The sequence below is a fragment of the Ipomoea nil genome, unplaced genomic scaffold, assembly GCF_001879475.1.
Source record: "Ipomoea nil cultivar Tokyo-kokei standard unplaced genomic scaffold, Asagao_1.1 scaffold0848, whole genome shotgun sequence".
Lineage (NCBI taxonomy): Eukaryota > Viridiplantae > Streptophyta > Magnoliopsida > Solanales > Convolvulaceae > Ipomoea > Ipomoea nil.
This window is the reverse complement of record NW_017617276.1, coordinates 376,279-437,148: the sequence shown is the minus strand read 5'-3', so window position 1 is coordinate 437,148 and position 60,870 is coordinate 376,279. Positions and strand designations below refer to the sequence as shown.

At 36.3% G+C, this 60,870-nt stretch overlaps 1 protein-coding gene across 3 annotated transcripts; it reads right to left on the bottom strand.

Annotated features, from left to right (window-relative positions):
• Positions 1-7,024: 7,024 nt before the first annotated feature.
• On the bottom strand, positions 7,025-40,968 carry LOC109178500 (serine/threonine-protein kinase TOR). Of its 3 annotated transcripts, XM_019328122.1 has the most exons (58): positions 40,739-40,968; positions 40,382-40,628; positions 39,498-39,836; positions 39,356-39,430; positions 38,821-38,993; positions 38,636-38,734; positions 38,368-38,527; positions 38,100-38,243; positions 37,782-37,951; positions 37,496-37,694; positions 37,221-37,415; positions 33,906-34,058; positions 33,060-33,181; positions 32,785-32,884; positions 32,592-32,687; positions 32,041-32,171; positions 26,668-26,770; positions 26,407-26,589; positions 26,246-26,338; positions 26,084-26,119; positions 25,611-25,709; positions 25,368-25,466; positions 25,098-25,260; positions 24,770-24,894; positions 24,609-24,661; positions 23,951-24,074; positions 22,061-22,246; positions 21,762-21,914; positions 21,451-21,603; positions 20,449-20,520; positions 20,224-20,358; positions 20,074-20,135; positions 19,824-19,921; positions 16,934-17,043; positions 16,684-16,857; positions 16,541-16,606; positions 16,338-16,406; positions 16,131-16,241; positions 15,614-15,754; positions 15,378-15,506; positions 15,058-15,211; positions 14,743-14,957; positions 12,220-12,426; positions 11,943-12,056; positions 11,241-11,444; positions 10,708-10,788; positions 10,451-10,525; positions 10,290-10,356; positions 10,031-10,191; positions 9,726-9,899; positions 9,235-9,363; positions 8,974-9,057; positions 8,804-8,865; positions 8,660-8,732; positions 8,440-8,574; positions 7,855-8,025; positions 7,504-7,766; positions 7,025-7,275 (listed from the first exon to the last, which is right to left on the bottom strand). In XM_019328122.1, the coding sequence occupies exons 2-58, from the start codon at positions 40,496-40,498 to the stop codon at positions 7,257-7,259; spliced, it is 7,398 nt and encodes a 2,465-aa protein (XP_019183667.1). In that variant the 5' UTR covers positions 40,499-40,628; positions 40,739-40,968; the 3' UTR covers positions 7,025-7,256. The 3 variants fall into 3 exon arrangements, with proteins under 3 accessions (XP_019183667.1, XP_019183668.1, XP_019183669.1); XM_019328123.1 differs by lacking the exons at positions 10,031-10,191; positions 10,290-10,356; positions 10,451-10,525; ... (2 more) ...; positions 11,943-12,056; positions 12,220-12,426 and adding an exon at positions 14,637-14,653 and having other exon boundaries at positions 9,726-9,894; XM_019328124.1 differs by lacking the exons at positions 7,025-7,275; positions 7,504-7,766; positions 7,855-8,025; ... (6 more) ...; positions 10,290-10,356; positions 10,451-10,525 and having other exon boundaries at positions 10,072-10,191.
• Positions 40,969-60,870: the final 19,902 nt, after the last annotated feature.

Here is a 60,870-nt window from a genome sequence, read left to right as displayed (position 1 = left end):
TCTTATTGTAAACTAAAAAGTTTACTGATTTGAATAATTTTTAAGATTTGGCACCACCGATTAAATCATCCTGGATATGTGATGATAAAGATGATGATGATTTCTCATAAATTGAGAAAATGGATTTTAGAAATCATGAAAGATCTCACAATTCACAATTTATTTGGCGTTTAATGTCCATATGATTATTTGAGTAGCATTATAATGCATATCAGAATGTATATGCATTACCAACTAAATTGTTTGGCCATGGTAATATGACCGGCAAATTATTAAATAATCTTTGATGACCATAGAGTCACCTTAATTGCTTTAGTTGTTAACTTGTTATTAAAGCTACTTTGGCAATTTAAGAGTCAATGTGGAATTGCATATGCCTGACTTTGATTCCACTTTGGTTTGCCAAATTTGTGCTCTTAAATTATGTATATGCTTTGTTAATTTGATCATATACATTATATGATTGCATATACATTTATATGTGACGATTGGTTCACTTTGGGCCAAATATTGATAAGTCAGATTTGAAATACTATTATTGAACATAGTATATATATGTCAAACAGTAGTCTCCTTTATGAAGCATGTGTAAATGAAAATCTCCAAATTACATATTGGGAGATCTAATTTGATATACTACTATTTTTATCAAAATCTGACATATTTGCATATCTTGAATATGACCCCCTTACATCTAGTACGTGGTAAAATTGAACATTTCACAAAATCTTTGTTTTATAAATATGCAGTCTATTTTTTATCACATCATTATTGTGTATCTATAGGCTATCAAATGAAAGTAGGTATACATGTTAATTATAAATACCTAGAGCCTATTAAATGAGGATCAATAGATACGCTGACTGCATAATTTATGAAGATCATTTCACGGCATTAGGGGGAGATATGAGCCCAAATTATTTTGAAAATTTGAATACCGTGAAATTTCATGATATGAAAAGATCTTCAAAAATCCACATACTATATTGACTAAACTGAAGGTTCAGTAGATTTTTAATATCAAGCAAAGGCAATGATTTTACTGTAATGTAAGCAAATATAATCTTACTATGCTCAAAATTAGCTCTCAGTTGTTGTTATTACTAATGAGGATATGCTTGAAAAATTTCATGCATCAAATATTGTGTTACAACAGCAACATAGAGAGAAAGGTTTTATCAAATACTCTCAATTGATTTCATGTCTTATGATGGCTGAAAAAAAAAATAATGATCTACTGTTGAAAAACCACGAGACACGTCCTACTCGTTCAATCCCATTCCCTAGAGTGAATGAGGTATCGTATTATAATAAAAATACAAAAGGTTGTAGCCGTGGTCACGGTCATGAAAGATATCGTGGTAAAAATCCTGGTCGTGGTCAAAATTGTTATGGTGGTTATAACTTCAAAAGTAAAAGTTACCATCGAAAATGCTAGTACACGACGAGGAAAAGCCTGAAAATTATCCCAAAATGAAAGTATATATGACAAAAATGGTCATTGGGAACACGCTATCTGCCAAATATATATCTATTGATATATTTATGTTGATTAATTATGTCTTGAAGAGACATTCGTCTAAAAAGACAAAATACCAAGTGGTGCACAAAATAATTATAATACTGGGATGCGGAACGACCAGATCTGAATATGGTAAAAATAACTATAATCTGGTTGATTTTAAAATTGCCATGAATTATTATGGATATGGCTATATGGGAGAAAATTGTGAAAATGTTGTCAACAACGCAATTGCCTCAATAATTGCTCAATCTGGATCCAGAGCTTGGCACAAAATGTGCCTTGAAATTTTGATATATAAAAGAGCAATTAAGGCATAGCTCAGCTCGCTATTCTCTAAATTATGTACACACCATTGAATAGGTGTTGGTACGAAAAAGAATAATGATAGGATAAAAGGCAAGGCTTGGAGCTTATGGTTTACAAAGGTGCCCATAATTGATATGATATACTCTCCCAAAATGGATGACAATAAGTTCCGCTGATTAATATCATTGGCAGTGCATAAATATGCAGTTGAGAAAAGGCATGACCACTTGGATCATTGGACAAAATATGATGAATGTCATGACCAAATGATAATGGGTCAGTGGACGATATATTTGAAAATCCGGGATGGATTTGAAAGTTCTCAAAATGAAAAAAAAATGCGAGAATCGCAACATGAAAAGTATTATGGTCTTTATATGACCTGAAATATTGATGATGTGAACATCAATGAAATACATAAAAAGCTTAATGATGTTAGCTCATGTCTAAAGATGGGGATATTGAAATGAAAAGCTTGAAAAAATAAGCATTATCTCGACTTGAAGATCGAGTATTTCCTTAAAATGGAATTTATACACCAGTTAGTCAAAATATGATTTTGGTTGGCTATTTAAATAAGCCAATTATAATGGGCTACTTGGGTACTGGCTAATATTATCCTCATGAATGCCAAGTACCAAAACTGATTGTATTATATCTTTCCCACATTGTTCTATAAGGGGACAATAAAGATTGTGTTGCACCAATGAGAAATGGGTATTTATGAATTTTTTTTGGTTAGACATAAAGATGTCAATATTATACCCATGTGAGCTCTAAAAGAGTCACGAGATCATTATAAAATATATTCACCCCATTGATAGTTGAACATGTTTGTTCACAAAATCCATCTCTACATTTTCGAAGTTTATAAGGGATTTGAAGAATGCTATCTTCAGGGGGGGTATAATGATCATGAATATTCTGCCCTGAAGTTTATGTTGGGGTTATAGTTGTACTCTTTTTCCTTTAGCTAAGTTTTTTTTCCACTGGGTTTTTTTAGCCTAAGGTTTTTAATGAGGCAACCAGTGTAACACATAATTGAACATATACCATGTACTCGATCTTTTTCCCTCGACTAGGTTTTTCCCACAGGATTTTTCTAGCAAGGTTTTTAACGAGGCATGAGTATGAAGACAATACAATATGTATTGTCTAATTGGAGAAATGATACCTTATGAGAGATGGAATAGAAGTGAGGAGATGGAATATAACACACTTCTTTAGTCTTATCGTTATCAGGAGGAGCATATTATTGTACTTTTTTCCCCTTAACCAAAAGTTTTTCTCATTGAATTTTTCTTTGGTAAGGGTTTTAATGAGGCAATGAAATATTCATCTTTTGGACATCCAAGGGGGAGTGTTATGAACTAAAAGGAAATGTGAATGTCCAAGTTAAAGATGATGCTGGAGAAAGAGCATGAATGCATGCTCTTTTTCCTCCTCAATCAGCTAGACTACAGATTCCAAAAAGTTCTACAAGTTTCAAGGATGAGCAAGTGACAAGCCATTCTGCCTAGCTTACATTGTTGTCCTTATCTTGTAAAAGATATATTTATTTAATCTCCCTTCAATCCTATAAATGTAATCCCCATTCTCCCTGTAAAATACACGAATGAATTTATACAAAGTCCATCTCTCTTCTCCTCTTCATTCTGTTGTTCTTACATATTATATACATTGTTATTATTATTAAATTCACAACAAAATTAATAAATTTGAAGGTAATGAATATTTGAATGGTAGAAAATAAAGATAATATAACTAAAGAAATTATATCTCTTTTTAAATCTTTTATAATGAATAATTTTTTTAAATAAAGGCATTATAGACATCTAGCTACTTCTAAATTAATTAAATGCATATGTATTTTTTTTTTGTAGCTACTAATTTATTTAATTTAATAAGAGTAATAAAGTGGCGTACATACTTTTCATCAACAATAGTCAAATCGTTGATTTTTTCAATTTACATTCGTTGTTGAGACTAGGGATGTAAATGAGCCGAGCCGCTCGCGAGTCGCTCATGAGCGGTTCGGTCAACGCTCGGCTCGAACTCAGTCAAAATCGAGTTCGGTTCGAGCTCGAGCAGCTCGTGAATTAAACGAGCACGAGCCAAGCTTAGGTATTATAGGCTCGCGGCTCGATGAGCCGCTCGCGAGCCTTATAATATATTATATATTATATAATATATAATATAATTATATTATATTTAGTATATAAAAATAATAATTAGGGGAGGGAAATTAAAATACTTTAATAATTATGTATGGATAAAAGTCATAAAACAAATTAGTTTAAATTTTAAATCAAACAAGTCAAATTCGAGATCAAAATTGAGCTCAAATTCAAACCTAAACTCGAGCTCGAGTTCAGGCTCGAATTCAAGTTCGAACTCGAGCTCGAGCAGCTCGACAATTGCCGAGCTCGAGCTCGAGCATCAGTTCACGAGCTCGAACGAGCTCGAGTTCGAGCTCGAGCAGTGCTATCATTAACAAGCACGAGCATGAGCCTACCCAGGTTCGGGCTCGGCTCGGCTCGTTTACACCCCTAGTTGAGACAAATTGTTTTGAGAGTTTGTCAAATGACAATTGTTACAATTTCTGTCAATAGATGATGATAATAAATAATTCAAAATAAATAGTTACAATAGATATTGTAATAATGATATAGTAAAAATTAACTTACAACTTTCTTTAGAAGTTTTCATGCATCGATAAAATTCTGATGATGTGTAAACTTGTTCAATTGGAGCCAGTGGGATGTCAACATTGTCAATTCTTTAGAGTCCAGGTGTAATTGTATTTATCATGATCAACAACTTTTTAGTTAGGTGGCGTAGGTCTGACAATGATGTAAGAACAATTTTGTCCGATAAAAAAAATAATATTGTAATATTTGTAAAGTAATGTACAATTGTACCATTTTAAAAATACATACAAAAATATTAATACCATAACGACCTAAATCATACCAATAATGCAAAACTATAATTGAAATATTAAATTTTGTTCTGATCTAAATATCAAAAGAAGATTAATTAAACGGAAAAAAAAAAATTAAACTTAATCTAAATTTTTTTTTTTAATGCATAAAAATCAAATGATTTTTTAAAGTTCTTGATTTATAATATTTGATGCTTAACTTTGAATGTTATGTATTTAGTTGGACTAATTATTTGACCAAAGTTTATGTTAAATTTTATATTATATATATATATATTTTTAATACATTTTAACATATCCGTAGTATATGTTTAACAATTATGTCAACTCTAATTGGGATGGAGTTCGAACCTAAGACCTTTGTTATAGAAATTAATAAGTAAATTAAAAATAATAAATAATTAACGAAATATTCTGTTACTAAAGTTTATACTAACGGAATTTAGGTTATTTAATAAAATAAAATAATATACTAGAGGGTAAATAAGAAAAATCATTAAAAAAATACTAAAATCAAAATAATATGAACCATTCATTTTAAAAACAATACTATCGACATTTTTTTATTCATGTTAAGGGCCTAACATTATTGGCTCTTATTAGAATTGTATATTGTATGTAGATGTAGATAGAGATAGATGGTTTATTTTTTATTGTTTTACTATTTTTGTTTTAAAGTTTTCACAAAATTCAAATATGCAATTTTTTTTAATTAAATTTTGAATGGTTTAATTAAAATTAAAATTTAAAACAATTATTAAAATAAATGAGCAACAACGAAAATTAATTTAAATGTTTATAATTATCATTTTAATTAAATGTAGGTATGTTTATTTTAATTAATTTTCATTACAATTATAAATTTATAATTTAAAGAGATAAGGGTCAAATAAACCCTCCAACTATATACCAAAGTGCAATTAGCCCCTTGAATTAAAAAAAAAAAAAAAAAAAAAAAAAAAAAAAAAAAAAAAACCTTCAATTAAATTCTTTAACTTGTTAAAATAGTACAATTAGCCTATTTGACTTATAATAACATGTTACCTTCAAGTCACCAGCCACATAAGATGGCACGTCAATTCATAATTTTAAAATTATTTTTTAAAAAGTAAATTAATTATATTTATTTAAAAAAAAAAAAAAAAAAAAAAAAAAAAAAAAAAACAAAAAACAAACAAACAATGCCATGGCAGGCTGGCAGCTTGCCCAGCCTGCCGCCATGGACTAGATCAGAAGCCTTGGCTTCTCCAGTTCTCCATGAACGAAAAGAAGCTCCGTTCATGGAGAAGCTAGCAACCTTCTCCGTCCAAATTTGGCCAGAGAAGCTCGATGGCTTCTCAAACGGAGGAGAAGCCATGGCTTCCCAAATGGAAAAGCCATGGCTTCTCTTCTCCGTACATGAAGAAACCAGTGAGCTTCTCCATCTAGATTTAGACGTAGAAGCCATGACTTTCCAAACAGAGAAGTCATGGCTTCTCTTCTACGTACATGGAGAAGCCAGTAAGCTTCTGAGTGAACGGAGAAGAGAAGTCAACGACCTTCTCTGCTCAAACGAACGAATCCAGCAACGTCAAACTGACGATTCTGATAGGGTCGAATGGACGATTCCGGCATGGTCAAAACGGACTATTCCGATAGCTCCGACAACTAATTCTTTTAAGTTTTTTTTTTAATATTTAAATAAAATGCCATGTAGATGCCAAACAAGCAAAATTAATTAGTTACTTTTTGATAACTTGTTAAAAATGATAATTGCACACTTTTAACAAGTTTAAGAGTTTAATTGAAGAATGATAATTGCACACTTTTAACAAGTTTAAGAGTTCAATTGAAGATTTTTTTAGTTTGAGGGGCTAATTGCACTTTAGTATATAATTGGAGGGTCTATTTGACCCTTATCCCTAATTTAAATACATAATAAATAAAGAAATAATTAAAATATAAAATAATAAAATGGTGAATCCACAAAAACTGAGAAAAAGAACATCAAACTAATGAGAAGAAGAATTTTTGTAATTGAGTGAGATAGTGGATGATGAATGAAATGATAGGACCCACAAAAAAACTAAGAATAAAAGCCCCAACTAAATTATAAAAACTAAGAAAAAAAGCCCCAATAAAAGCTCCAGGGTATTTCACCATTCCAGGATGCTGTAATATACTGTAGTCGACAAGTATACAAACCTCTACTTGCTATCAGTAAACTTGTTCGGCAGATCTGTCTAACAGACTTACACAGATCTGCAAACTTGAGAGAGAGAGAGAGGGCACTTAGGAGCAGTGATATTTTTCCATTATTCTTGAAAGTGCTAAGAGAGTTGACTATATACAACAAATTTCAACCTGCAAGTTACTATAACCAGCCATTTAGAACATAAAGATTAAATTTCTGTACAGGAAATAAGTTTTGAAAACTAGTGCAAAGGCTCCAGGGTATTTATTTACAAAAATACACACACAGGCAGAGGCAGTATCTCCGGCTCACCAAAATGGACACCACCTGCAGTAAAAGCACAAGGTAACCATGATTAGATGACTAGAGGCATTTCCAACATCTAACTTCATTGCAATCTACAGTACTTTACATCCATATTATACTTGTAATGACGACTATGGCTCAATTTATCAAGTTCTAAAAACTTTGAAAATAAATTTTTAGTAATCTTATATTTAAAGCATTGAAATTTCCAATTATATTTGTCAGAGTGCAGGGATCAAGGAATCATACCCAACATAATTCTGGCACAAGTTTTCATGTGAGGATGCTTGCAGAATGAGCTTCTGTACTTGTAATTTGACAGATAAACCATGATCAGGTTCACGAGTTTCCCCAGAAATCAAGGTACTATGGTCTAAAGCATGTTGTGCAGAGCTCATTGGTGCAGGAGATGTAGAGAAGTCACGCCCAGTGAGTTTATTACTCATTCGAGCCATTACAGCTACAGCACGTTCATTCAGAACTTCATTGGCATCGCCAAGCTGATTCACAGCCTGCAATTAATAAGAATCGGAACAATTAAACCAAACCATGAGCCGAGAACTAGTGTTACAAACAAAACTGTATGATTCAGAGTAACACCTGAAGCAATTCTTTCTCCCTAACACCTCTTTGAGGTTGAAGTAGTTCCTTTGAAGCAGATTCCTCACTATTCACAGCAGCAGGGGCATGTGCACTCATCAGTGTGGGCATTTGAGGAACTTCATTGAAGTTGAAAAGACGCCAATTTATTAATGGATCATGAACAAAGGCCTGAAACAGAGACGTAGAAAATCAAGTTCTTATTCAACAGACTAAATGTGCTCTCTTCACTCCTAAGAACAGAAACTACAGATATACACTACATTCCATTTTACCTGTCTTATTCTTTTTTAGTCTGATCCTAAATACCATCCACTTTCCTAAATTAAACCTTAAACACTACTAACCTTTTACTTTTCCCAATATACCAAGTATCAAGTAATTTCATACAAAGCTGCTTTTCACAGATCATCACATACCCATGTCAAAAAGAGCCATGTTGAATAATAGAAACCTCAGTCCTAATCCTAGTAGGAGTTGGCTTAGCCAATCTTCCCGGAAATATAGGATGATCTCTATACCGTTCAATACACAGAACCAAATCACAAATTAATTTAATTATGGAAGAAAGAACAAATACCCTACCTCCATCATAGCCATGACACTGTCTTTATTTGTCCGAAGAACTTGCATTACATTTTCACAAGTGGAACGGAAGTTTCCTTCAATACCACTGACTTCCATTGCCTTAACAAGCATTCTAGTGAGGCGAAAAGGTACCTGCAAAATATTTAGATTTAGATTTATAATTAAGAGATGCTTTTACTTCCATGTACAGTAAAAACATTCCTGGTGAAATACCTACCTTCTCAGGGAACTTCTCCCGATTCATTGAAGCTTCAAAGCAATCTCCAAAGTCAATATGCAGTATTTTTCCACTGCAAAACACATAACTGTGAATATGTTGAAACTTTTGCTATAACCACATCATTGAAGGCAATTGAAATACCTGTATCGATGCAACATGAGGTTACTAGGATGTCGATCACCTAAACCAAGTAAGTAACCAACCTGGATGAATTCAAATAAATAAGTCACGGTTAATCATTCAAATTGCAACTGCCAAAGATACCAAGTCAATGAACAAGTTTCAAAACAAAATAAGAAAATACCACCTACCATACTCATGACAGCCAAACTCCTAGTATAGTTTGTCCTCCTGTCCAACCAGACCTCAGAAGTGCGACTCTTTAACCAAAGTACCTGTTAAGATAAAAACAAAAAATCTTTACAAACCAAATCATAAATGTACATTCATATGGAAAAGCTGTACTTTAAATGTCAACAACAGTTACTTATCAAATTACAATAAATAAATAAATAAATACAAAAAAAAAAAAAAAAAAAAAAAAAAAAAACACAAATGTCAAGGATGCCTACTCTGGATAGGTCATTCCCTTCCGTATTTTGCAGAGCATACTCAAACACTTCCACCTTAGAAAGAAGTGGCAAATGATCATAATCTGGAGCAAACCCCAACATCAGCTTGTGCTCTTGATTTAGGGTGATCTACAAACCACAAAGAACAAAAATTAGATAGAAATTGTTGAATTTGGAAGATGGAATGGCCTGGCGGGTGGAGAATAACACCACCCGCCAGTTAGGCGGAAGCAATGTGAAGAATCAAGGACTAGGAAATGTGTATAAAACTGAAATTATATTGGTATTCTCTGTTTCTAATACAGAAACACAGTACATATATATACACAAAGACATAAGTACATAACTGTAAATAACTACCCATAACTTACACTTATTCATAAACAGACACAACCCTATAAATAAACCTATCTATTTAGTTTTCAACAGAAATATTCTTTCCTAAGAGACCAACGAAGTGGAGAAAGAATTTAAAGCAAATCTACACAAACCTTTCGCGCATCTCTATATTCTCGAATTAGATGGTGCAAAGTGTCACAATTAGGAACCCATCCAATCAATCCACTATTTGGGGATAATGGAATGACATCATATCGCTGAATAGAGAGATCTTTCTCTGAAGTTTTTCTAGAATTTTCCAGCAGTGTATTGACAAGACCAAAAAGCTGATGCAGATGGACATGATGTTAGAATATTTTTGCTACTTGAGGATGTAAAAAGAGCTAAGTCTTACTATGTTCAGAGAAAAACATAAGTCGCATCATTGTGCACATTTCAGAACAATTAGAGCAATGACCTGCATGACCCGTTCATCTTGGCGTAAATCTTCATGCCCCTTTAACAAAAAAGCATAATCCTCCCCATCACTCCCATGGATTGTTAATTTGCGAGGCCGTTGCTTGGATGTGATTACAACAAGTTGGGGTTCAAACTTGTTAATTGTTACCACAGGTGAATCTGAAGGGAAAAGAAAAGTAAATATGATGGTGAAGTGCTAAAACAGAATGCCCACTACTTCAGAACATTCTCCAAGGATACGAACAAGTTCTTCTTACCGGCTCGGTAAGTTCCAGGAACAGCCAGCTCCAAATTTCTGCACTCTAGCAGTTCTGGAGAGACAGACTGGTATAATAAACAAAAGAAAAACATCAAGTTTGGGCTAAGCACTAGGTGTAAGCAATAACAATTATAGACTTATAGTAAAAATGCTTCTTGCCTGCAAATCCAGGGTTGTCAGTGCCTGAAGCTGCTTATCTATCCGTCTAAAGACATGATAGTAGAGATCCCATGCCTGGTGAAAAACATGATTGAATTAATGCAATAATTTACACCTGGACTCCAAAGCACATAGAATGTTTCGCATTGAAGTGTACATACATTAAGAAATTTCTAGGCATTTACACTACTTACAGTTTAGAAAAGTATTGACTCTAGTTGAAAATAAAAAATAAAAACCAGGCAGCCAAATTTTACCTGAGTAAGTCCAGCATCATTTCCAGTTCTCCTATACTTCATGCAGCATTCATATGCCTCTAATAGTTCATGACGGTATGCCTGCAACTCAAATGAGATCAGTTAACTGCTAAATAATCAAACTGATTGTGCTGGTCACAAGTCACAACTACACTAGAATATAATACTCCATCCTAATTTAATTGCCTCATTTACTGCTTTCTTGGTTAATTTGACTAAATTTTGACTTGAGTTTTGATACTCTCAAGTTTAAATTTTAAAAACAAAAATTACATATTAAGAAACTACACATTAAGTACCACATGTCACGAGATCACAAGTCAAAGTTCTTAGAAAATATGATTAAAGCATTGGTCAAAATCAAGTGGTGCTTACCCTCGAGAAAGCAAAACTAGAAACAGAGGGACTACTAGTTATCTAACAAAGCTTAATTTAAATTCTTAATAGACTAGTGAAAACAAACAACTAACAAATATCATCAAAACCAATAGCAACATAATGAACACATGACATGTATTTAATTAAGGACTAACCTGAATGAATGCTTTTTCCTTTATGGTGGTATTGTTCCCCATTGCCCCTTCCTCAAGCAATTCATGCAATGGCTCTAAAACCTTCAGCATTCCTTCAATGTTGTGTTCACCAAAATACAAACGGCTTGCTTCTTCTAATGCCTCATGCCACATTTCATGCCATAATATGGCAACCCTAATGAGTTCCTTCGAGACAAGTTGTGCCTTTAAAATGCAAACAAAAATCCAAAATTAATGGGGAATAAATAATTATAGTAAATACTCCATCCATCCCAGTTATATTGGCCACTTCAACCAAGCACACAGATCAACCAAAGTCCAATCATACACCTACCACTTTAGCTAGATTACTAAAATAGATATCCTTATTTTCACTTTTAATGAGATGTTTACTATGGGAAGCTTAGACATTGTTGAAAGAAGAATTGCATTGATAAGTCGAGACATACACAAATGAAATCCCCCATACATATATAGCCATCTTGAGCAAACTTATTAAATCCTATGACTGCTCAAGGGAATATAATGACTGCTCCAAGGGAACTACACACGTTAAACATACTACACCATTAATAATAATTCAAAAGGCATTTAGCATTAAATCTTGTAGAGTTTATGGCCTATGGACATCCTGAAAAAGAACTATAGAAAATTAAAAGGGGAAGGAGTGAGCAATTAAGAATCACTTTCTCAAGGCTTCACCTGATCAACCAGTACACCACTGTGCTGCCTAACTTTATCAACAACTTCTTGCGCTGCAGCTCTACGCAAGTTACTAATTGATTTGCAAGCCACAAGAAGAGGATACATCAGAGCCTGCATAAAATTCAAATATATAAATATAAATATAAATATAAATATATATATATACATATATATATATATATATATATGGAAAGGTAAAATTTCTTGGGAGCTAAACACAAAGATCCAAAGAACTCATAGCGTAAGAAAATAATGATTAACAAAGAATGACAACCTGTGGGTGGCTCTGCCCAATTCGTACTAGTAATGATTGTATCAGCTCTCTGACAGCATGATTGTTTGAATGAATCCGTGCAATTATCTGAGGCAATACAACCAACCATGTGTTGATATTAACGTGTGTAAATCCCTTTTGTAATGCCATTTGAACCTCTGATGTAGCACCATGGTTAAACCACAAAGTGAGTAGACGAAGTATATCCTGAAATAAAGAATAAACATTTAGATGCCAAGAACTCATGAAATTACTAGGGGCCTGTTTACAATGTAAAAACGTCCCACTTTGTGTTTCCACTTCCCCTTAATTTTGATTCTCCAAATTTCAAAGTGAACACAAACTCTGATTTCCTTTTCTGTTTTCTACTTTTCCAGAAAAATGGAAAATTTTCCATTTGATGAACATGCAATGCTTCAAGTTCATAGTTAAGCTGTCCACGGGACTGATTCAATACGAGCTAAGTATGAAGGAGCATGTCAAAAACAAAAAAAAAAAAAAAAAAAAAAAAAAAAAAAAAAAACCACGGGGGCTTAATTATTTTTTGAGCTAACTTCAAGTCAAGCATAGCTAACTAAAACTTGAAAACCACATTCAAGATTGTGTTGATTAGTTTTTTGTTTCCATCTAAAGTATATAAGCAATCACTAGTGAGTAGCTCAGGGTACTACTTGTTGAATTTGAAAGATGGAATGGCTTGGCGGGTGGAGAATAATACCAACCGCCAGTTAGGTGGAAGCAATATGAAGAATCAAGGACTAGGAAATGTATATAAGACTGAAATTATATTAGTATTCTCTCTGTTTCTAATACAGAAACAGAATACATAAACATACACAAATACATAACTGTAAATAACTACTCATAACTTACACCTATTCATAAACAGACACAACCCTATAGATAAACCTATCTATTGAGTTTTCAACACTCTCCCTCAAGCTGGAACATCTAGAAGTTCCAAGCTTGGACACTCTACATTACAAATGAAGATCAAAGCAACTAGAGAATAACAGTGCTAGATGGCTTCGAAGGGACAATGCTATACACAATCCTTGGGAATGAAGGCACCAGGGGCGATTAACACGAACACCCTCACAGCAACACAAGCACTCCCTTGAGAAGCCGACGTGCGCGGCAGCTTACTCTAGATGGCTCACACTCCGGACTCTTCTCGGCACTAGGTAGCCCTTTTCCCCTTTGGATGGCTTCACTCCAGACCTTATCAAGTACCAAGGTAGCCCTTTTCTAGGTCGCTCCCCCCCCCCCCCCCCCGCTAGACCGGCACCGGATGAATGGACGGCTTCACTCTGGATAACTTTCACTCCGGACTCTTCTCGGTTTCCTTTGAACCTTATCAAGCAGCGGGTAGCCCTCTTCCAGGTTGCCCTTTCCCACCACACTCCAGCCTCTCAACAAGAGCACCAAAGTAATGACAAATACACCCAAAGAGTGAAGTATGAATACCGAGAGCACCACATATGATTGTTGTTTATAACCCCTTATAGGATAAGTGAATAACAAAAGAGACTTCCGGAAATAAACAAAATGTACCAAACTTGAAAACCCTAGGGAATAAATATGGTATACCAAATACAGTTATACCAAAAAACCCCGGAAAGAAGTTGGCAACAAACCCAAAAAGCCTTAAAACTTCACCAACATGTCCAAAGAAGGGCAAAACAACAATCTGTAAAATTTTCACCGGAAAAATACATCATATGCACAGAAGGAATGGAGGAGAGCCGACGAGCAGAACTGGAGAGTTTCATCGGAAAAAGCCGCCGGAGACAGCCTCACGCGCCGGCGCGTGCGATCGGAGTCCGACAATGGCGGTGGCGCGTGGCGGAGGAGATGGCGATGTCGCTTGCTGGGTCAGGCTCGCCGGAGACAGTAGAAGGGATGGGTGAGACCAATTTGACAAAAGAACTCACCAAAAGCAAGTAATTTGAAAAATTAGGGTTTGCGTGAACAGTAACTTTGATGAAAAACAATTTTGATGTTTGGAATGCCCTAGGAAAGTAGGCTCTGATACCATGTTGAATTTGGAAGATGGAATGGCCTAGCGTGTGGAGAATAATATCACCCGCCAGTTAGGCGGAAGCAATATGAAGAATCAAGGACTAGGAAATGTATATAAGACTGAAATTATATTAGTATTCTCTCTGTTTCTAATACAGAAACAGAATACATAAATATACACAAATACATAACTGTAAATAACTACTCGTAACTTACACCTATTCATAAACAGACACAACCCTACAAATAAACCTATCTATTGAGTTTTCAACACTACTCAATTATAGTAAACCAAGCTCTGGATACTACAGATAACCTTTAGGATAAAAGTATTCTGAAGCAAAAGAAGTTAGTTGGGAGTGGGGTGGACAAAAGTAGTGGCACCGCAAAGATCAGTTTCAAACACAGTATCCTTCAAATGGAGAAAAATTGGGTACAGTGACAACAGGATTAGGAACAGAATTTGAAGAAGAAAGATTTCAAGACTGAATTGATTATTACCTGTAGACTTTCATCCACTCCCTTGGCATGTGCGGCACAAGCTATGGAGTGAAAATAGCCAGTGACTGCAGCAACAACAAACTGAGCAGCAAGACTGGGAAAGCCTCTCAAAGTATAATGAGACATCACTGCTGTATTAAAGAGCGCCCATTTATGCCACGCTTTTCCCCACTTCGGCGCACAATGAGTAGCTTTTCGAAATGCACTAAGAATTTCTGGAGTAATCAAATGGTTACACACTCAAATACAGAGCAGAAGGTAATCAATTAAACAGCTAACCAGCAAGATAGAACTGAAAAGAAAGAAGAGGGTCACCTTGAATAGAATCCTCATCCAAACCAGGAGAAAGTGCCCACTTCCATATCCCAAGTATGAGATACACACGAGAAATGAGCGGTGCACTGGCATTAGTTACCAATCCAGGCTGCATGGCTGGTTGGAGAGTTCTTGACAGGTCACTGGCAAGCTCCTAAGAAAAAAATTCAGAGGATATGAATAAAGAAGTGTACATGTATAATAATTTATTGAAAAAAAAAAAAAAAAAAAGGGGGGGTAGGGGGTGGGGGGTGGGGGTGACGAGGGGGTGGGGCCTAACCCACTATATGAGTTACTACCCCAGAAAACTGGTAGACTACCTGTAGCCTATTAAAAGCTTCCTTACGCTTTTGATCCTCACCAAGTGAATATTGGTATTTAAGGTACGCTAGCATCACTTGAGGGGGGCCATGATACCGCATTGTTTCAGGAGATGTTTCAGGATCAAACTGGAAGATGAGAAGAACCACAAAATCATACATATTAGTCGAGGAAAACACATCATTTAAAAGGAAAGCCCAACATTTTCAAAATATTTAAGTGAGGCATCACTTACCTGCAAGAGTTTAACTAATGTAGATCTAGCCTGACTAATTCTGCCGCTCTTACGGCAAAGATTGGCAAACTTAATCCATGTTTCAGAATCTTCTGTTGGAGGTAAAACAAGTGCCCTGACAGCTAAAAGTCCTTGCCAAACCTGCAAATTGCACATTGTAGATTAAATTGGACACAAAATGAGATTAAAATAAAGCATTTCTATATTCTAAACATTTAAATCAGAAAGTAAAGAGAGAATGTGGATGGAAAAGCTAATCCAAAACACATACAAACACAAAAGTCCAAGGAAGCTGAACTTTTGTAGCGCAGAATAAAATAAAAAGCACTTTCCAGATCGTGGGGGATGGGCACAATAACAGCATGTGCTAAAAATGAATGGAATGCATACAACACTGGAGAATTTCCACCAACAATGGTAAAGCATGCCAAGGTTGACAAAGCCAACGATAATTACTTCAACAATCTACATCTAAAGGTACCTATATGCATAAAAAGGAAATGTTTAGAAATTTTACCTCAACATTTCTTTTTGTGCCTTTTATGCGCTCATTCCACATATTGCGAATAAGGGCCCTCTTTCCCTCGGAAACAGGATTTCCAACAGGAAGTGTACAATATTCTATAACCTTTATAAGAAGGGAACGAGTCGTTTTCATCATTTTTAAGATCACAAAAACCCAACAATTTTATCAAAAGTGCTTGAGCAAATTGACATAACATACCTCTTCTAATTCAGAGAGCTGCTGAACACGAACCATATTGCTATATGCACGTTCATAACTTTCAAGAACCTATACAAAAGGGAAATTGAGAATCGTAAAACTACTAGACATCAAAAAATTATGCATTTATGGCAAATATATTACTTATAGTTGGAAAAGAGAAGAGAGGAGGGGAGAGAGGAATAGGGAAAAAAGATGCAAACCAATGCAGCAAGTTCCGTAGCCAAACATTTTCTTGCTCTCTCAACATATTCACGAGCTTCATCATACTGGAGGAGCATGTGGAATAAATGATTGAATACCAATCTCACAATACAAACAAAAGTACATTATGTAACAGGAATACCTTCCCCCGGCGAACTAGTAGAACAGCCCTAAAAAATGTTCCACTACTACTTCCATCACCACTAGCAGTAGTATTTCCCAACACCCGAAGCTTTGTTTCATCGCCATCATCAAGCCGAGAAACATATTCCGCCATTTGATCCCATTCACCCATGTTCCAAGCAGCATTGGCAGCCTGGATAAATACAATAAAAATTTCTTAATTTCCTGATATATTATATACCAAACAGTTAATGAAGTGGAATGCAAACCATTGGCGCCATTTCTAGTCGAGCAGCTGGCTCAGCTGGTGTCCAGTATTCCTTGCAAAGATTGTTAAGCTCTTCCCAGCGAGCTAAAGCAGCAAGGCACCGCATTCTTCCTAACAAAAGGAACAAATAAACAATACAAATATTACTAACAAAATGCCACACCACTAGTCTCTCATCCAGTGTACAAAGCCAGTGTTAAGAAGCCCGAACTGTTATGTTTTCGGGCGAAAGCACGCGTCAAAGGGCGAGTAGGGTTATTGGGGTTGTCTATGTTGAGAGATAAATATAAGGAACAAAGATAATAGGAACGTTTTGAGAGTTTTCCCACCTCTTGATTTTAACTTAACTTCTTTCTTGCTTGTCCTTTTATTAGAATGAAAATCCCCTTTATATAAGAGGGTTACAAAGACTAGTAAAACATAAAAAGGAAAGGAAGACTAGCAAAAACATAAAAAGGAAAGGAGAATCACTAAAGATCCTTACCCTAATTATTTGCTATCTCTAAAGGAAATAAATCAATTCTAATAGTAAAGATAATAAATCAGTTATAATAATAAAGATATTCCCTTAATCATCATATCATTACTCCCCTCTTGGACATCAAGCTTGTCCTCAAGCTTGAAATCTAGAAAAGTGGGAATGGATTAGTCTGGGGTCGTTGCGTCAATTGGCTCATCGTCCCCTTCGCCATTAAAGCCAAGCATGTATAATAGTTGTTTGCAATGATGGCCCTTTACCCATGGTTCATCACAATTATAGCAGAGGCCACGCTTTTGGCGCTCTATCATTTCTGTCGGGGAGAGTTTATGGAACTGAGGGCGTGATTGTGGCTGTTGGTGCACTGTTATGGCGCAACTAGGGGGTGTTTGGGATGGGAAAGTTTGTCGGGGAGGTGCATTGTGAAGCAGGAGGCCTTTACGAGCATAATCTCGTGCTATGTTAATGGCCTCATCAAGAGAAACTGGCCGCATCCTTTCAACATCTATACGTAGAACCTCATCAAGGCCGGCTGTGAACAGATTGACTTGTTGAGAATAAAGGACGTTGTCAGCTCTAGCGAGGAGGGTCTGGAAATCATCTATGAATTCGTCTAAATCCCGACCATGTTGTTTGAGGTTTGCCAGTTCACCTAACGGGTTGATGCTCCGGGGTGGTCCAAAACGGAGGGTGCATGCACCTTTGAATTGATTCCAAGAAAATTGTTGACCATCCTGCATGCGACGTTTGTACCACAGTTGGGCGCTATCGAACAGATAATACGCTGCTGTGGTAACCTTCTCATGATCAGAATGCAGTGATTTATCAAAGAACAACTCACAGCGATGGAGCCAAACAAGAGGGTCCCCTTTGCCATCAAAAGTGGGGAACTCCAATCTGGTGAATCGTGTAGCCGGAACGGGAGCAGCTGGCTGCGGCAGTGCAGTCTCCGGAGTGGCTTGGTTGTCATGAGAGGCTGCCACAGTTGTGGAAGTGGTGGCCTGCGATGTGAAGAAAGAGTGCACCATCTGGGAGAGATTAGTTACTGTTTCGGTTAGAGAGTCCACAGCTGCAGGAAGGTGTTCCAGTTTTTCGATGGATGCCTGGATAGCTCGGACCTCGTCCTGGAGTTTCTTGATATCGCCCATATTGACGCCCGGCAACGGAACCAAAATGTTATGTTTTCGGGCGAAAGCACGCGTCAAAGGGCGAGTAGGGTTATTGGGGTTGTCTATGTTGAGAGATAAATATAAGGAACAAAGATAATAGGAACGTTTTGAGAGTTTTCCCACCTCTTGATTTTAACTTAACTTCTTTCTTGCTTGTCCTTTTATTAGAATGAAAATCCCCTTTATATAAGAGGGTTACAAAGACTAGTAAAACATAAAAAGGAAAGGAAGACTAGCAAAAACATAAAAAGGAAAGGAGAATCACTAAAGATCCTTACCCTAATTATTTGCTATCTCTAAAGGAAATAAATCAATTCTAATAGTAAAGATAATAAATCAGTTATAATAATAAAGATATTCCCTTAATCATCATATCACGAACCATTTCAGCCTAAATAATTAACATAGTTGAATAAGCAGAATCTTTTTTGTCCAGCAAAGAAAAACCACACAGCTCATACAAGAAAGAATGCATTTATAATGATTCCTTTTCTGTAATATCTGAACATACCACACACATAACCTTCAGGAAAACCTCATAAAGAAAAACTCAAAGCAATTTTTCAATCCTATAGAGTTTTAAGGACTCATTAGAGGCAAAGGAGATTAACAAAGTACTCTATTTGAAATTACTTTTTCACATAAGAAGCCTATCGTTTTGTAGTTCTTCAATGGTGAATGACTATAAAGACAGAAATAGTCTGCACTAATTATAATCCTTACAAAGAGGAGTAAACAAACATCTGAGTCAAATATTCAAGTTATCAGCTTATTCTATAAATATGAGACGAGGATACAACAAAAGTTGTAAATTAAAATATTAAAATATATAAATAAAAATAAAAAATGACGATGACAACAATAGCAAGTAGCAGCAACAACATAAAAACAATTGTCAACAACAAAACATAGACATTGGCATGTAGAGTTTCCAACTGCTCAAAATTCAAAAGTCAAAAGTTCATTTTTCAAAGTAAACTTAATTTCAAGTGTGTGGATCTACTGTCTAACTGAGACAAATTTGAAAGCAAACGGAAATAAAAGATGTCAATGTAATACTAATGAACAAGGTCAAACATAAAAAGCGTCAGACAGTAATGACCACATTCATGGTCAGACACTCAGACTAGCAATGTATTCCTTACAATTGTGCAAGGCTAAATCCAATGAAGTACCATAACACATCATAACCAAACAAGTGCTGAGCAGTTGAAGGATAGAGTTGCATGATATTACGGACAAACCTAATGTAGCATCCAAAGCAAGATGAGGACTTGAAGCTTGAGATGCCTTAGCAGTGTATGCTTTCAGAGCATCATCCCAGCGTTGCAATTTTTCATACCTTACATTTGCAGGTCCAAGCAACATTGCATAAGATAATGAACCAAAGAAAACTATGGAAAAGTTCAATAAACTATAGCATAAGGAGGTAAATAATAAAGGTGCAGCTGGTCACAACTGTAAAATATAATACTGGAAAAACATCAAGCATACCAGGACTCTTTAAGTTGAACCCCCAAGTTCTGTTGTGCATAAGTTAATATTCCAACTGCTGCCTGTATACACCAAAAGAACTTAGTTAAAGAATTGTGAAGTAAGTTTTGAGTTAACATCTAAGGACAATAGGAAACACCAAATTACAACCTCATGCTGATGTAATTGATTATTTATGTGAATAAGTGCTTCAACTACAGCAACTGGATTTGTATCCCGCCTATTGGACCGTGCACCTTCAAACTCCATTTCTTTATAGTGCAAGGCCTTTGCAAATGCACGGCACTGAAACAAAAAAGAATGTTAGGAAAATGACCATTAAAGCACATGAGATATAATAGATGCATCATCACAAGAATTTGAGAAAAATCATGCCTTCTCTGCAAGAGCACCAAGAAGGCGTATATCTATAGGAAGAGGTCTCTCATCATGTTCCATAAACTCTGCCTGCAATATCATTTAGTAAAGCATTTACCTTAAACGGCAGACAGACAAGTGAGGAAGAAATGCTAGTACAACGAGACACTATCTCTCAGTTAACACAAACCACATGATTTTCCAACTTTAATAAGTCACCAACAAACAAGAAACTAAAGGCAACTTTCGCATACCAATTCATACATGGCTGAATATAAGATTTCACTTTGCATTTTAGGATGCTTAAAGGGAACCTCTTATGGAAAAGCTAAAATTACCACTAAAATTCACAACACAGTCGGAAAACTAGAATCTAAATATCCAAAAGTGTTGTTATCTCTGCACAAGTAATAATCTTTTGCAAAAAACTGGCAAAAGCCATAATAACTAATCCGATTTGAACCTTTATTTTATATACACACACAAACATATATACATACATATATTGTATGCATGTATATAGTCAAAATGTCAAATCAAACTCGAATTGTTAGAAAATGAAGATCTGTAACAATTCCTTAGATACCACATACTATAAATTCAAGAGCCAGTGAGGTTACTTTAAGTCTGAAGATGAAGAGACAAGTCACATAAGTAACACATGTTGTAAAGTGAGAAGACTCAACCTAAATACATAGGCTCTTAGAATATGCTATTATGAAACCTCTCAAGTCTCTAGTTTAATATCTTATCTCTCTCCTATTATTCTAGGTATTGCTTAACACATAAAACCTCTGCCTTACTAACAGTTGGTAGCTCCTTGCCACCCGTCATACCTTTTAACTCATTACTTCTTAAATGAATGAAGTAATCATGTCACTGGAAGATATGAAGAATCCTCCAAATACATGTAAAAGAAAACACAAACTGTTTAATTCATTTATTCTGAACAGATGTCTCAGGAAAAACCTTTAACCAAGTTGAGGAAAGTCAGTACAAATTTAGCAGGCAGATACATACCAGGTTTAGAAGTGTTGCAAGAATCTCAGGGGGGATATTCGGCGATGAAAATGCCATTTCTAAACTCCGTACTAGCTGTCTTTGACTGGCTTCATTCAGTTGTGACCAGCAACTAACAAAACCAGCTGCAAATAACTCCCGCCCAACAAAAGGCTGGGAATACTCAACATTAGAGGGCATACATACTACTCAAATTCCTCCTAGGTGTTTTACTTTTCTGCCCAATATTTCAATCCTTTTTTTTTTTTTTTTTTTGGGGGGGGGGGGGGGGGGGGGGGGGTTGTTGGTGTACCAGTTAAACACAGTAATACCTGAAGCTGAGCAAGTCTTGCACACGTTCTTAAAGCTGGACTGGGTGATTCCTTCAGAAGTTCAATGCTAAAATGTCTCATCCATTCTGCCCAATCCTCTTTTGTACTACGTTGAGAAGCTTCTCCAGCAGTCCGTAACCGGCCATCATTGACCTGCATGAAATGTTGGTCTAATTTAAAGGGAGGCCAGTGGTAAAACTTGACTACTTTGGTTTCACACTTCCACGCGAAACTTAAAAGGATTTGTTTGCAGAAAATATTAAGTCATACAGATTATAGCAAATGGAAAATAAAAATACCTGGTGGCTTTTAAGCTGCCTATGCACATCCATCCCATCCTCATAATGATCTGATTCCCCATCACTCAAAGGATCACTGATGACCTCAACAGGTAGCCGCCGACTTAATTTTTGAGAAGCTGTGCTCCCTAGGATCAATGGCTCCCGTCTTTTCAAGCGTCCTTCTATTTCTTCGAACTCCTTATGCTGTACAAGAAAACATTGCAAACTTATCTCTTTCTCTCTAATCTTTCAACTTGAGATACACTTCAACAGATTCAAAATTATGTTACTTTAGGATATCCCAAATGCATATTAAGCTTAAGCATTCTCGCAACTGATAAGGGGCACCCTTAATTAACACATGCAATAGTTTTATACAGAAGGTATAATTTATATTAATTGGGCATTTGGGCTTGATTAGATATGACTTTACAACGTTCTTAATTTTTTCACAGGCTTAAAATTAAACTACGATATTCATAGGTGTTTTCACAAGATTCGGGCAAAATTAGAAATTGAAGCCAAAGGTTCAGCCATCTTTACAGCCCAAATCACATTGCCCATTTGATGGATAAGCTACACTACATCTTTATCTCATAAAGCAAATAGGTATTTGAAAGAGAAGAAAAGGGGGGCACAAGGGAGCTCTTAGATCTCTCTATGTAGATAAAGTTAGGATTTTTCTTTTAAAGGATAGAAATAACAAGTTGAAACACGGCCAAGGTGAACATGTTAAGACTTTGGCAGAGTGGAGGTGTGTCACTGTGCTTGTGAGAGCTGTACACAGCAGCATTGGGTACATGGTGGTCTACAGCAAGGTTTTGGCGGTGTCTTGACAGAATTTATTATTCTGGCTAGTCAATGAGGATGAAAAGCAAAAACTAAGTTTCTTTCCATTATTGAACTACTTTAAATTGACACTTGATGTTTGAACTTCGAAGTATGTTTAATGGATGTAGCTATTTGAATATTCTATGTTTCCATCTATTTGATCAGGTTTATCATATTGGCTTAGGCTTTAATTGAATGTAAATAACTGACCACTATTTGCATGATTGAAAAGGCTGTGTTGGAGGACAGAAAGGTGAAGCTCAGTGAGACTTTAGACCAAGGATGTGTTGGAAGAAAATACCAACACTCCTTTGTGACAATGAATCACTCATTCACTCACGCATGCACAAGCTGCAAAATGACTAAATGCATAGATTACCACTAACTTAAAAAGTTTATGGAAATTGCACATTATCACAAAAGTAAATATAGGGTTAATATAGGCATGTGCATTGTACCATGACAGATTGACAGTGGATACTATATACTCTAGGGGGTCTAGTCATTAGTCCATAGCAAGGTCGCTGTTCACTCGATTATAGAGTAAGCAATTATAGGATCTCAAATGGCTAAACATAACCCTAACGCCATTCCCCTTGTTGTTCCCTTGTCTTAGTTTAATTTATTTTCTTCAAAACTTCAACTTTGATTTTCTAAACAATACAGTGAACTGCTAGTTTTGGCATGACTTTTTTATCCTGGTAAGTTCACTCATATCTCATCACTGTATTACTAGTAAACTACTTACACAGAATTACGTCCCAATATAATCCACTCTACATTGCCTCAAAAGTAGAATAATCTCCCCTCGTCAGTCAGAGCTGTGACTAGTGCTCTTAACATTAAAGGTTGGCTTAATCTCACTAATATTGTTTTGAGATAAATAAACTATGATTTTTGTAGTGAGGGAATAGTTACGTAATTCATAGTAATATAGTATTATAATAAAATTTTGTTAATTATTATGTTATGTGGATGAGCATTAAGGTTGAAAAGTGAAAATTACAATTACAGTACGTATAATCTCATGTAATTTTAAGATGATGAGGATATAAGTAAATCAAGAAAACTGGATACCTGCAGACGATGTTTCACCAAAAGCTTGTGAATGGATGGAATGAAAATAGTAAAGTCCTCTCCAAGAGCATGGGCAAGACAACAAAGTGCATCAACCGCATCTCTTCTAAGTTCTTCTTTGTTGCTGAAAATAAGGTAGTTAGCATCAGAGTACTGACCATTAGTGGCTTGGAGAAAGATGGCCTGAAGAAAAAAGACAACTAAAAATCCCAGTCATTATGTCATTAAATATTTAAAAATCTCAGTCATTATGTCATTAAATATTTAAATGTTTCCTTTTCCTTGACTCTCATTTTACATGCAATGGAGGTAAAAACTAGTCCAAAACCTAGTAGTTGTATAAAAAGCATTCTATTTTTATTTATTTTTCAGGTCAGAGCCTTCTTAAGATTTCCTGGAAAACAGCTAGCAGGATAAAGGTTATACATTCATGCTCAATCAATAAAGGTTATAGACAACATTGATATTTATCTCAGATCCTAAAGAGTATAATACCAATGGCAACCAATAAATTGCCTATACTTCCAAACTAGCCTTTGCATGTACAATGGACAATTTTTCAGTTCTACTTCTTGATCTCAATTCTTTACATAAAGGAATAGAGAATTCACAAAGTACAAACAGAAAATGAAATCAAGAGAAAGGAATGGAATCAGACCCATCCAAGACAAGCTTCAAGTGATGCACAAGAGCAGATATGTGACCAATGACCTGGTGAATATACACATATATATATATAATTACATATATGAAGAAATGGGATCTGAGGTAAATAGAGTAAAACTAAAATAAATTCAACTCAGCTCAACTAAGATCCACCTGTACACGAGGTATCAATCTCATTAGAGTTTTGATAGCACCACGCCTTACTTCTACTGAAGCGTCCACTTTAAACAAACGAATGAGAGCAGGAAGAAGTAGATGCATATGCTCATCCAGTGTACCTGCAGTTAATATGATAATATCCATGACAGGATTTCATACAAAAAGCATATATGCAAACCATATACATGGGCATGCCCTCATTGTGATATTTATTGCACTACAGTCTATAACAGCACAAACATATATAAGCACATGCAGATTCACTATATTAATGAAATAGACCCTTTAATAGAGATACTAACAAAAAGCAAGGGACACTAACCACCAAAAACTTCAAGAGTGTGGAGAATATTGGGAATATATTCATACTTATTAAACCGCTCAGCATCACTAAGAAACTGAATACAAGAGGGAAGTATTTCTGGAAGAAACTTCCTGAATTCATCATTCAGTGCCAAACAAAGTTGCTCCACCAGATGCAGTATCTTAAAAAAATTAAAACAAGATTAGCAAAAATCCTTGAAAGAATACTCAACATTACCCCATACAAAATAATAACTAATTTCAGCATGTATAATGCAATCATATATACCGCAGAAATATGAACGGGTCGACTAGCTGTTGGTGAGCAAAAGGATGACCATAATTCCGAAATCAGAGACAGCATCTCTGGAAGATATTTACGGACATGCTACAAAGACAGAAATCATAAAAATAATCTTAATAAAAGCAAAAAAAAAATAAAAAAAAATAAAAAATAAAATAAAAAATAAAAATAAAATTAAAAATAAATAAAAACAAACAAATAAACATGAATTGTTGTGTGCAAAATCACCTGGCGTACAATTGATACCAGAGTTCCAAGCTTCCACGTTATAAACTCCTTTAGACCATCTTCACATCCACGAACAATATGAAAGAGATCAGGCAAAACCTACAGATGAAATGACAAGTGTAGGATTCGCAGAGAAGGAAAAGTTCAGCATCTCACAAACAGAAAATCCAGCAAGGCGTTATTAAGAATTTGTAAGATGATTTAACCATCTCCAGAAACAGCAATAAATATCGTGTTATTGAGAATTTTTAAGATGATTTACATCATTTTTCTTGTAGAATCCCTACTTTTTCCTTTTTTTATTGTCACATGGATAACAAGAAAGCTTAGCAAATTTAGATGATAATAATTGCATTCAAGTAGAGTGTAGAGAAGGATCAAGACAATCACGAATTCAATTAAAATAAATAATTAATTAATTTAAAAAAAAAAAACAAAAAAAAAAACCCACAACTAGAGTTGAAATCACTAACCTTTTGCAAATAAGGCACGCAGCCAAGGCCCATTGACTAACCATGCAGAAATTAGGGAAAAAAAAAAAGAGTTTCAGTGTAACAATGGCAATGGGAAAAACAGTATAGATAAATAAATATAAAAGGAAAGAAAGATTAGAGGAGTATTCCATATGAACAAACCTTGAAAATGAACATGAGAGATCCAACCACTTTTTGGTGGTAACTGGACAAAGAAGGATCCCTAAGAATCCGCATAAGAGAATTGATGGCAACCTGTAGCAGTAGATGCCTGTTAAAATATGTAAAGAACAAAACCTATGAGCTTTCAGTTAAAGCACTACCGTAGAGTAATAATCTTCTGATGTTGCAAAAGATGGCCAAAGATCCATAGGCAATTCATCCATTGAGCGAATATGTGGACCAGTATCATTAGCTGTGCGGGTAACTTCACCGTGTGACCCAGGCAAGCTTTGCTGATTGCGTTTGTGCACATGGGGATCTAAAGCACCCATTATACCAAGCACCTAACATGCACAACAAACACTTATAAACATAAAATCTCACCAAAACAATACACATATTCAAGGAAGTCCAGAGGCTACCTTTAAAACTTCACGTCTAGTAGACCATGCTAGCTCACCATTAAGCAGTTTTAAGAGTAAACCAAGCAATTGTGGATACTCATTGTATGGAGCTATAACATAACTGTAAATCATCCATGAAATTTCAATCAGATATTCCCATAAATTCTCTAAAGTTGAACAATTGCACATTTACAATAAACATTGAACAAATTACCATACACCATCTATCATTTTAATATCCATCCTATTAATACATTCCCTTTTGATCCCAACCAAATAAGAGAGAAAATCCTTTAACTGTGATAAAATTTCCTTCCAATCCTTGGGGGATGTACTAGTCGCATATAATTACAGACTCCAGAAGCACTCTTCCCTTTAACCCCAGCTGTTTCAATTCTATGAATGATCCTCAAATATCTGACCTTATATATATATAGGCTTCCATTCAAGTGAGAACCACTTCTTAGGTGAGAACTGCGAACTTGTACATGAATGCACAAAATCTTCTATGTGAATGCATACACTCCAATATACCAGATACACAATGCACACAATCTACCATGGAGTAGTTTGTGTGCATCCATATAGTAGATCGTGTGCATTCATGTGGTTCTCATGTTCTTACCTAAGGGTTAGTTCTCATTTATATATATATATATGGCATGCCATGTACTAAAATCATCACTGTTATGCAAGACATGTCAACATTAATTGCTTCCTTCTTCTTTTTTTACTGGTCAGACACAATCTACGTATTCAGTTCTATCCTAAACGATTTCTATCTTCAAGTGTTTCTCCTCTACCAACTTCACACAAAAAATCTCAAAATCCAATGTCCAACAACAAACCTAATCTGCAATGGTACAAGACACAAATTTTGATCATTTACAAAAACCCCTACTGGCCTAACCTAATCCATCCTCTAACATACAATGTCAACCTATCCAAAACTCCACCAGTTTCCCTGCTTCTCTACAGTTTGTCCCATTTTTTCTCATTTCATAATTGGCATCACTTTCAAGGCCTTCATTTCATGGAGTTTGTTATGGAATCTATATATATTAGACAGCCTGGAGATTTAGGGTTTGGAGTAAGTAGTCGTATGGAAACTTGTTTCCTTGTTTGGTGTCTTCTAGCATGTATATATAGGGATGTGTTGTGTATTCTCTTTGAGAATGTACAGAATATTCAGAATTCTTTCTTTCGTAACATGGTATCTGAGCCTTTACGATAAAGGATTTTTTTCGCTTCTGATGTCGTCACCGCCCACCTAGGGAGGAGCGCCGCCGTCAGTCGACCTCGCCGGCAGGTTTCGAGTCCCTTCTGCTCAAAGGGGGGGTCTCACGCGCCGCCGTCAACCTCTGTCACGCACCGGCGCGTGAGGTATCTCCGGCGGTCGGAAATTTTTTTTGTTTCTTGTTCCTGGGTCGCTTAAGTTCGTTTGTCTTGGTTCTGGACTTAGTTTGGACCATTGCCTTTTGCTTTCTAGTCAGGTTGTATCGTACACCTTCAGGTTCCTATTTTTGGTGCTTTGTGATCTGTTTTTTTTTTTTTTTGTATGGTTGAATATCAATCTGATATATCTGCTAAGTTGGTCCTAATCTCTGTTGATGAGTTTGCTAAGTTTTCTCGGTACCGAGCCTCTCTAAAGCATTCATCATCTTCGGCCACGGCTATTGCTAACTCAGGTAACACAACTTCTTGCCTTCTCTCGCCTCTTCCAAATAGATCATAGACTCAGGAACCACAAATCATATGACAGGTAACTCTAGTCTATTTTCCACATTTTCACCCTATACACATAGTCCTCATGTTACCTTAGCAGATGGATCCACCTCCCATGTACTTGGGTCTGGTACCATTTTTCCTGTCCCCTCGCTCCCCTTGTCATCTGTCTTGAGCCTGCCTGACTTCTCGTTCAATTTAATTTCAGTCAGACAACTTACTCGTGCTTTAAATTGTTGTGTTACACTCTTTCGTGACCATTGTCTGTTTCAGGATCTTACGACAAAGAGGGTTATTGATAAGGGCACGTGTCTGGGGTCTCTACATTCTTGACACCACGAGGCTGGAGTCTGCGGCTTGTTCCAGTGTTGTCACCCATTTTGATGCTCATTGTCGTCTGGGCCATCCTTCTCTTCCATTGTTAAAGACATTGTGTCCTCAACTTCGGAGTTTGTCCTCTTTACCTTGTGAGTCATGTGAGTTTTCTAAGCACCCTCGCGTGCATTTGAGTCCTAGAGTCCACAAACATGCAACTGCTCCTTTTGAGTTAGTACATTCCGAGGTATGGGGACTGTGTTCGGTGACCTCTAAAACCTGGGTTTAAGTAATTTGTTACATTCGTTGATGATTTTTCTCGTATGACGTGGTTATATCTGATGAAGAGTCGTTCTGAATTGCATGGTTTGTTTCGTGGGTTTTGTGCTGAAATTGAAACCCAAATTGGGGTGCTCGTTAAAATCTTACGCAGTGATAATGCTAAGGAATATTTTTCATTCCCCTTTGCCTCTTATATGCTTCAGAAGGGTATGCTACATAAGTCCTCTTGTGTCGACACACCTTCCCAAAATGGGGTGACTGAGCGCAAAAATAGGCATCTGCTCGAGATTGCAAGGGCCTTGCTATTCCAGAGGGGGGTTCCCAAGCAGTTTTGGGTTAATGTTGTTTCCACAGCCTGTTTCTTAATCAATCGCATTCTCTCCACGATTTTGAATGGAAAAACTCCATTCCATTGTCTCCATCCATCAAAGCCTTTGTTCCTTATTGACCCACGTGTATTTGGTTGTGTATGTTTTGTTCGGGATGTTCATCCCAATGTCACCAAGTTAGATCCAAAGTCTAGTGTGTCTTTCTTGATTATTCTCGTGTGCAAAAAGGGTACAGATGTTACTCTCCTGAGCTTAGTAGGTACCTTGTATCCATTGATGTGACTTTTCATGAGGACATTCCTTTCTTCCCTTCCTTTCCAGATTCTACCCATAAGGGGGAAGAGTATGACATTTTGATGTATACGGTCATATCCTATGTTCCTACCCCACCCGTCTTACAAGTATATTCTCGTCGGCCTCGTCATGATGCACCTATTCCGAATTCGCCTCCTGTTACTCCTCCTAACTCGGTGCCAACACAATGCCCTAAAGCCACCTCTTCGTCGTTAGATCCAGTCTTGGACGATCACCGTCCAATTGCTCTCCGAAAAGGTAAACGCAGTTGTACTTATCCCATGTCCTTCCTTTGTGTCATATGGTCATGTGTCACCAGCTTCTTGTTCTTTCATGGCTTCTGTTGATTCTATTTCTGTTCTAAAAACTGTTAAAGAAGCTTTGTCCCATCCTGGGTGGCGGGATGCCATGATTGAAGAGATGAATGCTCTGGATCGTAATGGTACATGGGAATTGGTTACACTGCCTGTTGATAAGAGGCCTATTGGTTGTAGATGGGTGTTTACTATCAAGTTTAATTATGATGGGTCTGTTGCTCGACGGAAAGGTCGTTTTGTGGCTAAGGGATATGCCCAAACTTATGGAGTTGATTATTCTGACACTTTTTCTCCTATGGCTAAGCTTACTTCTGTCAGATTACTCATTTCGATGGCTGCCATTCATGATTGGCCTCTACATTAGCTTGATATCAAGAATGCCTTTTTTGCATGGGAATCTTCACCAAGAAGTATAAATGGAGCAACCTCCTGGGTTTGTTGCTCAGGAGGAGTTCGGGGAAAGTATGCCGACTTCGTCGTTGAAACAAAGCCCTCGGGCCTAGTTTGAGAAATTTAGTCAAGCTGTTGAGAGCTTTGGGATGGTGAAAGGCAAATCAGATCACTCCATGTTTTACAAGTGGTCTAAAAAAGGCATTATTTGGTTAGTGGTCTACGTGGATGACATTGTCATTACAGGGAGTCACACCGAAGGGATCTCGTCTCTCAAGACATTTCTTCATAGTCAATTTCAAACAAAAGATTTGGGGCCACTAAAACTTCCTAGGTATTGAAGTTATAAGAAGTAAAACATGCATATTACTTTCTCAACGAAAAAATGTACTATCTGAAACAGGAAAACTGTGGACTAAACCATGCAATACTCCCATGATACCAAACATACAACTGCCAAAGGAGGGGGAATTGTTTAAAGATCCTGAGAGGTACAAGAGATTAGTTGGGAAGCTGAACTACTTGACAGTGACTCATCCAGATATTGCACACACTGTTAGTGGTGTGAGTCAGTACATGGCATCCCAACTGTTGATCATTGGGCATCTGTAGAGCACATCTTGAGTTACTTGAAGTGAGCCCCGGGACATGGAATTCTATATAAGAATCATGGTCACACTAAAATTGAGTGTTACACTGATGCTGATTGGGCAAGGCAGGATCTAAAGAGGATTGAAGATCAATAACTGGTTATTGTGTTTTCTTTGGAGGTAATCTAGTTTCATGGATGAGCAAAAAGCAGAATGTGGTTTCTCATTTGAGTGCAGAGTCTGAATATATAGCAATGGCACAATCAGCATGTGAAGTGATGTGGATAAACAACCTCCTGAATGAATCTGGTTTCAAAACTTCAACCCCTGCAAAACTATGATGTGATAATCAAGCTGCTCTCCATATTGCATCCAACCCGGTATTCTATGAACGAACCAAGCACATAGAGATCGATTGTCACTTCGCTCGTGCAAAGATACAGCAAGGTTTAATATCCACGGGATTTGTGAAGACTGGAGAACAATTAGGGGACCTATTCAAAAAGGCCCTTAATGGCACTCGAGTTAGTTATTTGTGTAACAAGTTGGGCATGATTAATATCTATGCTCCAACTTGAGGGGGAGTGTTATGGAATCTATATATATTAGGCAGCCTGGAGATTTAGGGTTTGGAGTAAGTAGTCGTATGGAAATTTGTTTCCTTGTTTGGTGTCTTCTAGCATGTATATATATAAGGCTGTGTTGTGTATTCTCTGAGAATGTACAGAATATTCAGAATTCTCTCTTTCGTAACAGAGCTGTTTCACAAATAGCACTCACTGTCCTCATTCCTGCATTTTTTTGATAGATTGTCATTCATCCTTTTACTATCTGGTTGCCACCTTTATTCTGCTTCCTCTCAATAAATCTACTATTAATAGTCACCTTAATTGGATGGTTACTGAACCAATGAAGTAAAGAAGCCTAGAAAAAAACAAATTAAGGTAATTGACAACCTTAAAATGTAAAATCTAGCTAGAAAACTGCAAATAAATTTGAGAAGTAAAGAATTCAAGCAAAATCAAATTAAAAAAATATTTACCAGCACCAACTCAAAGATGAGAAGTCAGAACAACAAGCTTGAAACAGCATAAAAAGAACAGTCTTGAAACAGCATAAAAAGAATAGTCATGTAAAGAAAGATCATACCCTGTGCTTTGTACAACTTGACCAAGTGTGGCAACAGCGACTTCACGTTTAGTAGCAGCAGCACCATCCAGTAAAGCATCAACGATTAATGGCATAAGCTCAGGAATATATTGTCTCATGGCAAAACCACCCTAAAGATAGATAGATAAGAGGGGGGAAGAGATGAGGAAGAAAAACAGAGAAAACAACAATAGCTAGATAACCTATGTGAAAAATAGTTTATCACAAGCAAACTGCAAACAGCTCCCATTTATCACGAAAAAAATATGATACTTTGAGAATACCAAATATATGGCATAACTAATAATAAATTACAATACTAAATTTAATCATAAAACCAAAGAAGCTTTAAATTGCAAAAGCAATGTAGGCATACCTACCAAAACTTCAAAATTAAACTTATTTCAGATCCAAAGTATATAGCTTTATAGTATAAATGATAGAAAGAATAGCATGTTCACCACTAGAAAAAAAAAATTCAGCCCAGGTAACCAAGCAGAGATATCTGATGTCAAAGGTAGTTTACTACTATGTATTAAAGATCTACCTACCACTCTTGAAAGATCCCCAACAGTTACCAGAACACCACTAATAATACCATTATTTGCATTGACACCAGTTCCTTCACTGAGTTTTGCGACAAGTGCCTGGAAAACAGGGAAACATACAAGTCAAATATAAAATAGCAGTAAAATAATTAATATATAACTTTGACACAGTTACTTATTAATATGAATATTCAACCTTGTGTATAGGAGCAATATATGGAAGGACAAGTCGCTCACAACTGCGGATTAAGCAACCCAATAACTTTGCGCTCTCTTCTTTACATTTGTTATCAGCACTGTTAATAGTGTAAGACAGACCATTATAAGAAGCTTCAAATGGATCAAAACAACTAAGCCATATTCTTACCAGACTACCAGATGTCATATTAATATAATAAATATTATTTAATTTAATTTTAAGATTGTCCTAGACTACCGAATGTCCTATTATCTAAGATAGTATAGCAATACCTTTGTTCTAGGTATGTTAACAATTGAATAAGATGGCGACGAAGTGCGGGGAGAACATAAGCTGGATTCTTTTCAGATAACCTCCCAACAAGAAAAATTGCATACTCCCTTACTTCAAAATCCTGGCCAAAGTAAAGGCAAAGAAAGGTAAAGACTACCTGGGAGCAAAAATTCACTCCAACACAACCTCTAAACCTCTTACGGATCACTTATCATAACAACCATATTTATGAACCTTCATTGGGAAGAATATTTATGAACCTTCATATTTAACATGTTTGTGCAGGTTCAATCAGTTCAGTTTTCAAACATGTCTAGCAATTAAATCCTAAACCACTCAAATAAAATAAAGAAAAGTCAGACCAACTCTTAAGCTCAAATTCAAAACATACTCTTGGCAAGCATATATATGTCCATTATAACAACAATAGCTTCATATAAACCTACACACAATTCCTAGACCACTTTGTTGTGTCAAAGAGAAGAGAACAGCATTACACTCATCAGAGAAACATACCACACCAAACAATCCAGCATAGGATGACTAAGAGGTGTTTAAAATGAAGTTTTCGATCAGTGGGAAGGCAAAAGTAAAATCCAAAAACAATTAAAGTAAACAAAATGTATAATTTTTCATAAATAATTCACTTAAAGAACCTAAAAGACTAAACAAGTTCAGAAAATGTTTTCCATTTGGGGCAGGAGGAGCAATTGGTATTTGTCATGGGCTTGAAAAGTCAGAGATACCAGTAACTGAAGAGGTGCTGCCGTGCTGGTGAAAGTTTGCACGCATGAAATTCAAGACTACATGAACAATATCTCATTTTAAATGAAAATGGATAGTACCTCATCATTCAGAGCAGCAAATATAGCAGTCAAACTATCAGCCTGAGCCAGATAATCATCAAATCCTCCATTTCCATAAAGAGAAGAAAAAATAGAATGACGAACAGTGACATCTGCATCAGCCACAGCTGCAATAAGCAGTTTTTCCACAATCTGCACCCACAGCAGCCTTATGACATGACAAAAAGACTCAACTGTACAAAAAATATATATAAATAAATAGAAATAAAACATCATGTCAGGGAAAATATGTCACAATTGGACTCCGAAATGCAGAGATAAAGAAAAACTTAGTATCAATACTTTTTTTACAAGTATCAATATTGTTTTATTAAAAGGTTTCTTAGATTTATCCCATTATAAATGTGCTCTTGTGAAGTGAGTCAAATAGCACCAATAATAATCCCAAGAAGATGCTAGAAGCCCAAGAATTAACACCATGCAAGGAACCAAGAGGGATGTAAATATGTAATGTGGCCCTTGGAACAATCTGACTTTGGACCAAGCATATTCTGATTTGGGAAGATGACCCAATTCACATGGGGAGCTCATTACAGCCAATTAGATATAAATCAGCATTGTGGCATGTGAAATCATATTATTCAAGCCCAATTGTATGGTCAGATAAATCAAAGCCCAATTTGGTGATGGAAATTGCACTCTTTGTGGCATGAAGAGTGTTGGATGTTACTCCTAGATTGTAGTAGCAGGCTTAGCCCAACTTGTGTGTGCCTCGTGTGTAAAAATTGGACCTCTTGTAGCATTTTTGACACATAGGAAAGACAATAAACTTTCTTTTCTACTTTCACAAAGAGTATTCTAATTTGGTGGGAATTACCAAATGGCATTAATAACCAGTACATGGGTGATGGGCCAAATTAAAGCAATTGATGTGGGATATTTAATCTATGGCATGGAGAATAATCTGTTGTTTTATTGTTACAATTGTATTTTATTTATTTAGAGTTACTTATCCAACTAGTTAGAATACTTAACAAGCAAATAATTTAGTAAGTATGAGTTAATCCTACCAAGATTAGGGTTAGCTTGAAGGATGCCTATAAACACTCCTATTTGCACATGTAAATTCAGAGATTTTTATAATGAATACAATTTAGCTTTTGCTATTCTTTCTGTACCTGTGTGCCTGAGATTTATCAAGAGTTTTCAAGAACTCTAAAATCTTGATTCTCATGGAAACCTAAACTAGTGTTGGATTGAAAATGCTTGGTGACTCTTGGTGAAAGCACCCTACGGATTCTTACAGGGTTCATAACCAGTCTTTAGTTAACTTTTCTCATTGAATTTGTAAGATTCTTAAAGTGATTCCCCTGCCATTCAGGTCCACTACATAGTGCCATAGTGGGTCCGCATCATCTTATTTAACTATAGCCAAAAGAATTTCCAGGCTGTAGGGAGTTTCATCTCTAAACTGATGCATCATCATTTTGAAAGCAGCAACATGTTTTCTACCTTTTAAAACCCAACAAAGTTCACTCAGCTGCAAACACATTCCTCAGCATCCTTATAGTTATCTATAATGTTAAGTTTGCCAAAATATCGACCAGTGTGGACACTAGTTTTTTTTCTTGGATAGGTATATCTTGCTAAGAATATGCAGACATTGTATTCAACAGTACAAAATGGAAGGAAAGGAAGTCTTCAATTACCAAATAAACAGATAATCTATATTTATAACATGCATATTGATCACTTCCAGATAGTCACAGTACCCACATCATACACAAGAGTTGGACAACTTCTGTCCATGTCAAACTTCAAGAGGATAAAATAATTAAAAATTAATATGAAACCTCAGGCACCTCAACTTATAATGCACAATTTCAAATACATTAAATATGTAGTGTCTGATTCCTCTAGACATGAAAAAGAGATTACATAGATAATTTCCCTTTAATTGAATACATTTCTTCATACTCATAGTATGTGTCAAATTAAATAATTAAATAAATTGAAATAAACTTCAAATTTCACAAGATATATTAATTTTCTATTTAACTGTTGAATTTTGTTTATTATTAGTTATGTTTTGGACTTCTGGTGACAAGTTAGGACTTCACTAACAGTAGATTAGTTAGTGAATTGATATATATATATATATATATATATATATATATATATATATATATATATGGTTTTTAGTTTTGATCATTTTCCTCTCTCTCTCTCTCTCTCTCTCTCTCTATATATATATATATATATATATATATATAGAGAGAGAGAGAGAGAGCGGAAAATGATCATATGAGAACTTATTCCCAGAAAACTAAAAACCAATATCAATCATCCATTTGGCCAAATCTAACGGTTCTAGAGCATAAGGGAAAAAACAGCCGTGTCATTTTGGTAATTTTCTCCAACTTTATAAATGCACCTTCCAACACTATACGGTGCACTTTGCAACACTATATTGTGCATTTTAGCAAGTTTGAAAGGGCAGTGCACTTAGGGTTCATCTTTTAAAGTTAATGGTATAGCTTTTTCATTTGGTTTACTATTTTGCTTTTTAGTTTGATTTAGGGGTTAGTATTTATGATTTAGTTTTTAGGTTTAATTTTTAGGATTTATCTAGAAATGCACTCTATACGGTTACAAGTTGCACTCTTGAAGTTGGAGAAAATTATCAGAATGTCATCGCATTTTTTTTCTCAAATTGCATTAGATCCGTTAGATTTTTCTAGATCGGCGACTGAGATTGGTTCTTAGTTTTCTCCTGGGAACATGTTTTCATGTGAGTGTGCCTCTTATATATATAAGGTCCGGCTCCCATTAGAACCATGTCTCATGTGAGAACCTATGGACAAATCCAAAACAATTATCTAGTAGATCTAACGGTTGAAAATAAAGAAAAAAAAAAGGATGGGGTCGTTTTCATAAATATTACAAATTTCAAAAGTTTGTAATATTTATGAAAATGAGCCCGCTCCCTTTACTTAATTTCTTATCCATAAGATCTTGTAGATCGATGGTTTGGATTTGTCCACAGGTTCTCACTTGGGGAGTGGTTCTCATATGACGCGCGTGTGTGTGTGTGTGTGTGTATTGTTATGACGTTATGAAAATTAGATCGTGGCATGAATATGCATTAACTAGATAAATTTTAGCAAAGTCTGTATGTGTGAATATTATACTTTTTATATTTTGTGTCCAACAATAACCATAACTGAGGCAGTGAGCCAGTGACAGTGTTATCTTTTTTGACTGGGATGCCATACTTGTGCATATGCAACCTAGTCTATCACTTTCAAGATCAAACTCATTAGGAAAATGAAGAAAAGTAACTAGAAGCAAAACCTCCTCAACAAGACGGCGCCGCCTCCCACCAGTACGGTTAATCCTGCTAGAGCTGAACTGTGTACAAGAGATCCCAGAAAAAGAATTTGAAACCAGTTTACAGCAGCACAAGGCAGCATCTTTCCTTGTTCCTCCATCCTCATCTTCCAAATATAACACAACAGATTCCTTTGCAAATTCAAGAAGATCATGACCCTAAAATAAAGGAACTCATTATTAGATAAAAAATTTTAAAAATAAAAATAAAAATCATACACAGACCCAAGTGGACAAACCTTGAAATTGAACCTAGCAAGAGTTTGCAAAGCAAGTTGAACAAGAGCTGAACCACTAAGCTCTGGCACTTGTTGAGTGGCATTTGCAATATGCCCCCTACTTGAGGTGACAGAAGATCGTGACTGATGGGATCTTGAAAGGATTGTTGAAATGCATTCCAGCAACCGATCTTGAATTGTAGGCAACAAAGTTGGGATGCTGAGAAAGATAATGCATAATACAAACCTCTTGAGCGAGAGTACAAAAGAATGAGAAGTTTGTAAATGCATTGATTTGCAAAAATACCTTATACTTATTTGATCCAGGGCTTCCACCAATGTAAGCGAAAGACCAGAAGAGAACATAGCATCCAAGAGACTACGGACATGAGGCTCCATTGCAGGCCCCATTGCTTTTGCAATATTTCCAACACAAGCTAGTGCTTCAACTGAGGGTCTACCTCTACGAGGTGCAATCTAAAGATAATAAAGATCCATTAAAAAAGAAGTAACTTCATGCCACATCACACAAGTGAGAAGGAAAGAAAATGAAAAAAAAAAAAAAAGTAGAGAGAGATAACCAATCAAGGGATAAGAAAATAACACACTTGTGTGCATTACATACCGCATCGCGTAGGTGTGATGTTATTGTCGGCAAATAATTAATGAGTTCTCCATCTAGAGCACCAGCCATCTCTCCAAGAGCTATGAATCCACTGGCCCGTTCTGCAGGTATTTTGAGGACATGAAGTATGTGATTCATGCATATCTGCACAACCAAAATTAAAAAGAATTTCAGTTATTGTTGGAGATGAAAAATCTTCCTCATCAATACTCTTCTAGAGAATCAGAAACAGAAATCATTAGACGAAAGCGAATGGAAAGGTGCAAACTGTTAGATAATTTGTCACAAAACGATCTCGTAGGAAATGGGCAATTCGAGGCAGCAGAGAAGTAATGCTGAGTCGAACAAGGCGATCTCGGTGCTCCAGGTATCTAAGGACTATTTCGGCAACTTCTCTGTATCTTGACATCATGAATTCTCCGGTGTTCCTGCAATTTGATGTAAAGTTACATTGCCATAGAACAACCATGACCAGACCTCAATGTAGTAGGAAATTCCTAACACTGAACTAAACTCAAATTATGAAATATCCTAACCTCAACAGCTCTCCAACTGCCAGCAGAGAGCCATGAATACTATGAATGGGAGCATTTCTCCCCAATCCATCTTGGGTGGCCTCAAACATACGGTAGTACCTTTAGAGAGCATGAATAAGAAGGCAAATACTTAGCATGTTAATATCTTATTATGTAACACACGCACACACAAAATCACTACTAACCATTGGACACGCCAGCGAGTCTCGCGCTTTTCAATAACACGTAGGCAAGCACGCAATGCTTCAACAGCTCGCTCTCGAACAGCAAGCGTTGGATCTCTCAGTGCAACCCAAATAGCATCCACAAACTCAGGTACATGAACATTAAATACAGTTGAAGCATTTTCAGCCATTTCCTACAGTAAAGATGAATACTTTTTCAGGGAAATCCTGTGCAAGAACAACTACTCATATATGTGTGTCTGTGTGAAATACTCCAAAGAGCTACTTGACTGCCAAATTAAGTGCAGCAAAATGCCTCAGAGGTTTGAAATAAGATGCAAGCAGACTGAAGTAGTCACCAAAACAGACATGATACACCCAGTACAGATAAGTGCCATATCATCAGAGAGAGTAAACTGCATTCTGGACATGAATTCTAACAAACCTTTTCATATCAAGCACCAGCACTAGAGAAATGATTTAGAAGCTAGTAGAACAGAAAACCAAGCTTCAGCGGAATATGTACATATTAAATGTTAAAATAAATTATTCTTACTTTTAATATTAAAACAGCAGCAAATCGCCGATACTCGACCCTGTCACCACTAAGCCACTGAAGTGCGTTCTTTACCTGAAATGCCAAAAGAATGAGATCTTAAAATCCCAAATAATAACAATAAGAAAATAACTGAACACACCTGGCATTCCACTTCATCTGCTGTCATTGCCCCACCAGCTCTAGCTAGGTGACCCAAAACTTGACTAGCAAGGACCAGGATTTCAGGATCACGCTTCACTTCAAATACAGTTCGCATATAATTAGAAAATTTTGCTACTTTTGATGCATTTTCACCAATAGTGACATCTATTAATTCATCAATAGCCCTTAATGCTCCCAAATTTTCAGCAACTTCATTACTCTCAAGAAGATTAGTAATTCGCTCATAGAGATGGTCCATAAAGCGTGAAAAAGCCTCTCCAGCAAGATCACGAGATTCTTCCTCCACAAGCCGCCTCAAAGCGAGTGCAGCGCCATCCTGTGTATAAAATATATCAGATACATTGCCAGGCTAATTTAGCAGTACAATAGCACTCACAATTTAACAGAACTTAAAAAATAAAAAATTAGTCAAATGGTTAATTTTGAAAAATTATGTGAAAAAAGAAGAAGAAGAAGAAGAATTGCATAATGACCAAGTCCATTTTAAACTACAAAACCAGCATAAGATCTTTCAGGCATGCAGAACAGTAAAAGCTAAATGTATCTTTTTATAGCTAAAAATAATAATTACACAGGGAAAACGGATAAGAATAGCCCCTCAAAACTCCAAATTAATTCTGCTTCCAGAGAGGGGAAAGTAATTAGTAATCACATGTGGGAAGAGACTGTGTCTACCCATAAAACTTTCCACATTTAGAAGTAACATACAGAAAACACAACTACAACAAATTCATTTATCTCCTTTGGTGACCTTTTCCTTCAAATATAGCAGGCTTCATTTGCTACAAAAATAATAATAATATAATAATAATAAAGCAAATGTATATAAATATTTTGTAATAGAAGCAAGCGCAAATTTACCTTGGGGTTGCCTCTGGTGCAGAGGTCGGAGAGTACTTTGTAGAGAGCATCGAGACTGCCGGCGCCAGTGGCGGCAACCGGATGACGGATCGACTGTGCGGCGGCCGCCATACTCATACTGTCACACTATTCTACATCTCCTTTACACACACACCGAACTACAAAAATCCATAACCCGCCAGGCTAGTCTTGAATCGAAGAATTATTTGTTTTCCGCTGTATGAGAAATCGAGACTCTAGACCTAGTCTTCAACAAACGAAATTTTAAAGAAAAAAATAAATTAAAAATTACACAAAAAGCTCATAGCAGTCTCACTCTGCATACAGCCATTGGAAATTAGGAATGCGGTGGTGTACCTTGTTAGTCTTGCCAGCTGTTCGAGATAGGATTCCCAGTTGGTATGTTCCAACTTCCAATTGTTAGCCCTTCTGGGATACGGATTGAGTTTGAAAGGAAAGAATTAGGGCAACTGGATTAGCAACGATTAAACGAAGAAGAAGAAGAGAAAGCTGTGTCCGGAGATACTGAGAAAGAGGGAGAGAGAGAGATGAGGGGAAGTGACTGCGGACTCAGTGCGGTACCGAATGCCTTGTTTCATTTGCTGAGAATTTGTATTAGTATATAAATATTTTTGGGGCTTTTTTGTGTATTTTTAGGAATTAGTTACAACTTTATGGATTTTTGGACAAAATATTCACGTCATGTGTTGTCCTCCGTTTAATTCATAAATAAAAATATGTCATATCTATATTTGGTCAAATTTCTTTACAAATTTTAATCTATCAAACATTATTCTTACTCGACTATGTCAAGTAAATATCTATATTTGGTGAAACTTTTCATAAAAATTTTAATTTAAAAATCTTTTTTTTTAATTGTCCAAAGGTATCCTCCCCGCCTATTGCCAGAAGACTAATCTAATTTATCAAACATTATTCTTATTTTACTATGTGAGTATTATGGCACTTTTATATGTGGTCCTTAAGTGTGAAAATGATCATATAAAAATCTCTTAATAGCAATATTTAATTGGCCTTCTATTACTATTAGAGCGTCAGCTTTATCACGAAAATGGCATTAAAACATCATCTTAATATCAATGTTTATCCTTGTTTAGTCCTCTATCAAGAATGTCAACTTTCTCGTGAAAGTGGCATTAAAATAAATAAATAAATAAAAGACCTTCTTAATAACATTATTTAACATAGTTTAGTTCTGTGTCAAAGTGTCAAATTTTTCATGAAAGTAGCATAAAAGGCACCCCCTTAATAACAATGTTTAAACTTGTTTCGTCCTATATCATAGTGTCAGCTTTCTCGTGAAAGTGACATTAAAAAAATTTATTTTAATAGCAATGATTAACATTGTTTGGTCCCTTGTCAAAGTGTAACTTTCTCGTGAAAGTGGCATCGCAAGCATCCCTTTAATAACAACGTTTTACATTGTTTGGTTCTTTATCATAGTGTCAATTTTCTCGTGAAAGTAGCATTAAAAGCGTCCTCGTAATAACAATGTTTAACTTTGTTTGGTCCTTTATAAGAGTGTCAGCTTTCTCGTGAAAAGCAGCATTAAAAACATCTTCTTGATTCACAGTAACGGTTAACCTTGTTTTGTCCTCTGTCATAGTATCAACTTTTTCGTGAAAGTGGCATTAAAAGCATCTCCTTAATAACAACTAGTGTTTTACCCGTGACATGCACGGAAGAAATTACATTATTATAAATTTAAATAAAAATTTAGAAAATATTAAAAGATGTTAAAATATATAATATAATACTATAGTTGGATATATTTGGTCAAATATCTATTTTCATAACATACAAAATTAAAATAAATTATGTATTGTTAATATAGTCCCTAATCATATACATATTTAAATAAATTTATAGAGGGAATTTACATAATCAAATTGATTTATTATTAATTATATTTCATATATATTATAATTCCAACAATATGAATAATAACTAAGATAATCATGTTAACTATTGTGTAGTGTGATTGCACCTCTATTACCATTCCAAATGGTGGTAGGGGCAAATACTATCTTATAAAGAATTATAAATATTTAAAACAAAAACTAAAAAACTCATATTTAGAAAAAAAATTTATAAATTATGAGTAAATTTAAACTCCAATATGATGTATTTCCCTATATTATTGTAATATGCATATACTCCGAAATATTTATTAATATGTATTTAAGCTAATTCTATACTATAATTTTCCTAATTATAATTCATATTGCTAAATTTATAATTAAGATAATTAAATTTATAAATTAACCAAATTAATATTTTAATTTTGTATGATTAATATAATACATAAGTATATAAATGTATTTAAGTCAGTGTTGCAAAAATCGTGCATAGGCGCCGATTAATCGGTACCTAGGCGCTAGGCTGCGCCCGACGGCCGAGAAACGCCGAAATCGGCCTCCTCCGCAGCAGACTACCTAGGCAGTCTAGGTGGTTGAACCCCAGGTTTTCAAAAATAAATAAATAAATAAAAATTAGGCGCCTAGCGTCTTTTTCAACACTTATTTAAGCAAATTTCTAAATATTTATGAATACACATTTAGTTAATTTTATAATTTTATTTCGACCGCGTATTTTTCTAATTTTATGAATACACATTAAGCAAATTTCTAAAAATTCGACCGCGTGCGATGCATGGAATAGATTTGTTGTAATATATTAAGAATATTTGGATCGATATATAATTAGTTAAATTAGAATATTAAATATTATATAGTGCAATTGAAGATGTGGTTTGGATCATTTATGTGTTTTGATGTTATCATTGCTTGAAAATTAATAGTTAATGTGTAGATGTACGCATGCAGTGCTGTAACTTTGGAGATTTTATATATCATTATTTAGTATTTTTTTTATATAAATTAGGTAAATGTGCTCGTTATCTAGCAACTCAATTATAAGAATGAATTACTATTTTAGTTCATTTATTTGTATGGAAGATATATTTTGTTTTCTAGATATATAGCAATTTTGTCATTTAAAAAAAAAAACATAATATCAATGATTGTATTTACGCATTATTGAAACTTCTTTGTAGACGACATTGTAGTAGCAACACAGTCTTGTCCATCATCGTCTAGAGCTAACACCTTCAGTCCACCAGGATGGGTGACTCAGGTGGAAATATATAATTGTAGAATATTAGTCAATTAGCGATCCTTTTATATTTTAAGTCAATTATTAATATTAGATTCATTTTCAATCAATTATTCTTTTTTTTTTAGTCAATTAGAATATCATATGAAGTGATTTTTTACCTAATTTTCGTTCTATTTTTACCTAATGGTTCGAACCTCGGCGGCGGCAATGTGGGAATTATGTCCAAAGTGGACAGATTCCTTGTGAGCACTGGCATGTGGCCTTGTCTGCTGAACCATTGAGTCACCATGATTTACATCATCCCAAATACTCTGTCGGGCCGGGGTGGGCCTTGGGGTTGAGGATTCAACCTTTTGGGATAAGAATATCAGACGCAGTGATATTTTTACCCAATTTTTATTCCATTTTTAATTAATGATGTAGAATATTATTATTGAAATATTTCCGTTTCATTTTAAATTTTCGTTGCATTTCTAATTTACCGTTACTATTGTTTAAAATATGCATTTACTATTGATGATGTAAAATATTATGATTGAAATATTTCCTTTTCATTTTTAATTTATCTTTACTTGAAGATGTAGAATATTACGGAGTATTATTGAAATATTTCCTTTCCTTTGTTTAAATTGTGAAAGATTTATGACATAATTATGATTTGATGTATTATACTGTGTAATATTATTGTGAAAAATTTAAATACAATGATCTGACCATTTTCTTTTTCATTTTAATCAATTATGGATCATTTGTATTTTCAGCCAATTATTAATATTCAATGTATTGTACAATCATATACATATTAATATATTGTATGAAAACATCATATTAATAGAGATATATGCAATTTGTATTGAACGACTCGTTTTTGCAAGTCTTATTACTTTAAGTGTGTGAGTCTATCTTCGCAGATCTGGAAAGTTTCATACCCCATGTGTGTTTTTCCTTGTGTAAGTCGAGTTCATGTTGGATATTGGGGTATAGCAACAATGGTAACAGTATAAATCCTTTTGTTTCCTGTATAAACTGCATAAACTTCTTGTTTTATATTAGGCAATTTATTACATTAAGGTGATATCAATATTCATATCTAATTTTTTGGCTTATGTTAGTGTAAAATGTGTGATAAAAGAAGTGTTTTTTTAATTTAATCTCTAGTCTGGACTTAACTGGTACTTGAGCATCGTATTATTCGTTGTATCTTAATTAAGCATGAAGAAAATAGAGATAAAAAGTATTTAAAAAAAAAAAGAAGAAGAAGAAGATACATTGTGATGTTACCTTTGTTCTCCAATCGGTGAACTATTTATTTACTGCTTAATCTGCTGGGATCTTAGAGCATCCATAATAGTTAGATTTTTTTTTTTTTTTGTGACTTTTGAGAAATTTTTGTAGGTGTCATTAATCAAAGATTTGACCCATTAATTAAAGATCCGACTCGTCTCATATCTTGATACTCGTGAGACAATCTCACACAAGTGTTACCCTTATTATTATTATTATTATTATTATTATTATTATTATTATTATTGTTATTGTTATTGTTATTGTTATTGTTATTGTTATTGTTATTGTTATTGTTATTGTTATTGTTATTATTATTATTATTATTATTATTATTATTATTATTATTATTATTATTATTATACATTCTATCATATATGCTAATATTAACTATGCTTTAACTAATACATGTAACGACTTGGTACGCTGATATCATAATTATGTTTGACAGTTAAAGAACTTCATTTGGTGTTGGACATGGAGGCTAGCAATTTGGGCTCAAAGGAGTGTATAAAATTCCAGGTATGTATACTACTAGCAATGTACAATATATCTATGGGGCGGCGGGATCATAGTTGGACTCACATATTTACATAACCAAGTGAAAAAAAAAACACTACACATATAAGAGAACAATACGGAATTGAATATACCTACATAAGACATTGATTACATTATAATACTAAGAAACTTACTAATGAATTTATTAAATGTGTTCGCAAAAGACAAACTTGATATTGTATTTACACTCCGTATAGGGGTTTGTTCACCATAAAGGCTAAAATTAGTATATATAGATCTATCTCTTCATAACCTGCCAGTTTAACTATCTCCTCGTAAGAAATAATAGAACTACAGATTTCTACACCTGCAATTGGAAAAAGATAATGAAAGATAACAATAACTAACATCATATTAAAATATAGACTTTTTACCTGCAAGATTAAAAACAATTCAACAAATATGATAAAAAAGTTAAAAGAAATTGATAAAAAAAAATGCCACCAGGCATAATTGTCCACAATAAAAAAATCTACTACATCACATCAGTAGATTGTCACCACACAACCCACTCGGAACCCAAAAAAGAAAAATAAAATTAAAACTTGTAACCAGGCATAATTGTTTTTGTAACACCACAAAAATGTCCTGTATAAACCAACAATTCATTTTAAAACAAATATAAATTTTACCTCCGCACACTTGGCCTTCCAATCTTTGGCAGTCATTCCCAACCGTTCATCAGTTCATTGCATTCCCTGTCCCATACCAAAATAATTTCATGTGTATATAAATAAGATAAGATGCATTTTACTAAAAAAAAAAAAAAGAAATCGGATGAAAAGAATAAGATGCAAAAAAAATAAAAATTCCACTTAATCATTAAAGGCCATTTTCTTTAGACTTGATTACATTGCTGCTTTTTCTTTCAGGAACGTTGTACTCACGAACCACTCAAACCTTCATTGCATTCCTAATGTTGCAAGGAGAAATCTCATGACCAAGAATGCTGAGATTGAATGCGAATAAACTGCAATATGGTGAGTATCTCCCTTTTTAGGGTTTTCTCTCTATCTCTTCCTTCCTAGGGTTTTCGACGTAACTTGTGTCCTCTCTTGCTTCGGATCGCTCGTGCATGGAGTTCGAAGGTGTCGTGCCTCCGTTGGAACAACAGTAGGACGAGGGTGTGGCGAAGCTATCCGACCGATGGGCTAAAATGGTCTTAGAGGACGAAGAGGAGGGGGTCGAAGCGGATGTGCCGAACCAAAAGGTACCGGAGGGCAAGCCCGAGACTTGGATAACAGTTGGCCGGTTTCTGACTGCTAAGTTGATCAAGGTTAGTATATGTGCCAGGTTTTAGCCTCGGTTTGGCAGCCCGTGAAGGGAGTTCAAGTAACGGAGTTGCAGACCAATCTCTTTCTCTTCGGTTTTTACCACAAGACGAATATGGTGCGTGTCCTAGAGGAGGGGCCTTGGTCCTTCGAGAACCATATGCTAGTTTGTCACCAGGTTCGTGATGAGATACTCCCAGGGGAAGTTAAGCTGGATACCGTGGACATGTGGATTCAGGTGTATGACTTGCCTATGGGTTATACATCTGACGTGGTTCAACAACAAGTGGGGAACTTTGTGGGAACGTTCATCCGCTGTGATGACCGACAAGTGGGGGGGGGGGGAGGCAATCAAAACGTCCTACCGCGTTCGTGTTGCTGTGCCGGTTGACAGACCTCTCAAGCAGCGTATGAAGTTGATTAAGCGGGATAAGTCATGGTGCTGGGTGAACTTGAAGTATGAAAGGCTCCATAATTTTTGCTTTTTCTGTGGGATGATGGGTCACCTTGACAAGTTCTGCCTCAAAGCTCGCAATTCGGAACTCTCACCGGAGCTCTTCCCGTTCGGTACTTGGTTGAGAGTGGGGCAGTCCAGAGGCCCTCGGCCGGTGGGGGCTTCGTGGTTAATACCGTCGTCGGGACCTGTGCAGCAAGATCCCGTGCAGCAGCCTTGCATGGATGAGTCGGAGTCTACAGATGATAGCCAGGGGGATGTCCGCATGCTTTCGTCGCGGTGTGACTCTGAGGACGGTGTTGTGGCGTCATCTAAATGGCGTAGAGGCTTCACGAGTGGTGGCAGTAGAGCTGCATCACCAGCGGTGGTTGGGTCAGTGGTTAATGGTGGTTCAAAAAACTTGCATGTGGCGGGTTCTAGTTCCCAGACCCGCCCGACCCAATGATTTTTCTAAGTTGGAACTGTCGTGGCTTGGGCAATCCACGAACAGTTCGGGAAATGGTGGACATGGTGTCCTGTAAGAAGCCCGACTTTGTGTTCTTAATGGAGACCAAGGTGCAACGCGATCATGCTGAACGATTGCGTATCAAGCTTGGCTTCGAAGGTTTGTTCTACGTTGATTGTGTGGGTTTGACTGGAGGCCTGGCGCTGTTGTAGAGAAGGAATAATACGGCACGGTTGATCAGCTATTCTAGAAATAATGTCGATGTTGAGGTAACTATTGATGATTTGGTCCCATGGAGAATGACATGTTACAATGGTTTTCCTGAGAGGAGTCGGAGGCGTGAGGCATGGGATCTTTTGAGACAGTTAGCTGGCTGGTCTGAGCTTCCGTGGGTGGTTGTCGGTGATTTTAATGATCTTTTGTTTCAATCAGAAAAGCGGGGCTGAGTTCCTCATCCAAAGAGCTTGCTTCGTGGTTTTGGCGAGACTTTAGATGACTGTGGTTTGTTGCAGTTGCCCACGGAAGGCTATCTGTTTACCTGGGAACGGAGTGGTGGGACGGAGGATTGGGTGGAGGAGAGACTGGACAGAGTGGTGGTATGTAGTGGCTGGCATGAGTTGTTGGAGGATGCCAAGGTGGTAAATATTCTTACTCGTACATCCGACTATTCGGCTCTGTACCTTGGCCTCACGGGTTCAGGGTGTAGTGGTGGTGGCGGGGGTAGGGGTTTTCGCTTCGAGATGGCATGGTTGTTGGATGGTGGTTGTCGTGGTGTGGTGGAACAGGCGTGGAGTGAGGGGGCGGGAGGTGATCTCATGGGGAATTTGAGGAGTTTTTGCTTCGAGATGGCATGGTTGTTGGATGGTGGCTGTCGTGGTGTGGTGGAACAGGCCTGGAGTGAGGGGGCGGGAGGTGATCTCATGGGGAATTTGAGGAGTTGTGGAGCGCGGTTACAAGAGTGGGGGGGGGGGGGGTGACCGCTTTCATATGTTTGGCAAATAGATAAAATTGTTGCGTGCAAAACTCTTGGCCCTGCGTGGGCGTAATGATCCGGTCTCTTTAGCTGATTACTGCGCGGTGGAGGCTCAGCTGAGTCATCTTGAGGCACAGGAGGATATCTTTTGGAGGCAAAGGGCGAAGCAGTACTGGCTTCGGGGTGCTGATGCCAACACGAAGTTTTATCATAGGTATGCATCTTCTCGTAAGCGTAAAAATTCTTTGCCTAGGATAAAAGACTCAAATGGTGTGTGGGTAAAACATAATGCTATGAATGCTGTGATTCTGGATTATTTCTTGCATATATTTGAGACTAGTGGTGTGATGATTGATGATGATCCATTTTTTAATACTGTAATCCCCTTAATCTCCCAGTCCCAGAATGAGACTCTGCTCCGGCCTTTTGAGGCGGAGGAGGTTAAAGCGACCCTTTTCTCTATGTTCCCAGATAAATCCCCTGGCCATGATGGGATGAATCTGGGTTTTTATCAGCATTTCTGAGATGTTGTGGGGGGGGGGGGGGGGGGGGGTGGGGGGGGGGGGGGGAGATGTGGTGTCTTTGTTCTAAATTGCCTGCATACTGGTTCCCTCCCCGATGGCCTGAATGATACTAATGTGGTCTTGATCCCTAAGAAGAAAACACCGGAGTATGTGACTGATTTGAGACATATTGCCCTCTGTAATGTGATTTATAAGATAATGGCTAAGATGTTGGCTAATAGAATGAAGCCTTTGCTTGATGGTGTCATCTATGAGTCTCATAGTGCCTTTATTCCTGGTAGGTTGTTAACTGACAATATCTTGATTGCTGCTGAGGTGGGGCACTATCTGAATAGGAAACAATGTGGTAGAATTGATTAGGGAGCTTTAAAGCTTGACATGGCGAAAGCTTATGATAAAATGGAATAGGTGTTTCTGCGACGTATGCTGGTGGCTTTGGGGTTTGCTGATAGGTGGGTGGAGTTAATCATGTTGTGTGTTACCACTGTCTCGTATAATTTCTTAGTCAATGGAGCTGTTGGAGGACAGGTGGTGCCTACCCGTGGACTGAGACAGGGGATCCTTTATCCCCGTATCATTTTATTATTTGTGCTGTGGGGCTTTCGCTTCTTCTGTGAGTGCACAGGCTCGGGGTTCTATTCATGGCTGTTGTGTTGCTAGGGGGGCTCCAGCTATTTCCCATCTATTTTTTTTGCTGATGATAGCCTTTTGTTTTTTAAGGCCAACTTATAGGAAGCGTATGATGTTAGGCAATGTTTACTGGACTATGAACGTTTGTCAGGTCAGACTGTGAATTTTCATAAGTCTAGTATCTATTTTAGCATAAATACAGGGGACAACGAGAGAGAGGAGGTGGAGGATCTGTTTGGGGTCTCGAGGCGGTAGATTTTAGGAAGTATTTAGGCCTGCCTTCCTTTGTTGGAAGAAATAAGAAGTTGGTTTTTTCATATATTGAGGAAAAGATTCAGCAGAGAGTTGGGTCATGGAATAAGAAATTATTGTCTCAAACGGGCAAGGAGATTCTGTTAAAAAGTGTGGCACAGGCCATGCCTACTTTTACGATGGGCGTTTTTCTGTTAACAGATTCTCTGTGTTTGGCTATTGAAAGATGTATGAACAGGTTCTGGTGGGGCAAAAGTGGCGTAGGAGGAATGGGCATTCACTGGTTGGCTTGGGACCGGATGAGTAAGCAAAAGCTGTGGGGGGGCCTGGGTTTCAAGGACCTGCGGGCTTTCAATCTGGCTATGTTGGGCAAGCAAGTGTGGCGTTTTCTTATAAACCCGGATTCTTTGGCTGCCCGAGTATATAAGGCACGTTACTTCCCCATGTCCTCTTTTTATGGTGCTACTTTGGGCAATAATCCAAGTTACTGTTAGAGGAGTATTATGGCTACTCATGATCGTTTCTGCCCCGGAATGAGGAGGAGGATTGGGAATGATGAGTCTACTTCAATTTGGGAACATCCCTGGCTTCTGGACCCCGACCCTATGATCCATACTACGGTACCACATCAGCTTGTTGGCTCAAAGGTGTCAGGTTTGGTTGACCAGGATACTCAAACTTGGGACTTGACCAGGATACTCAAACTTGGGACTTGACCATCCTCGATGATATTTTTTAGCCAAGTGATATGAGTAAAATTATGAGAGTGCCCGTTTGCCCAGCTTATGAGGATTCCTGGTACTGGCACAGGGATTTAACTGGTTTATATTCTGTGAAAAGTGGATACAGGTTTTTGATGGGCGAATTTACTACCGACCCAACCACCTTTGATAAATGGACCGCTATGTGGAACCTAAAAATCCCCCCCAAATGGAAAACATTTCTTTGGAGAGCTTTAAGGGGTATCTTACCTACTACTTCAAACCTCCTTTTAAAGAGGGTGGAAGTGCCACCTTCATGCCCAATGTGTGTTGTTTCTCATGAAGATATTATGCACTCTCTTGTTGATTGTCATTATGCTAGGCTTGTTTGGGATGTTTCCCACCTTCCGATCTCGTGTGTGGTTGGAGGCTGTTTTACAGAATGGTTTCGGAATGCTATGTGTGTATTAACGCCGGATATTCTTGTTAAAGTGGTTGCAGTGCTCTATCATCTTTGGATCGCCAGGAATGTCGCGGTCTGGGACGTATGCATGAAGCCACCGCGTTGTGTTGCGGGGCAAGCTGTGGTAGCCCTTGCTGTTTGGGAGGCGTCCGACTTGCCGCAACCTGCCAAGCCATTGCAGCAGTTGGCCGTAATGTGACACCCCGAAATCCAAATTCGGTTAAGGGATTAATTAAGTAATTAATCCTATTCCAATTTGTAATTTAATTCCTTAATTCCTGAAATTTAATAGTCGGGGACTAGTAATTGACCAGTCAACCCCATAGTCAAAGTTGTACCTTGAGCTTTGTAAGGAGTTCCCTTGTTCCTTACACCTTTCCATGTTAGTAAGGGTATTCTTGACCTTTCACCTTGTGTTAGTATTGTAACCTAACCTAGTAAGAACACCTCATTTCTATCCTTACACTTTCCAAAATCCTAGCTCCATCTTCTCTCTAAAAAGGTGGATAGCTTTTTTTCCAAGCCAAGTTGAAGCTTTGTCAAGACTTCAAGAGTTGTCTACAAGATTCTACCTTTCATACATTTGGGCATCTAGGAGGGTAAGCTCCATATTCATCTTGTGCTTTTAGTGTTCTCTTAGGTGTCTTTTCTTAAAGATAGGATCTTTATGATCTTTTTGATGTGTTCTTGAAGTGGGTTTGGAAGGTGAGCTTTGATAGGAGCTTGGTGTGGTGTTAAGTGAAGGTTTTGGTCTACAAGAGGTAACCCATGCTCTACAAAATCTATTTTGCTTACCTATGTGAATATTTCTTGGATTCTATAAATGTTTTGCTATGAAATGTGAGTGTTTATGCATTGTCTTGTGAAAATGCATATCGAGAGCTTGTGTTTAGGGTTCTTGTATGTCATTGCTTGGCTATTCCTTTGATTCAAGTCACTTTGTTGCATTTGGTGAGTTTTGGCATGTTTTGGACTTGAATTTGAGTTTGGAGATGAAAATCCGCGAAGGGATTTATTGTGGTACAGGAGTGTACCCGCGGGCGGAACGGCGGGTAGGGGTCCAACCCGCCGCCCACCCGCGGGGTACATGATGTTGGAGGGCCTGTACCCGCGGGCAGGACCACGGGTAGGGGCCTACACGTGGGCCCACCCGCGGGGAACGCTGTATGGATGTTGGGGGATTTGTTCCTCGTGATTCTTTTGACTCGGTATTTGGTCTTTTGACTTCCCGTTGTTCTTTTGTGGAACTATTTGGGTGTCTTCTTGATGTTTCGTATGTCTAGAACTATATGGTAGGAATCCATGTAGGTTTTGGTGTCGTGAATCGTGCTAAGTGTTCAACATTGTGTTTCGTTGAACCGTGATGAGTCTTGTGTGTTCTTCGAAACTACTTTCGGTTTACCCGTTTGATGAGCATGCTAGTTCGGTGTTTAAATGCTAGCGTGTGTGTTGTTTGTACCTTCCTATTATTGATGATAACTTGTGTTATTCATCGTTATTGTTGTTGGGCTGTGACCCATTCCTTGATTGAGTATGGTTTCATATCTTCGTTGTGATCCGTTGATTGATTCCTGTTGAGATGTGATGTGTGTGTGGCTTTACCTGGATTGCACGATTAGTGGTATGGGACACTTGTCACCAAGGTATTGCAGTGGTCCTCGTGGTGGCCATGACGTGATTATGGAGCTGTGGCCTTTGTGTAAGGTTCACGTGTTTATATCTGGGATAACATGTGTTATCTAGGGCATGTGTTGCATGTGTGATCGGTACCCTCGTGTACTATGAAATCGGTGGTTTTTGTTGGAGGACTGTTGGAGGGGGAACGACGGTTCCCGGGGGAATAAGGTTGGACTTGGTGTACAGGGGTCCTGGAGGTAAATGTTGGAACTAGACATAAGGTTGGGGGTAGCCATAAGGTTGGAACCGGGCATAAGGAAGGCATATCAACTCGTGATGGGTGATGTCACGAGGGCTTGTGTAGCCGTTGTTGTGAGTTCTCTTCTTGTGACGTGTGTAGTCACAAAGGCATGTGTTGCCTTGGCATGTGTTGTCGTGTGTTGTGTCTTTATTCCTTTGAGTTATGCATGTCGGGTATTAATCTATTGTGTGATGATAGATTATACCTTGAGCCTTCTTGTGTGTCGTTGTTGTTCTTTGTAGTCTTGGGATGTGTTCCCGTATTCTTGTTGAGAGTGTTGAGTCTTGTGTTGGCTATTACTCTTGGTTTTTGGACTTATATATATTCCGTTTCGAAAATGGTTTTACAACTTATATCTTACCTATGTATGATATTTCACATGTATTGGTGGGTTACCAGCATTATTCGCTGATCGGGCGTCGTCCCATGTTTTATATGCTTCTTTCAGGTGATGCTTAGACGAGTGCGCGGTCTAGTGCCAGCTAGCATAGTTTACCCTTTGTGTTTTGTGGCCTGTGAGCCAATATAGACGTAGTACTCTGTTGGATGGTTGTAGATTTTAAACAATGCAGATTTAGCCTGTGCTTTCACCCCTGGGTGAGCGTGGCATAGCACCCCGTTTCCTCGTTTTATATATATCTTATCTTTCAGTCTTCCGCTGTGTTTGGTGTTTTGGTTTTAGTTATCTGCATGTTTTAAGGCTTTAAATAGCTTGGTTTTAGGGGGTGTTACACGTGCCACATCTCCCAGCAGGAGCTCGTCGCTGCTACTTCGACGCTGCATTTTCACCGCAATCCGGAGTGGCAGCCTACGCCATCCTACTCCTCTTGGACGTTTTGTATCGGTCTCCAATGACCTCTTGCCCCCGTGTTCTGATGCCTTCACAGCTGAAGCCCTGGCATGTAAGGAAGCGTTATCTTGGTTAAGGCTCCTATTTATACATGAGGTCGCTGTCTTCACTGATTGCCTGGTCCTTAAGCGCTACTTATCGAGTTCGTCCGCCGCTCCGAGGTCCTATGTAGGGGTGGTTGTGGATGAATGCAAAGCCATGCTATCTTACTTCGCATCTTTTTCATTATTTGCTATTCCTAGACATTTAAATACAGTTGCTCATGTTTTAGCATCTAAAGCCTCTGCTCAGGCTAGCTCTATGTACTGGGATTCTGATCCCTCGAACTTTGTGGTTTCTCTTTTGCAGTAATAATACGCATCCTTTTGCTTTCAAAAAAAAAGGACTGCGATATGGTGGTGATTGAGTTTGAAACCAATATATGTATTTATATTACAACAAACATCTTTCTCTCAAACCATAATAATAATATAACCATAATTAAGTATTCTTCTATATTATACTACATTAAAAACGGAATGTATTATAATTAAATAATTTGACCACAATTAAATATTCTTCTATATTCTATTACCATCATTAATTATTACATAGTCTACCATAATTAAATAATTTGACCAATACAATTAATTTGGGCTGGAAAATAGTAGAAGTAAGATTTTACTTTTAATTATATATATATATATATATATATATATATATATATAGATTATGGATTATGGAAGTCGCGTTTACATTTAAAAGAATTTAATTTTAAAATTTGCATGGATTAATATAGCTCCTCATATTAGGTATTTAGACAAACTTAAAATTTAAATATTTATGACTTTTTTAAATTAGGAGTATGAGTTTAGACAAATTTATAAAGGGAAAATATCAATTTTGATCCTACAAATATTAGCGAAATGACGGTTTTGGTTCACATGTTTAATTGCTACCAATTTTCATTCACAACTATTGTTTTAGTACCAATTTTCATCCACGACTATTATTTTAGTACCAAAATTCATCATGTCGGTCACCCCTCTCTTTAAGACATGCCGAAATCTATAAATTTTAAGGGCATTTTCATCCTTTTCAACTTAAAATTCCAAGTTGAGCATGAATAAAGGGATTTACACACTAAAATCAATCTCAATTCGCAGTTCTCGGGGGCGGGAGATGCATTCCTTGTCCTTGACGGGGATGAGAAAATTCTTCCCATTCTTGCTCTCGTTTCTCAAAAAATTCCCCGAACCCGTCTCCACCGAAGCTGGGATCGATTTTTTCTCCGTCGAAGTCAGGTTGAATTGCCATCTCTATAGATAATGCCTCTCAGGATCACCTAGCAACGCAAGGGAAAATAGGCGACGGATTTAGAACTCCTCGAGTCTACAACGAAAGACTGAAAGACCAAATGGGTTAGGGTTAGAGTTAGATTAGATTTCGTTAAACTTTCCATTTTACATAATCGTCATTGTCGAAATTGGACTCTCAACTCGATTTAAATTTGACAACAAGTTACCATTTCATTCTCTGAATATTATATATATATATATATATATATATATATATATATATATATATATATATATATATATATATATATATATACACATAGACGGAGGCAGTATGGGGGCAGTGGGGGCAGCTGCCCCCACTCCCCCACCTCACCCCTTTATATATATATGTATGTATATATCGACATATATAGCATTAAATGTTATATAAAATTTATATTTGTTTGATTTATTAATAGTTAGAGTAGCTTAGTTGTTTGAGCTTTAAATTTAATTTTTAAAAAAGTGTATGGTTATAGGTTCGAATCTCATTAAAAACACTTTTCGATCTTCACTTATTTATTTTATATCTTTCATTCCTTCTCAAGATAAATATTTTTTAGCCTACTTTTATGAATCATTTAATTAACAAATTAAATGCTCTTTTAGTCTACTTTTTATGAATCATTTAATTAATGTAGTATACAAGTTTATATTATGCTTCATTTTATTCAAATTATTTTACATTTTTACCTCACTCAAGTATACTTTTTTGCTCTGATTCTAACTATCGTTTAATCTATCAAAAAATTTCTATTGTAATTTATAATATATTTTGTATTTTAACCTTATTATGATTGTTTGATATTTCGTAATTGATATTGCTAACTGTCATTTAAACTTCGCCCCCGCTCAAGTATTTTTCTGGCTCCGTCCCTGTATATATATATATATATATATATATATATATATATATATATATATATATATATATATATATATACACACTAGTAATTGTCCCGTGCGATGCACGAACTATTATTAATTTAACAAATTTACCAATTAAATTTTTGACATCATATTTTTAAAAGTTTAATTATGCTATTATTAAGTTGATTTTAAAGTTTATTGTTACTTGTATTATTATTTGAATTTGATTTTTTCTTTGAAAGGAAGTTGAATTTGAAATAACTACTTTAATTATATAACTAACGTATTTAAATAAAACATGTAAATAAAATAACAGACGATATTTGTCGAAAATCTCTACCAAAAACTTATTCATTTGAAAAAGATTATTTATGTAAGAACTATATTTATTTTATATCTAATTTCTCCTCTTTATATATGTGGAGTCAAATTAATTATAATTGAGGTTTAAATGAATATATACACAAATTATATTAAATATAAAACTTTACCAATAAATTTGAACACAATAAACTTTTTTTCCATTCTTCATTATGCTTTAATATATATATATATATATATATATATATATATATATATAGAGCTATAATAATAAAATATAATTTATAAAATATAAATACGCATAATAACTTCAAAAAAATATGTAAAAATACATCTACCCACACAATTAATTGCATTCATACTTACTAATCTTGTTTCTATCAAAATGCATTCACACTTTGGAGGGAAAATTTTGTGGCTAGATTCTGCTTTATTATATATAAAGATATAAAGAAGATATAAAGAACCAGGACTATGTGGTCTAATGGTATCCGGGTTGGACTTCCATTTGGAAGATTATGAGTTTGAGCCTCAGTGGAGGCGTTATTGGTTCTTTGTGTTTCAGTAGGTTGAGAAAGTATATGAACAGATATTACAATGTAATAGAGCCAGTAGCATTCAAAAAAAGAAGATATATATATATATAATTTCAGCAATGATCCTCCGACTATAGTGATTTCCCAAAATTAGTCCTCGACTTCTTTTAATTTGGACACTTTAGGTCCCTTGACTTTTAATTTCTTTCCAATTGAGGTCCTTTCGTTAGAATACGGTTCATTAGACTTTAAATGAAGGGGTAAACTCGCTCTTTCACCTGCCTATGTATTATTCTTCGTATTTCTCCCTTCGTATTTCGCTGTTATACCTTGTAAACATCTCAATAATAGAGGAACGCACACACGAGTAGTCAGCAAATGGGGAACAACGAGGAACATTTTAGGGTTTCGACTAAGATTATCTTCATATATATCGCGTATACAATGAAAAAATACTAAGAATAATACATAAGCAGGTGAAATGATGAGTTTACCCCTTCATTTAAAATTCAATTAACCGTATTCTGACGAAAGGACCTCAATTGGAAAGAAATTGAAAGTCAAGGGACATAAAGTGTCCAAATTAAAAGTCAAGGACTAATTTTGGAAAATCAATATAGTCGGAGGACCATTGTTGGAATTAACTCTCTCTCTCTCTCTCTCTCTCTCTATATATATATATATATATATATATATATATATATATATATATATATATATACTAGTAATTGTCCCGTGCGATGCACGAACTATTATTAATTTAACAAATTTACCAATTAAATTTTTGACATCATATTTTTAAAAGTTTAATTATGTTATTATTAAGTTGATTTTAAAGTTTATTGTTACTTGTATTATTATTTGAATTTGATTTTTTCTTTGAAAGGAAGTTGAATTTGAAATAACTACTTTAATTATATAACTAACGTATTTAAATAAAACATGTAAATAAAATAACAGACGATATTTGTCGAAAATCTCTACCAAAAACTTATTCATTTGAAAAAGATTATTTATGTAAGAACTATATTTATTTTATATCTAATTTCTCCTCTTTATATATGTGGAGTCAAATTAATTATAATTGAGGTTTAAATGAATATATACACAAATTATATTAAATATAAAACTTTACCAATAAATTTGAACACAATAAACTTTTTTTTCCATTCTTCATTATGATTTAATATATATATATATATATATATATATATATATATATAGCTATAATAATAAAATATAATTTATAAAATATAAATACGCATAATAACTTCAAAAAAATATGTAAAAATACATCTACCCACACAATTAATGCATTCATACTTACTAATCTTGTTTCTATCAAAATGCATTCACACTTTGGAGGGAAAATTTTGTGGCTAGATTCTGCTTTATTATATATAAAGATAAAGAAGATATAAAGAAGATAAAGATAAAGATAAAGAAGATATATATATATATATATATATATATATATATATATATATATATATATATATATATATATATATATGGGCTGGTTCTGGTGAGAATGATCTCTAAGGTGAAAGATAGGGTTAGATCTGAGCCGTTGATCAAATCTAGATCAACGGCTTAAATCAATGAAAATTTTAAAAAATAAAAAGTGTTGTTTCTTCTTGTGACACCCCAAAAATTCAAATTCAATTCATGGATTAATTGAGTAATTAATCCTATTTCAATTGAGGAATTAATTTCTAAAATCCTGAAATTTAATAGTTGGGGACTAGTATTTGACTAGTCAACTCCAAAGTCAAGTTGTACCTTGAGCTTTGAAGGGAGTTCCCTTGTTCCTTACACTTTCTAAAGTTAGTAAGGGTATTCTTGACCTTTCACCAAGTGTTAGTATTGTAACCTAACCTAGAAGACATCTTCATTTCACCCCATTACACTTTCTAAAACATTAGCTCTACCTTCTCTCTAGAAAGGTGAGTAGCTTTTCCTTCAAGTTAAGTTGAAACCTTGTCAAGACTTCAAGATTTGCTTCCAAGATTCAACCTTTCACCTATTTGGGCATCTAGGAGGGTAAGATCTAAGTCCATCTTGTGTTTTTGGTTCCATCTTAGATGTCTTTTTCTTAAAAGTAAGATCTTTATGATCTCTTGGTTTGTTCTTGAAGTGGGTTTGGAAAGTGAGCCTTGTGGAGAGCTTGTTGAGGTGTAAAGTGAAGTCTTTTAGTCTACAAGAGGTAACCCATGCTCTACAAAATCTATTTTGCTTTCCTATATGTGATTTCTTGGATTCTACTTGTGTTTTGCTATGAAATGTGAGTGTTTATGCATTTCTCTTGTGAAAATGCATATCTAGAGCTTGTGTTTAGGGTTCTTGTGTGCCATTGCTTGGCATTTCCTATGATTCAAGTCATTTTGTTGTATTGGGTGAGATTTGGCATGTTTTGGACTTGAATTTGAGCTTGGAGTTGAAAATCCCCGAAGGGATTATTTTTGGACACAGGGATGTACCCGCGGGCGGAACGACGGGCAGAGCCCTACCCGCCGCCCACCCGCAGGTACATTGGCCTCTTGGGTGTGTACCCGCGGGCAGAACCACGGGTAGGGGCCTACCCGTGGGTCTACCCGCGGGGAACACAGTGGTGTTGTGATGGGATTTGTTCCCCGTGATTCTTTTGACTCGGTATTTGGTCTTTTGACTTCCCGATGTTCTTTTGTGGAACTATTTGAGTGTCTTCTTGATGTTTCGTATGTCTAGAACTATGTGGTAGGTATCCATGTAGGTCTTTGGTGTCTTGAATCGTGCTAAGTGTTCAACATTGTGATTCGTTGAACCGTGATGTGTCTTGTGTGTTCTTCGGAACTACGTTTGGTTTATCCGTTTGATAAGCATGCTAGTTTGGTGTCTAAATGCTAGCATGTGTGTTGTTTGTACCTTCCGATTGGTTGATGATAACTTGTGTTATTCATCGTTGTTGTTGTTGGGTTGTGACCCGTTCCTTGATTGAGTGTGTTTCATACCTTCGTTGTGATCCGTTGATTGATTCCTGTTGAGGTGTGGTGTGTGTGGCTTTACCTGGATTGCACGATTAGTGGTATGGGACACTAGTCACCAAGGTATTGCAGCGGTCCTCGTGGTGGCCGTAACGTGATTATGGAGTTGTGACCTGTGTGTCAGGTTCACGTATTTCTTGGGAAGGCGTGTGTCGCCGTGTGTGTGTACGGTACCTTGTGTACTATGAAATTGGTGGTCTTGTTGGTGGTTTGTCGGTGGGGGACGACGGTCCCAGGAGGGAAAAGGTTGGACTAAGAAGTACAGGGGTCCTGGAGGTAATGGTTGGAAAGAAAAAACAAGGTTGGAGGTAGCCATAAGGTTGGAACAGGGCATAAGGCAGGCATACCAACTCGTGATGGGTGATGTCGCGAGGGCTATTGTAGCCGGTGTTGTGTGTTTTTCTCTTGTGACGTGTGTAGTCACGGAGGCATGTATTGCCTTGGCATGTGTTGCCGGGTGTGTAAGTCTTATTTATTTTCCGTTGTACTTGTCGGGTTTTGATCTATTGAGTCATGATAGATCATGCCTTGACTCTTTTGTGAGTCGTGTTGTTCTTGTGGTCTTGGGATGTGTTCCCGTGTTGTTTGTTGAGAGTGTTGAGTCTTATGTTGGCTATTGATCTTGGTTTTTGACTTATATATATGTATTCCGTTTTGAAAATGGCTTTACAACTTATATCTTACCTATTTATGTTATTTCACATGTATTGGTGGGTTACCAGCATTATTCGTTGACCGGGCGTCGTCCCATGTTTATCTTTATGATCTTTCAGGTGATGTCTAGACGAGCACGATGTCTAGTGCCCGATAGTGTAGCTCCTTTCGTTTGTCTTACGGCCTGTGAGCCGGTTTAGCTTTAGACTATGAGTTTTTGGATAGTTGTATACCATGTAGATTTGGCCGTAGCGTTTATCGTGTTGATAAGCGTGGCATAACACCCCAGTTTTTGGATTTTA

Coding starts and splice junctions, on each gene's coding strand:
- LOC109178500 (XM_019328122.1), bottom strand. CDS start 40,498: ATGAGTATGGCGGCCGCCGCACAGTCGATCCGTCATCCGGTTGCCGCC. Junction 39,837..40,381: donor GCACCAGAGGCAACCCCAAG/GTAAATTTGCGC, acceptor TTTTATACACAG/GATGGCGCTGCACTCGCTTT. Junction 9,900..10,030: donor AAGATGAACGGGTCATGCAG/GTCATTGCTCTA, acceptor CATCTGCATCAG/CTTTTTGGTCTTGTCAATAC.